The sequence below is a fragment of the Trachypithecus francoisi genome, unplaced genomic scaffold (genome assembly GCF_009764315.1).
Source record: "Trachypithecus francoisi isolate TF-2019V2 unplaced genomic scaffold, Tfra_2.0 Lachesis_group14, whole genome shotgun sequence".
Lineage (NCBI taxonomy): Eukaryota > Metazoa > Chordata > Mammalia > Primates > Cercopithecidae > Trachypithecus > Trachypithecus francoisi.
Window position 1 is genome coordinate 52,853,582 of NW_022681459.1, and position 72,089 is coordinate 52,925,670.

Sequence of the window (72,089 nt, forward strand, 5' to 3'; positions counted from 1 at the left end):
TGCAAACAGATCCCTCCTCTCACCGTTCACACTCCCCTCGCCGTTCACACTCCTCTCGCCGTTCACACTCCACTCCTCTCACCGTTCACACTCCTCTCACCGTTCACACTCCTCTCACCGTTCACACTCCCCTCGCCGTTCACAGGGAGAAACCTGAGACGGAGCCAAGGATGAGCCTCACCCCCAGGGACCTGAGGGCCCTTCCCAATGCTGGTGGCTCCTGGTGCTCTGCGGCCTGTGGCTGCCTCCCTCCAAGCTGTCTCTGTCTTCCAACAGCGGACATCTCCCCTCTGTGTGCCTGTGTCCCCACTGTGTGCAGGTGTCCCCACTATGGCCGTCCCAGGCCACCCCAATCTGACACCCTCCCCTCCTCTGTCAGAGCAGCTCCCCCGTCATAGCAGGTTGCAGAAGGGGGAGCCTCAGTGACCCAGACCTTCAGGCCACTCCACAGGCCCTGGGGTGGGTGGTCCTGGCACAGCTTGCCAATGGTACCCAGACTGGGCAGGGAGGAGGAGCTGGCCGTGTAGCCTGTCCAGAGAGGGGCACAGCACAGAGGCGACCGTCGCCCTCCAGGCACCGGGGAAGCCACCTTGGCAGGGGTCCTGTGGGGGAGGGTCTCTCAGTACTCAGGGGCTGCCCACACCAGGTCAGCACAACCCAGCCAGGACACACAGGCCTAGCGTGGGGACAAGTCCTGCCTCCAGTGGGACACACAGGCCCAGTGTGGGGACAAGTCCTGCCTCCGGGAGGCTGGGAGAGGCCCCTCCCTCGAGGCTGACCCGTGGAAGGAGGTGCAGGAGGAGGCGGTGGTTCCTGTCACTTCCCACCCTTGCCACATTCTGTCTCTCTCCTCACTCCTGTCACTGTCCTTCCTCAGGCTCAGATTCCCCTGGTGCTGCCCTCTGAGGCCCTCAGGGCCAGGCTGCACTGGCTTTCCCCGGACACGCTGAGTCCTGTCCTGTCCTCCAGTGTGGCCCCAGATGGTGGTTTAAGCCCCTGTCACCCAGCGCAGATCCTCCCCCTCAGATGGCCCACCTGCCCCTTGCATGGGGGTTCTTGGAATGGAGTCAGGTCTGAGGAGGGGAGACTGGCTCAGGGACAGAGGAGCAGGGTGGAGAACAAATACCCCACACCTGGGAGTGTCCTGGAGACGGGCCAGCCAGAGCTGGGAGCCTGAGTTGGGAGCCGCCACACCAGGCAGCCGGCAGCGAGGCAGAGCCCAGGTGTCCGGCACCCCACGGCGGCTGCAGCCTCTCCTTCCTCCAGTGACCTCGCCGGCCTCCTGGTTCCCAGCGCTGTCTCCCCTGATTAACGAAGTCATAGCTCATTCCCCACGCGCGACGCTGCCCTGGCTTCCGCGGCTAATTCTGCCACATAATGGAACTTGAACGCTGCCTAATTTCCAAATTAAACCCAGATAGATGGCCCGGCCTCTCCTGGTGGCACAGGCTGTGGGGGCAGACGCGCTGCCCTGGTGGTTTGGAAGCAGTGTGGGTCACAGGCGGCCACCCTGGGAGGTCCCACCTTTGATGCTCCTGGGACCCTGGCCCTCCGCTGCAATTCCCTGTGTCTGAAACCAGATGCTTTGGGGAGGTGAGGGTGGCAGAGGCTGCACCCATCCTGGTATCTGCACACCAGGGCCTCCTCAGGGCTCCAGACAGTGTTGGCCTCAGCGTTGGGAAACGGATCCTCCTGCGGCCAAGGCCAGGGGTCCTTGGAGGCGACGTACTCCTGCTGCCCAGAAGCTCACTGGCTCATTCTGAGCACCCCAGGACCTCCCTACCGTGACCCAACCCTCCCTGAGTCGGGCAGGGAGGCAGAGACAGAGCCGGTCTTGTGTGGACAGCGGCACCCAGAGGGCCCTGAGCAGAGCTGAGTGGACTCAGCTGGATGGCGGGTCCAACCCCAGCCTCCTGCAGTCGGCCTGGGGTCTCCTGGGAAAACCGGCAGGAACCAGACACTCAAGGGGACCAAGGAGTGAACAGAGCAGGAGGATCCTTGAGCCCCGACTCGCTTCAGCCCCCAGACTCCAGCCAGAGCTGCTGACCTGCCCAGGCCCAGCTGTGTGGAGGGAGCAGGGTGGGTTCTGGAGCCTGGTGGGGTCCCGTTTGCCTCCCTTTGGTCTCTCTGGCCGGGCTCCTCTGCTCTGTGGCCGCACAGCCAGGTCCCAGCCAAAGGCACCTGGCCAGGCCCTGGACGGGAGGCTGATGTTGGTCACTGCATAGACCTGCAGGCCTGTCTGACCCTGGATCCAGGTCTGGGACCTCAGCCTGTCAGACACTGTTAGGATGTGAGGGGCTCTCCTCCTCCAGGAGATGGTGGTGGCAGGTGCCCAGGTCACCCGTGGGGCCCTCCAGGCAGCCAAGGGACATCCTCCTTCCCAACCCAGCTGCCCCTACCCTTTGTTCCCTCATGGTGCTCTCCCTCACTGCCGGCTAGTGAACCTGCCTCGAGGGTCCTCCCTCCCCTGCCAGCCTCCCTCCCCTCCCGGGCCTCCTTCCCTTCCCTCCTTTGCCTTCCTCCCTCCCTCCCTCCCCTCCCCTGCTTCTCTCTGTCCCCTCCCCCCATCTCCCTCCCTCCCTTTCTCCCCTCCCCTCCCTCCCTCTCTCACCTCCCCACTCCTTTCTCCTGTGGATAGGAGGACATGAGCAACATCCCAAACTCAAGTTCCCTTTGAGCCCTGAAGCCACCAGGTCTTATTCACCTTCCCGTCCCCTCCCTCCCTCCCTTCCTCCCTCCCTTCCTCCCTCCTTCCTTCCTCCCTTCTTCCTTCTTCCTTCCTTCCTAGCTTCTTCCTTCCTTCCTTTCTTCCTTCCTCCCTTCTTCCTTCCTTCTTCCTTCCTTTCTCCCTTCTTTCTTCCTTCCTTCCTCTCTTCTTCCTTCCTTCTTTCCTCCCTTCCTTCCTTCCTCCCTTCTTCCTCCCTCCCTCCCTTCATTCTTCCCTCACTTCCTCCCTCCCTCCCTCTCTCCCTCCCTCCTTCCTTCCTCCCTTCCCTCCCTCTTTCTTTCTTTCAATGGGGTCTCACTACGTTGCCCCTCTGGTGTTGAACTGCAGGTGATCCTTCCTCCTGGCCCTGCAAAAGTGCTGGAATTGTAGGTGTGAGCCACTGTGCCTGGCCTTCAATTACCTTTTTTGAAACCTCATTTTGAGTATACATTTCAGGTGATTCTATTTTTTGGCAATAGGCAGGCTACTGTGAACATTCTTGTGCCTGTTTTTGGTGGGCATTTCTTTGGGCACGACCCTAAGACTGGGTCCTCTGAGGAAACCACATGCGTATGTTTAAAGAAAGCAGGTAACGCCAAAAACCCTCGAAGGTGTGGGTCCCGTCACCTGCTGATCTGCAGAGCAGAGTCAGGGCTCCCTGCTCCCCAGCACCTGGCAGAGCTCAGAGTCAGGGCTCAACTCACTCCTTTTCCTGTAGCATCCAGGTGGCTGTGCCAAGGGGTCTCGCTGCCACTTGATGCAGGGGTTCCTGGTGACTGATATGCTGGGCCCCTCTCTGCTGGGTTCTCTGTCTGCCTGCACTGGTCTCTCTGGTGATGTGGGGTTCTCTGTGGGGAAGGCTCTTCCTGGTTGGTCCCTGGCTGACTCTGTTCTACCTTTCAGGATTCACAGCTTCCCTGCCAGCCTTTCCAGGACTGCTGGGCTGTGGCCCTGTGCACCCTCCATCTTGCAGCTCACAATTCCTTATCGGAACGCCCATGTCCTCATCACTGCATGGAAAACAACTCCCTTCCTCCTGGCCTGGGGTCCTGCTCATGGTCTGGGGTCCTTCCTCCTGGCCTGGGGTCCTTCCTCATGGTCTGGGGCCCCTGAAGCCATGACATGCAGCCTTTTTCTCTCTGTTTTCACCTCCTCTGTCCGCCAACTGGACACAGCGCTGTGCCTTCAGAACCCACTGACCCCATCTCCTCATAGAGACCCTGGTGTCTGGTTCTCGTGGGCCCAGCCCCAAGGAAACGTAGGCTGCGGTCCTCAGCACGGGAGGAGGAACAAGGACTGGCAGCTGGTGTTCTGAGGAGTGAGCTCTCTGAATGGAGAAGGAGGCAAACCTGCAGGCCCAGCGTGTCCCTGCACTGTGGGCCACAACGGAAAGGTCATGTATGATATGGCTTTAAGCAGAAAACCAGGGCAGCAGGACAGCGAAGGAAGGGTCTTGCGGAAGGCCCCAAGCTGGGCAGGGACTTTGGAGGGTGCTTTGTGGGAGCCTGGCTTGTGGGAGGCTACTTTGCGGTGGGCACGGAGCACGGAGGTCAGGATCAAAGCTGTCTTTAACAAGCCAGCCCCCTCCCCACTGCCAGGTTGGGAATTTGGGAGAAAGCGGTGGCAGGAGGCATCTGGGGTCTCGGGAGATGAGGCAGCAGACAATTGTGCTGGTCCTCCAGGCTCTTCCCCCGGTTCATCCTTCCAGTCATCTTAGTTACTATGGTAGCAAGAATTTGTCATGTTCTCTTGCTTGTTGAGTTTTTATTTTCTAAATAAAGTCTCAATCTCACCATGAGCTCCTGTCCACACGGATTTGCTTCTGGCCAAGGGTCACTCAGGACCCGGAAGGTCTGTGCAGAATCTGCACAGTGGCCACAGAGCCCCGGGCCGGGGGAGCCGGTGTCTCAGCCCCTCCCTACTCACACTGAAAGGTCCTCTCCTCGACCCAGGGGGAGGAAGGGGGAGGTGGGGTCAGGAACGTGCCCCTCTCTCCCACATTGGAGTTCAGACCTCACACATTATCCTCCTCTGGAGGACAGGTCTGTCCTGGCTTCTGTCTGCCTGGCCCCTGAGCCCATCTGTTCCATGGGTCAGTCATGACCCCAGAGTTCACAGCTGGCTCCTCAGCCTGCCTTTCCTTTAATGGAGCCCCCATGCGTCCTGACTCAACACCTGTGGAAGCTAGAAGGGCTCTTATTCCTCCTCCCACGTGGGTGGTCAGCACTGTGGGGGCTTCTTTTCTGCCCCAGGTCCTCTTGGCTCCAAGCCCACCACTCTAGGACTTGCCCCTCTGCACCCCCACAACACAGATGTTAGCACTGTGGGCACCCTGGGGCCACTCCCCTCCACCGTTATCCATCCCTGGCCCTCTCCACCCAGACAGGCTGGAGCAGAGACCTTGGTGGCACATCATTCCTCCAGTGAAGTGAATAAGGAAAGGGGAGAGAACTCAACTTGTCCTGCTCAAAACACCAGGCAGGTCCCTCCACGGATCGCAAGGTGGACGCTCACATCCTGGAGGTGCCGTCCCAGCACCTCCAGCCCCCAGGCCAGCTCACGACAGCCCAGTCCTGGGTAGACCCTGCCTGACCCCACACACCTGCAGATGATCGAGGGGCCCTGAATTCTGAGCTCCACTCCTGCAAGAAACACAGCAGGCCACTGTCGATTGCAATTACTCTAGGCTCATTAGTTTTGACTTCAGGTATTTAGCAGAAGCTTTCACACTTAATAGCCATATATTTGAGAAATCAGCATGTTTTGGACACAATGTCTGTGCTAGACAGAATTCTAAGGTGACCTCCAAGATTCCTGCCCCAGAGTACACCCTCTGAATAAGCTCCTCTCCACCAGTGTGTGTGGGAAGCCGGGGCTGTGAATATGACGGGAAATTACTCCAGTGATTACCTATTAATCCGTTCACTTTGAGTTAATCAAAAGGAATTGCCTAGGTAAGCCTGACCTAATCAGCTGAGCCCTTTGAAAGAAGGTAAGCGTCAGAGAGATGTGGTCTTGCTGTCCTATTTTGTTTTTCTCTAAATGCTTTTTATTTTTGCTTTGACATGTTAGGACAATGATCACTTCAAATCAATGGCATGAGGTAGAAATGAAGATTCCTTTTTCCATGGGCATTGACTAAGGCAATTGACTGAGGCACCCTTCCTTTCTCTGATGAATATTCGGCATATGTGTGGGTCTATTTCAGGCCTTCACATTCTGTTCCATTGATGCATTTGTCTAACTTCATGCTAATACCATGGTGTCTACATTGCTTTGGCTTTACAGAGAGTCTTGGAGTTTGGTGGTTGGTCTTCCAATGAGTTATTTTTCCAACTGGTTGTCTTGTCTCTTCTTTATCACTTGACTTTTCTTGTTCACTTTAAAATCACCTTAGGTGTTTCTACAAAAGAAATATAAAGGAGTTTTAAATGAAATTCTAAGGAATCTGTAGCTCAGTGTGGGAAGAACTGACATGTTGATACTGTGCCTTCCAATCCATGAAGATGGTACATCTCCACATTTATTTAGACCCTCTTAGTTTCTCTTGGCAATGTTTATTTTTCTTTAATGTAGATTTCTTGCACATATGTCAGTCGATATTTAATTTTCAATGCAATTGTAGATAGTGCCTTTTAAAGTAACTGCTTAATTGTTTGTTACAGGTATATGGAAATAATGTTTAGTTTTTATATTGGCCTTGATAAATTCACTAATTAAATCTAATGACTTGCTTGTAGACTTCCTTGAATTTTCTTCACACACAATCATGTCATCTACAAAGATATTACTTCTTTCTCTCTTTCTAGTTTTTGTATCTCTTTTCATTTTTCTCCACATAGCACTGCCAAGGATCTCCAGTACAATGTTGAATGTGTGTGGCCACAGTGAAACGTTGTTAGCTCATTCCTGATTTTAGGAACAAATGTGCTCACTTTAACAGGAAACAGCCCTGTGAGGCTGGGAGATCAATTTGCAGTTGTAAATCAGCCACGTGCAGAATGAGACTCTGGGTTTGGGTTTCACTCTTAGCCCTGCAGCTACAGGAGGGAAGGGTTTCTTTCAGGACAGACATAGAAGCTTTCAGGTTATTTGTGTAGTGATTGAGCTGGGAATTCTAGTCCCTGAGCTCATCCGTTTCTTTCCCCACTTTGTCCATCAACATTAGGAGAAACCAGTAAATCTCAATATACTCATTATTTGGACAATAATGCTCAAAAGTATAGTATACACAGTCCCCCAGAACCTCGACTCTTAGGAGTATTGAATTAGGAGCATCCCATGGTGATATTCTGCATTTCTCTCTTGCCACTTCATGCATGGACCAGGACTCCCTCCTCGACCAAACTTCAGTCAGGCTCCTCAGAGCCCTCTTCTCAATGAGGCCTTGGCCTGAGCCTGCTCCCCTTACCAGCTCAGTTTCAGCAAAGAATCCTGCTAAGATAGTTTAACAAGAATCCCCGCTCCATTATCAAATTCCACCCCCCTCCTCACTCTTGATATCTGAGGACCTCTCCCTGCCTTATGAAGCATCCTATTGAGTCGGTTTAGCAAGAATCCCCCGAAGCTTGCTACCTCATCAACTTCCTCTTGCTAGTTTTCCATCCACGGATCTCCTCACCATGCCTGCTGGTTCAAGTCTCCAACTGTCTTTGCTGTAGTCAGAGTTGAATTCAATTTCTCTCCTTCATTGCGACCATTTTTAATACATTCATTCTTGCCATTTTTTAACAAATGTCTGGCATAATCTTTTTACTCAACACCACAGACAATTAGTGCTCTCCTCACTACTGGAAACAGAATCATTCATGGTTTAAACCTAATCAGTTTAGGTAACCAAATTCCAGAAACCTTAGAACAAATTCAGAAGGCTCAGTCTTAGATTTTCTTCCTCTAGAACCAATCTCTGTCCCCAGATCTATGTTGGAGTTCTCCAGAAAAACAGAGCTAATGGTCCAGATGGAGACAGATAGATGATAGATGGATAGATAGGTGGGTAGATAGATGAGAGAGAGAGAGAGAGAGATATTAAGGAAATTGGCTCACACAATTCTAGAGGCTGTCGAGTCTGACATTTGTAGGGTAGGCTGGCAGCCTGGAAACTCCAGCAGGGCTTCCTTGTTGCTATCTGGGGTTAGAATTCCTTCGTTATCAGGAAACAGTCTTGATTCTTAAGTGTTCAACTGATTAGAAAAGGCCCACCCGCATTGTGGAAGGTCAACTGCTTTACTCAAAGTCTACTATTTTAAATGTTAATCACACCGAAAAATGCCTTCATGGTAACACCTTGACTGCTGTTTGACCAAATAATTGAGCACTGTAACCTAGCCGAATAGACACAGGAAGTTAACCATCACGGAGAGCTTCAGTACTTTGACCTTAACTATAATGTTTGCAATAGGTTTTATTTGTAGATGCCCCTTACAGAATTAAGGACTTTTTTTTTCTATTCTAGTTTACTATGAGTTATCATAAACTGATTTTGAATTTTATTGACTTTTTTCTTGAAATATGATCGCTCCCCTGCTTTATTCTAATAAGGTGGTAGATTTCATCCATTGATTTTTTTTCTTAATCTTAAGCCAATTTTATACTTTTTGGGTAAATTCCATTTGGCTGAGACATATTACCCTTTTTTACATATCTCTGGCTGTGATTTGCTACTATAGATTGTAGAATTTTTGTTGCTATATTTCTCAGTCAATTTTAGTTTTGTTTACTATTACAATTTATTGTTTAGCTGTTTAGTACTAATTTTTACTAAGCACTGTATCATAAGGATTTCCCCATAAACTTTGGGTGGCCAAACCAGAACACTCAGACAGCCTTCTCATATGCAAGCAACAGAAAGCAAGTCCAGCCATTTAAGCAAAAAAAAAAAAAAAAAAAAGAGAGAATATATTCCTCTTGCATAGCTTGCAGCCCTTCTAGAAGAGCTGAGAAACCAGGCACGGTGGCCATAAACGCAGGGTCACTGCACAGGATCAGAACCCCTAAGACAGAACCAGAGAGACACAGAACAGCTGAGACAGAACCACAGAGAGAGGCAGAATCCCTGTGCCACCAGACTCATCCTGGAGCTTGCCTTCCAGTGCTGGCCTCATGGATGCTGGGTGCTGCTGCCGCCTCTGCAGAGTAGCTGTTCTATAGCCATTTGACACTGCTGCTCTCAGCAAAGCCATCCTCCCAGGGTCTTTGCCAGCCCCTGGTTGCTCAACTCTGCTGGGAGCATTGACTGGCAAGACCTGGGCCATGGCCCATTCTCTCTCTGCAAGGAGGGCTGGAAAACTGGGGCTCTGACCTCTACATAAGAGAGTTCCTCCCAAGACTTACACAAAGAAGCCAGAGTCTCCTAACCCATTTAGGGTTACAGATTCTAGGGTGGTGGCCAAATTTTTAAAAATATTTGTATGCATACCCATTCATATACATGAACACATATATATACACATATAGGTACCCAGTAGCTCAGAAATACTGATCAAATGGCTACATCACAGTTTATATCATCTTTCCATATTTTTGGACGTTTAGATTATTTCAGTTGTTGAGCTGTTCATAGAGCTTTGGATAAAAGTCTTATTTTAGTTAGAATGATAACCTTAATATTTATCATTAGAATGCCAGTACCAAGACAAAATGAATACATATTTTAGAAATTCACTCCCATCCTCCCCACAAGTGGCACATAAAGAGCAATCTAGAATTGACAGAAAGAGCAGTCTAGGATTGACAGAAAGAGCTGTCTAGAATTGACAGAAAGAGCAATCTAGAATTGACAAAAAGAGGTGTCTAGAATTGACAGAAACCTGTCTAGGATTGATAGAAAGAGCTGTCTAGGATTGACAGAAAGAGCAATCTAGAATTGACAGAAAGAGTAGTTAGAATTGACAGAAAGAGCTGTCCAGAATTGACAGAAAGAGCTGTCCAGAATTGACAGAAAGAGCTGTCTAGAATTGACAGAAAGAGCTGTCTAGAATTGGATGTATCCACGCGTATGAGCATTCCTGCACTCGCAGGCCCAGAGACAAGCCAGGAGCCACTGCAAACACTCCTGTGCATTGCTGTCTTTGGTTTCCATCTGCCCGGCTGTCCCGTGTGGCTCCACACACTGCCTTTGCGCCTCTGTGCTGTGCTCACTCTGGCCACAGCCGCCATTCGTGTGTGAGTTTCTCATCCATGGTGATGGTCAACCTTTTGCCAGGTTTGCCATGAGTGCAACGTTAGCTTTTTTTTTTTTTTTTCCGCCTTCTAGGATTGGTTATCTGCATGTTAGGTATACACTGAGTTTTACATTTCTCTGCTTTCTGACCACATCTTTACTTACTATTTCCTTGATCATGTGTAATCTTAATGGCAGGAACAAAACAGATAATTTTAATGTCATGTGGAGATGTTCAGCAATTCTAGACGAGGAAGCTCAGCTCAGGGATGTCTTTCTGCAGGTAGGGACATTGCCCTCAAGTCTAGAGGGTCGAGCACAGGGAGAAAGGCTTCTGGAGAAGGAGAGCTGAGCAGTGCAGGTGGAGGCAGCAGCTAGAGCCGTGGTGGAGAGGCAGGAGCCTGCCGTGTGCCAGCTGTCTGCGACCAGCATGGCACTGGCTAGAGATGCATCCAGTCGGAGTGGGGCAGATCTCCCAGGGAGAATGCAACACATACTTGGGTGTCAGAGAGTCACCCAGGCCAGACGGCAGGTACGGAGACCCTCTGGAAGCTGAGCCCAGGGGAAGCCCTTGGGAATTACAAATGTTAGGAATGAGGGGTGCATCTGGGAAGTACTTGGGAAGTAAAATTAGTGCACTTGGGGACAGAGGAAGTTGGCCTGATGCCCAGGCTTCTGATGGGATCATCGCAGAGATGGGGGTTTTAGGGTTTTATCCACCGAGATGGCACTACAAGGGAACAGGCTTAGGGGAACCTATCTCCATACAAGATGGATTTAAAGGGCAGAGGAACATAGACATGATGTGAAGGTAGCATTGTGATAGAGACCAGGGAAGGCCTCAGGGGTAGGCAGGGGGTACGGGTCTGATGGATGGAGCTTTCCATCTGCCCGGATGCCAGACATTTGTGGCTTGGGCCAGTGCCAGTAGTCCAGATGGAGAAAACTTAGTGGCTTTCGGAGACGTCCAGGATGTGAAATAGACAAGACTTACTGATGTTTGGGATATCAGGGGACAGGAATAAAGGCGACCCAAGTTGAAAGCACTGTTGGATTGCTGGGCTGAGACACGGAGGAGGAGGACAGCCACAGACCCGCCCCTGTGTCCTCCCTGGTCTCACAGCACGCGGGGAGCCACCTCAGGGAGAGTTTCATAGCTGGGGTGGGTCCTGAGCTGTGGGTCCTGAGGGACCGTCCACCCCTCAGCTCTGATCCCCTAGGGCTGACCAGAGGCCCATTTCTGCCACAGACACCATCCAGGCCTCTGATGCCCCCTGACTCATTCCCGGAGGCACTCAGGCATCGGCTGAAACCACCGCCCTGCAAGTCCCCACCTGTCCTCTGCATTTGCTGTGTGGGATTCCAGAGGAAACCCTGTCCGCCTCTCAGGACAGCTCTCAAGACGCCAAGTGGTTTCCTATTGATTGCAAAGCCTGCCCGTGCTCCTGTATCAGCCACAGAGTTGGACTTCTTCTTCCCCAAGGTATTTCTTTAAACAATGTTTCCAAGACGGCAGAAAGACTTGGAGCAGGTGTGGAAAGTCCTCAGCTTTACTCAGGGAGAGGCTGCCCCCTCCGTTACAGCCCTTGCAGAGTGGACCAGCGCTGCCATAAACAATGCCTGGCCCATCCCTGCCCCAGCTGCCCCCAGCCAGGCTGCGTTTGCTGCAGTTGGGACTTTGAGGGTGGGGCGTTTGCATCAAGAAAACAATTCAATATAATTTGAGACGTAACAGAGACACAAATAACATCTCTTTCTCGGTCAAGACTTCATCTAGGAACTATTTTTGAAGGAAGCTGAGGAATGGAAGAAAAACCTGAGAGAAAATTCTGAAATATAATAAAATTGAACTAACATCAAACTACCTTGGAGGCCGGAGAAGTTAATCGCATCATCCTAGAGCTGCGCAGTCTGCAGAGACGTGGAGCTAACGTCTATTTTTCCTTCTAGAGCAGATCTCAGGCAGCAAATTCAGCTGGAAATTCTAGTGCAGGATAATAGTCCTTTTTTTTTATTGACCAAATTGGGCAAATGAAACAAAAAATGTATCGAGTCACCGCTTTCTGCAGACGTTGTGCTTGGTCCTGGGACTGAGATGAATTGAATGCGGCCTCTGCCTTCAGGGATCCTGAGTCCCCGTGGGTGGGACATGAAAGCTGAGGGCCATTGTCAGGGCTGGATCAACACAGGTCCAGAGCGAGGGGCCCCAAGGGAGAGAAACTCACTCACCCTGGGCAAGGGCATCCAGGGAGACTTCCTGGGGGAGGCGGCCAGGCAACTGAGTGAGGAAATCGGACACCCAGGAGGTGCCCAGATGGGAGGACAGCCACAGCACCATCACGCGTCCAGCACACCTGTCTGTGCTTTCCCCGCTTAGCAGATGGCTATTGATTGGTGTCGGAATGGGGAGACACAGGCCAGTGTGAGGGCTGCAAGGTGAAGCTTTGGGGTGCAGCAGCCTCTGTGGGCTGAGCCCTGTATGGACGGTGGGGGTCCCAGTGTCAGGACTCCCCAGTGCTGGGGATGTCACCACTCCCACCCCAACCTTGGTGTCCCCACTGTGAGGGGGAAGCAGTAGGAGAGAACTGCAAAGCCTTAGGGCCAGCACGGCCTCTTCTTGTAGGACCTGGCTGCTGTGTAGCCTCCTGCAGGCCTGTGCTCCCCGGATGCAGCCTATGCAGTGTCTCCTGGGCCCTGTCCTGAGAAGCCCCCACTCCCACCACCCATGGTGAGGCTCAGGATTCCGCATGTTCTACACCAATTCTGAGAAATCTCCCCGGAGACTCCTTCCCTGGCAGACCCCTCGAGGGATTCTAGGAAAACCAAATGCTACCCCTTAGACATTCAGGCAGCAAATGCTCATTTAAAATCTGCTGTGTGTCTGGCGTAAGTGCGCATATGTACACACACACACGAAGGTGCAATGTTGTGTCTGAATTCTAGGTATGAAAGTTTGCATATCCACCTGTCGAACCACCTATCATTTATCCATCTGTCATCTTTTTATCTCCTATATTTATCTCTCATCTATATATTACTCACTGATCTCTGTATCTGTCTATTATCTGTGGATCCATCTACCTCTGTCTTTATATCAGTCTGATCTGACTGTGTATCTGTCTATCTGCTGTGTGCCGCTTAATCTGCTATAAATGAAAATGAGAGCGGCCAGAGCTGGTGTGACAAGTGGGGGTCCCCTGAGCTTTCTAGGTTTTAGTTTCTCACTCCACTCTCGATCCCCTAACCATGCTCGCCTTCTTTCCTCTGCTTCCTTACCTTTATGATCACATGACACAGGACCAGACTGCTGAGCTGTAGAGCCAGGGCCTCAGGTACACAACAGAACAACCAGGAAGCAGGAGCTCCATAAATCCCCCCTGGATGGATGGATGAAAAGATGAATGGGTAGGTGGATGACGGACAGCTGTGTGTGTGTGGATAATGAATGGATGGGTGAAAAGATGGATAGGTGGGTAGAGGGCAGATGGGTGGGTGGGTAGATGACAAATGGATATGGATGGATGGATGGATGAATGGATGGATGGATGGGTATAGGGATGGAGGGATGGCTGGGTGGATGAGGGATGAATGGATAGATGGATTGGTGGATGGGTGAATGATGGATGAAGGGATGGATGGATGAAAGGATGGAGGGATGGGCAGGTGGGCAAACGGGTGAAGGGATGGATGGATGAGGATGGATTCATGGATGGATTGATAAATGGATTGATGGACGGGTAGATGATGGATAAATGGATAGATGGATGGATGAATGGATGGATGGAGGGATGGGTGGATGATGAATTGATGAATGATGGAGAGATGGATTGATGGATAGGTGGATGGATGGATTGATTGATGAGTGAATGATGGATGGATGAGTGGAATATAGATGTATGGAGGAGGGATGATGGATTAATGGTTGACTGAATGATGGATGGATGGGTGGGTGGATGATGGATGGGTAGATGATGGATGGATGGACTGATGGATGGGTAGATGATGGATGGATGAATAGATGGGTGGATGGATGGGTTGATGGATGGGTGGATGATAGATGAGTTGACGGGTGGGTGGACGATTGATGGGAACAGGTATTGTGGAGGTTGCCATTGTTGCCCTCCTTCCTTGAGAGGGTTTGAGTGAGAACCAACAGAGTTGCCTGTGCTCTGTGCCCACCAGAATTTTGACCCTGGCTTCCTCAAGGGGCCCCTGTTCCTCCTTGTCATGAAGAATCTCAGTTGCTTGAATTAGACACTGAGAAAGACACACCAGCAATTTCACTGTAAAGATTTGGACAGTAGGAGGAAAACAAGTGAGTTACAGTTGCCCTTAAACTAAAATTTACTCTCGGAAACAATTTGCTAAAATGATCTCAACATAAACATATTTTTTTGCCAGAAATAAAGATTAGAATCAAAGGCCCTCAGAGCAATTGGAATAATTGCTTCAATCTTTTCATTTTACAGATGAGAGACAGGCCCAGCAAGGCCAGGAGTGAGCTGAGCAGAGTGGCCATCGGCCATTGGTGAGTGTCTGGGGCTCACATGCCTCCCACACATGCCTGGGCCCTCAGCATCTCACCACTGCTGTGGGGAGGACTGGCCATCCACCCCAGAGGACGTGCTGGCCCAAATGCATTACCATAGATCCCAGTGTGGAGACCCACGGTGGAGGCCCACGGAGGTCTGACCAATCCCCTTGGCAGCAGAGGAAGGAATGAGAACCAGTGAGGGCAGCCCATGTACCCCTGTTAGAGGAGGGGTATTCCCGAGGCTGATGTTCCTCCTCCAGAGTGATGCCTGCAAAGGCCGCACTCCTTCTGACACCCACTGCGCCGCCTGCGCAGGGGAGAAGAGCTGGTCTGGCAGGTACACAACCAAGTGTGCGGCCTGCCCCTTCCTTTCTCCCTCTGGGCTCAGCCGCCGCAGGGCCCCCACAGCTTTTCCGGGGACTGGCTCCTCACCACCACGTGGGACTGCAGGCCCCAGGCTGTTTCAGTCCCGGGGAGCCTGCTGAGGGCTGGGGCTCACTCTTCCCTGGGCTGCTTGTCAAACACATCTGCGCCTTCTCTTCCAGCCCAGCCTCTCTCAGTAACCAAGCTGACGGCTTGTCCCCCAGTCGTCTTCTGAACTGAAGGAGGCCCCACAGAAGGGGGCTGGCAGAGGGGGCTGTGGGCTGGCTGTCAGGGCTGCACAAATGTGCTGTGTCTAAACACAAGCAAAGGACGCAGCTCCTTCTTGGGCCTAGGTGCCACAGTAGCTCCCGCTCCCAGCCACAACTGCAGAGATACTCTGTCTCTACTCCCTCTGCTCTCTCTAGAGGGGACCATGCAGGCATCCTCCCCTGTCCTTCACCCTCAAACTCAGCAGGTTCCATCCTCCCAACAGGCCTCCCTCCTGTGGCCTCTGTGAGGTGCCCCGCTCTCCCCTCCTTCACCTTAGGCTTCAGGGCCGGTCCCCACCTCTTCCCAAGGACCCTCTTGACAGGGACCCTCCTCTGGTCTCCTGCCCACTTCGCTGGGGCGTCCCAGTCAGCACGGGCTGCCTGTCCATTGCCCACGTGCAGCCCACACGTCCCCCTGAATTCTGGGATGGTCTACCAGGCCGTCAACTCAACCCTTCCTCTTGGCTTCTTGTAAGCCTTGCACATCTCACTCTGTAATCCCAGCCTCCTACAGATCCACGGGAAACTGGAAACACACGCAAGACCCAGGAAGTCCAAGTCCACGTCCTGGTTCTAAAATGTGATTAATGGTCACCGGCAAGAGAAGACGGAATGCATTCATGGAGAATGAGAACCTGCATGAAGCGCAGGACCGTGACTGCAATTTGTCCCTCAGCTCAGGGGGAACCGGGCTCCCCTCCCTTTGTCACTCCTGCGTGCCCACCCCCATGAGCCACAGCCGGGCCCATGTTGCTCCTGGACGCACAGCCTTCTCCCTAAACCCTGCCCAGCGTCTCGTCCCAGGGAGTCCAAGCTGCCATAGACAGCCATGATATTTCCTCCCGGATGGCGACATTGCACTTCGTTTATCTATACTTTATTCCCATGTATCTGTAGTTTCTTAGTCAGTTTCCACAATGAAGTTATAATGTTTAGCAATAATTTTAAGTCACTTTACATTTTTCTAAGAGCAAAACTCAGTGAGAAAGGAGAGAGGCCACTCCATTTGCATTTCTTGGATAGAAAAGAAGGCACAAGAAAAATAAAGGCACCCCAAGAGTCTCAGCGACCAGGACGTGGGGCCTGGAGTTTCTGTTCAGGAAACATTAACAATCGTATTAACACCCTTGTGGAATTTTAGAATTTTAGGGGAAAAGTAGTAAACAGGCACAAACATATAATATTGCGTGATTATAAGAAGCACAGTTTCTGAAGAAATTTTAACAGTCACAGAACTTCATGCATGCACCAAAATATACAGCAGCTGAATGAACAAAGCCTAGATGATCACAAATACAAGATCTGGATCAAAGCAGCATCAGTGAGAAATTCCGTCTGTTTTGGAATCAAATATATATCTGAGATTAAAAACTAAAATAGGCAAAAGAATTGAATTGTGAAATAAATACACTCAATTCAGCAAATAACACAGATTGAACCTTAATCAGAGGCTGTGTGGTTGTTTTATTTCATGTGTGGGGATTCTCTTCAAAAACAATCACGTATCTGACGACAAATACCAGAAGCATAAAACTCGGTTGTGATTTTTTACAGGCCTTTTTCTCCAATTCTAACTCAATACAATTAAAAATAGATCATAAAATGGTGAGCAAAATTGTAAGCCCATAGAAAAGAAGAATTGATTTGTGGACATCACTTGGCCCAGAACCCGAGACATGCCAGACGTTTCAAACTCACCACAAAGTGAGGAAGCTCAGCGCTTACTCGCCCGACGCAGCTCAGAGAATGTCACAGGTGCTGGAGGAAGGTGGAGTGTCTCCCTGGTTAAAGTGGAAAACTGTACAGTTAGGTGTTTAATAATAAAGAAAGGCAGTAAAACACCAAATAAAACACAAAAGGGAGATTCACAAGATAAAAGTTAAATTAATTAATTTCAAGACAAAAAAAGTCTTAGAAAACATGCCTAAATCCAATAATTGTTTCTTTGAATAGATGCATGAATACAGGAATCCTGCTGAACCTGATGAAGGAAAAAAGAAAAAGAAAATCAGGTGTGCAGATCAGAACATAACTAAAATGACCAGACACACACAATGAAATGATGAAGCCAGCGTTTCATGCAGCCTGCGACTGGCCTGTCCCTGACAGCGTTTCTCATAATTATTGTCACCCTAAGTAGTGTTTTCAGCTTTTTTTTCCTAATCGTGACCCCCTTTACTAATTAAATTTTGAAACCATAGAGAGGCAGTATCTCATTCATGCACTAGGGTCCCCGCAGCACCACAGACCCCTGTAATGTCTAAGACCTGTTGTTCCGGCTTGAAATGCATGATGTACCCGAAGGCCCACATATTATATAGTGAAGAATCTTACAGGTATAAATCAAGCTCACTAACCACGAAAAGACATTCGTATCCTCTCACCTCAACCAGAGCCCCCTTCCTCACAACCCAGAGGAACAGGGTCGAAGCTGGATTGTCAAGGTTCTCAACTCCATGTTCCAACTGTATTTAGGGGGCCCTGGAGCAGCCCCTCTTCCCTGGCAATGGCCGCCCTCTGACCCTTGCAGTGTTAACGCCCAGTGGGTTCACCTTGCCCACTGCCTACAACCAGGAATAAACAAAGACAGTTTAAAAGTTAAAAGGAGGCTGGGCGTGGTGGCTCACACCTGTAATCCCAGCACTTTGAGAGGCCGAGGTGGGCAGATCACAAGGTCAGGAGATCGAGACCATCCTGGCCAACATGGTGAAGGCTCGTCTCTGCTGAAAATACAAAACTTAACTGGGCATGGTGGTGTGTGCCTGTAGTCCCAGCTACTGGGGAGGCTGAGGCAGGAGAATCACTTGAAACAGGGAGTCGGAGGTTGCAGTGGGCCGAGATTGCACCACTGCACTCCAGCCTGGGCGACAGAGCAAGACTCCACCTCCAAAAAAAAAAAGTTAAAAGGAAAAAGGAGTCAGTTAGGTCTAATCTATTTCACAAACATAATTTTCTCCGTTACAGTTTTTACAAAGGCGTTTTCAGCAGCTTGCCTAGGCTCTGCACACAGCATCCCAGTCCAACTTGGAGAGTGGGGACCCACGAGACCACGGAGACAACAGAAGCAGGACACTTGCTGGAGGATCCCTGGGGCCCTGGAGAGTAGGCTGGAGGGAAGGCGGGACTACAGCCCGCCCGGGTCACATTCCTTGACCTGAGACCTCCTTGCCTCACACGGGAGGCTGGAGGAGGGCAGAGCCTGTGAAGTGAGTCACTCAGTTATGAGGACGGCATGTTTATGGAAATAAAATTGGGACCACAGAGGAAGCACCTGCCCAGCCAACTGTAAATCGTCAGCATCAGCCCAAGGGGAAGCAGGGGGACGAGAAACTTGGTCTGAGAACATCACTTTCAATAAGGCATCATGACAATCGGTTTCACAGATGAGTCACACGCAGCGTTAGAGGCAAGGACATTACAGTACTGCTGAGCCAACACTGTGTCACAGGAAAAGGTGAGCAGTGCCTGATCTCACTTTGGAGGCAAGCATAACTGGACTACCTGTATCTTCAACATCGTACAAAAGAGGAAATTACATTCCAGCCCCAACGTTGACATGAATGTCAAGAATTCTAAGTATCAGGATGGCAAATGGAATATGGAAATGTAACAGACAAATAGAACAATTTAACAACGTAGTATTTTTTCCAGAAACATAAATGCGATTTCATATTAGGATATTCAACAACCTAATTCACTCAATCTATAAAGCAGAGGAAAAATAAAATGATATGAACAGATCCCTAAAAGACATTTTGTTAATTCAGCAAGCAGTCTAATACTCACTATACAATATAAGAATACAAACAGCTGGCTCACACCTGTAATCCCAGCACTTTGGGAGGCCGAGGCGGGCGGATCACGAGGTCAGGAGATGGAGACCATCCCGGTTAACACGGTGAAACCCCATCTCTACTAAAAATACAAAAAAAAAAAAAAAATTAGCCAGGCGTGGTGGTGGGTGCCTGTAATCCTGGCTACTCTGGAGGCTGAGGCAGGAGAATGGCATGAACCCAGGAAGAGGAGCTTGCAGCGAACCGAGATCGCACCACTGAACTCCAGCCTGGGCGACTGAGTGAGACTCCATCTCAAAAAAAAAAAAAGTTAAAATTAAAATTAAAATTAAAAAAATAAAAATACAAAAATTAGCCAGGAGTGGTGGCAGGCGCCTGTAATCCCAGCTACTCCAGAGGCTGAGGCAGGAGAATCTCTTGAGCCAGGAGGGTATAAATGAGAGTTATCAGTAAGGCTGTGAAGATGAACCCAGAACTAAGTAAAGCAGATTGGCTATTGTGAAAGGAAAATCTGGGGGCCCCAAAATGACTACGCTAAGGGAAAAGTCAAGCTGGGAACTGCTCAGGACAATCCTGCCTCCCATTCTATTTCAAGCGTCCTTCTGCTCACTGAGACAGATGCAAATTCTGATTGCTTCCTTTGGAGAGACTTTGTAGAAACTCAAAAGAATGCAGCCATTTGTCTGTCACCTACCTGTGATCTGGAAGCCCCCTCTCTGCTTGGAGTTGTCCCCACCTTTCTGGGTGGAACCAATGTACTTCTTGTATATATTGATTGATGTCTCATGTCTCCTTACAATGTGTAAAACCAAGCTGTGGGCCGGGCGCGGTGGCTCAAGCCTGTAATCCCAGCACTTTGGGAGGCCGAGACGGGCGGATCACGAGGTCAGGAGATCGAGACCATCCTGGCTAACACGGTGAAACCCCGTCCCTACTAAAAAAATACAAAAAAATTAGCCGGGCGAGATGGCGGGCGCCTGTAGTCCTAGCTACTCGGGAGGCTGAGGCGAGAGAATGGCGTAAACCCGGGAGGCGGAGCTTGCAGTGAGCTGAGATCCGGCCACTGCACTCCAGCCTGGGCGACAGAGCGAGACTCCGTCTCAAAAAAAAAAAAAAAAAAAAAAAACCAAGCTGTGCCTGGACCACCTTGGACACATGGCATCAGGACCTCCTGAGTCTGTGTCATGGGCACGCATCCTCCACCTTGCAAAATAAGCTTTCTAAATTAACTGAGATTTGTCTCAGATATTCTGAGTCCACACTATTCTAACCACCTTCCCTGATATACAGGCCCACGAGGAAAGTGTGGTATGGAAGAAAGGGCGTGCTGAGGTAAGGAAGGAAGGAAGGACGTGTTGATAGCCTAATAGGTCAGTAGACCACGGGACCCAGGTGGAAAGCTCAGAGCAGGTCCACATCTGTAGGATCAGACCCCCGCCCAGGGTGAGAGTACATTGCTATAGGGAATCCAGATGCAGAGGCAATTGACTATTCATATTGAAAGTAAACTCTCTCACACCATGAACAAAAATCACTTCCAGAAGAAATGCAAAAGAAAAGACGTGCCCATGAATTGAACGAGGTGACGATTCCTCACAGGGAATACAAAGGCTTGAGCCACATATGAAAAGATATTGAAGTATGTAAAGACGAATAACTCCTGTGTATCCCCTATAAATAATAAAAAAAGGATACCCACAGAGTGAAGACGTTTGTGATACAAAAAACCAACAAAGGCCTCCTAACCAGGATTTATATTTTTTAAATCAACATCTTGCACACTGGTAAATGCCACGTAACCTAATAGAAAAATGGGCCAAGGACTTAAACAGGTGCTTTCTGAAGGAGGGAACCCAAATGTCCGTAGACACACGGACAGGGGTTCATCAGTCGCCAGAAAGACAAAGGAAACCCAATGCGACAGCCCTGCACACGTGTCAAAGTGACTAACACACAAATACAGTGGCTGTTGTACCTCCTCGCCCTCCTTCCTGGAATGTTTCTCCAGCAGCTCTAGAGAGCCCAGACAGTTCCTCTCACGCTGTGCACACCAGGGAGCTGCCTGGCGCTGAAGCCAGTGTGATTCCTGGAAAAAACCCACGCCCTCTCTCCAGTGATTGCTCCAGGAATCTGCTCATGGGGCAGATCAGGACACGGTCCCTGTCAGACCTAGCTTCTCTGAGCAATGCAGGCTGGTGTGTCACAGACCGGGGGGCTCAGTTCTTAGGACAGGCTCCTTCCCCTGGGAATGCAGACGCAGTTCCTGAGTGCAGCCCCCGCAGACGCTCTCCGGGACTAAGGAATTGCAGGGCTGCAGCACAGGCCTCCAGGGAGCAAAGAGACACATAACAATTCCCATGCGCACTGCAGGCCACTGAAAGCAGGCTTGGCTGAGTTTCTCATTTCCTCTCTTGTTTAAAATTGTCAACGAGGAAAGATAGACTGCTTTTCACTCTCCTCTCCTGCTGAGTACAACGAAAACCCCTGGGCATTGTAAGAAAGCAAATTTGGGAAGATGCCGAAAGATGGAAAGTGAAGGCAACCCCAATGGAGTGTCTCAGGAGCTGGAGTGACTGGCTGGGAGCTCCCTGTGGCTTCTTCCTGTCTCAGGTAACCATGCTGGGAGCTTAAGAAGCCAGCAGCCCAGAGCACAGCCTACTGCACACCTAGGCTGTATGACACAGCCCATTGCTCCCAGGCTGTGCACCTGTACAGCATGTGACTGTACAGCATACTGTATACCTGAACACTGTTGGTTGAGTATCTGTATCTAAACACATCTAGACAGTCTAGAAAAGGTAACAGGAAAATACAGTATCATGATCTTATGGGTCCGCCGTGGTGTACGTGGGCTGTCACTGATGGAGGCATCCTTAGGCAGGTGTGATTTCATCAGCCTTGACTCTCCACTAACTTGGCACCTCCCACCATGTCTAATTGACTAGAAAAGTTACATACCTTTGAGATAAATGAAGACGCGGGCCCTTTCTCACTATTGTTGTCGCTGCATCCCATCCAATTCTCTGCAGTTCTCCGTCTGGAATTGAACAATCCCATAACGGAATCGATTTCCACAGCCCCACCCTCCCACCGTGCGTTCGCAGCCTGGTGTCCGTGAAACCCAGGTCAGGAAGTGACGTCACTTTGGTACTTTCTTCTCCCCTCGGGGCCATCTGAGTCCTTACATGGCCCGGCCATCCGTTACCCCTGAGGTCTTTCCTGATTTCTGACTGCCAGCTTCCTGCCGTCCATCACACCTACCCGCCCTTTGCCCGGTTGGGTGGGGAACACAAGACTGTCCCCTCAGACAGCCCTGGAGTCACTTTTGTGAGGCCTTCGGGTCTTTCTGAAAATATTAACTCATCAGGGTGGCCCCTGCCTGTGAAAAGCGATCCCATCTGCCACAGATCCCCATTGACCTCTGAAAAGTCCTGGATCTCCTGGTCACTGTGTCCTCGTCATTGCCTGCTGTGGAATACTCACCTGCTGCTGGGTTTCCTGTCTGTCTGCACCCATGGGGTCTACACCCATGGGAGGGAAGCTCCTGACAGGGTGGCTTTGTGGTCCCTGCTCCATCGCCAATGCCAGGACAGTGCCAGCCCATCACAGGTGCTCAGGGAGTGTCAGTGGAGAAGAAACAGGGAAGGGTGACTCCTGCCCTCCATTCAGGCTGGAAAACAGGGGCAGAAACAGCTGTACCCAGCAGGTGGTTCACACACAGTAAATATTTGCTGCTTGATTAGGGACGGCAGAAACTCTCATTTTAACTTCTGTTGACCTTTGTTGTTCACCTACCATTAAAGTGACTAAGAGGCTGACTGTATTGAAAGAAGCCGAGCTGGATGAAGATGGTGGAGGGAACAGAGACTGCTCATCGCTGAAATTGGGTCGATGTTACAATAATTAAGTTTTGTACAGAGTTCTAGAAGAAATACGTTGAGCTGCAGAAGGCACTGGCTGCACCATTCCTGCAACAGCCCTGAAAGCCAGAGGGAGGCATTTGCACAAGGAAGGCAAAATGACATGTGGGCAGACAGGGCTCCTGATCCCCATGAGACGCTGTGGGATGAACAGGAACTGGCTCCAGGGGGTGCCGCTTCAGGTGCCTTCCCTCTTCCCCACCACCCGCCTCAGTAAGCATCCAGGGCTCTGGCCCCTGTAGCTCTGCCACCAGGAAGGCTCCTCTGTGGGGCAAGTTTCCACCCAATGGGTCTTCAGTAAACATCTGTGCGTCACCAGGAGCCCATCTCACTGACAGGTGGCTCACCTGGAGGATGCCCAACCCTTCATTCTGTGACTCCCATTTACAGGGGGTATTTTATTCTGTGGGCTCAGATGTGAGTTCCTTGCAGGCAGAGAGAGTGGGTCTTATTCATCCTTGAAGCCTCCCAAGTCCTTAGGTGGCTCCCTGGCCTACCTGCTGAGTGCATAAATGAGTGAGAGACCTGTATCATCCCTAACGGGAGCCTGAGCCTCACATCAGCCCTGGTGGGCTCCCTTGGCTCCTGGGGACTCTTGCACTACACACCACCCACTATCCAGGCCAGGGGAAGCAGCCTCCACTCCGATGGCTCAGGTGGCCTCGCCCAGGCCCCTACCTCTCACCCAGGCCTCCATCCTCTGAGCCTTGGACTCTGTGGAGGGTCCACCTTGGAACCCTGACCCACCCACAGCCCCTATCTCTCATGGAACAAGTTTCAGGTGAAACCCGGGGGCTGGGGGATCTGAGTGCTGGAGCCAAGGGCAGAAGGTCCCTGAATGGACTGGAACTGCAAGTCCTCGGGAACCAGCGCCCGACTTGCAGACAGCAGAGCTGTGCCCTGGTCCTATTGCAGGAGTTGACAGCACCCCGGGCCTTAGCAGTGCAAACCCTGGGCTGCCTTGGGGAGCAAGCTAGGCCCCTGGGCAGCCTGGCTGGGAGAGGAGCATCTGTTGGAGTGCTGGGGCGTTACAAGAAACAGAAGTGGCAGGAAGGAGACTCCCATTGAACTCCAAGACAGACAGGACGTTTGTCAGCTGAGCCCCTGCAAAGAAGTCTCCATCTGTCTGCCAAATCTCAGCACACAGGTGGGCAACGCAGGGGCCTGGCAGTGAGTCTGGCCCTGTGGAGGGGCAGCCCAGAAGTGGTAGGTGTGGGCAGGACCAACTTCACGGCAAAGTCAATCGTTTTGGGATTCCCCGCAAAGCCACTGGTTCACAGGAAAATGCTTCACACTGAATTTTCTTCACAAGGCACACAGAGGGAGCCAGGTGACAACTGCATGCAGGTCCCCAGGACAGCAAGAAGCTCAGGGTGCCGGGCAGCAGCCCCTATGCCCGCCCACCCGAGGGAGGTAGCGGAGGCCCAGTGAGACTGCCACATGGGAACCTGAGATGAGGCCCTCGTGGGGTAGAAGCCCGAGGAGAAGGCCGGGTCCGTGTGAGCCTCTGGCAGCAGGATGAGCAGCCATTTGAAACACATGGGCGCGCACACACACACACATCCATACCCATGCACACACACACGCAATACACACACACACACACCCATACCCATGCACACACACACGCAATACACACACACACACATCCATACCCATGCACACACACACGCAATACACACACACACACATATCCATACCCATGCACACACACACGCAATACACACACACACACACCCATACCCATGCACACACACACGCAATACACACACACACACACATCCATACCCATGCACACACACACAATACACACACACACACACATCCATACCCATGCACACACACACACAATACACACACACACACACATCCATACCCATGCACACACACACACAATACACACACACACACATCCATACCCATGCACACACACACACAATACACACACACACACGCAATACACACACACACCACACATCCATACCCATGCACACACACACGCAATACACACACACACACACACATCCATACCCATGCACACACACACGCAATACACACACACACATATGCATACCCATGCACACACACACGCAATACACACACACACACACCATACCCATGCACACACACACAATACACACACACACATCCATACCCATGCACACACACACGCAATACACACACACACACACATCCATACCCATGCACACACACACACACAATACACACACACATCCATACCCATGCACACACACACGCAATACACACACACACACACATCCATACCCATGCACACACACGCAATACACACACACACACATCCATACCCATGCACACACACACGCAATACACACACACACACACACGCATACCCATGCACACACACACGCAATACACACACACACACATCCATACCCATGCACACACACACGCAATACACACACACACACACACACACATATCCATACCCATGCACACACACACGAGTACATACACACACACACATCCATACCCATGCACACACACACGCAATACACACACACACACACATCCATACCCATGCACACACACACACAATATACACACACATCCATACCCATGCACACACACACGCAATACACAGACACACACATCCATACCCATGCACACACACACACAATACACACACACACACACATCCATACCCATGCACACACACATGCAATACACACACACACACATACATCCATACCCATGCACACACACACACAATACACACACACACACATCCATACCCATGCACACACACACACAATACGCACACACATCCATACCCATGCACACACACACGAATACACACACACACACATGCAAACACTTCTCAACACCCATATCCTCTCCGCGTCCAAATCCCCCGGCCATGCTTCAGGGCCACCAGGCGCAGCCTGACTGGAGCTTTACTTTCATGCAGACAGATTCTGAAGCATCCCGTGGCCCGGGAGAAGCATGGTGCCTGGCCTGGGGGTGCTGGATGTGCCAGTTCCGGGCAGTGCGAGCACGTGGGCTGTGGCAGACAGCAGAGGGGCAGCCCCAGGTAAGCCCCCTAAATAATTGTGGTGGGTGGGACATGTTGGAGCAGAGCCTGCCAAATCTCCAAGCTGAAGGACCTCCCTCAACGTCCTCTGCACACAGAGAGACTGAGGCACAGGGAGGACCTGCCTCCACCTCCAGCCTCTCCCCATGCCCAGCTCTGTGGTCCTGCTCTGGACCCTGCTACGGTCTTAGACTATCCAGCTTCTCAGGAAACAGAATCTCGTGCTGCAGAGACGCAGGCCCATAACCAGTTGGTTCCCTGCCGTGGCAGGAATGGCTCACCTTTGAGTGTCTGAATTTCTTCACCCATCACCCTGAGACCTGGCTCCATTTTTTTTTTTTTTTTTTTTTAGAAGGAATCTCACTGTGTCGCCTTGGCTGGAGTGCAGTGGCGCAATCCCGGCTCACTGCAACCTCTGCCTCCTGGGTTCAACTGATTCTCCTACCTCAGCCTCCTGAGTAGCTGGGATTATAGGCACCTGCCACCATGCGCAGCTGATTTTTGTATTTTTAGTAGAGGGGATTTCGCTATGTTGGCCAGGCTGGTCTTGAACTCCTGACCTCAAGTGATCTGCCTGCCTCAGTCTCCCAAAGTTCTGGGATTACAGGTATGCACCACCCTGCATGGCTAATTTTTGTATTTTTAGTAGAGACAGGCTTTCACCATGTTGGCCAGGCTGGTCTTGAACCCGTGACCTCAAGTAATCCACCCACCTCAGCCTCCCTAAATGCCGGGATTATAGATGTGAGCCACCGCGCCTGGCCTCCATTTTTATCTTTTCGGTGAGCTCGTGGCTGCCTCTGAGAGCCGTTCTGAGCAACCATTGCAAGTGCACTGGCCTCCTTTCAGACCATAGGATGTGGCTGTTCTTTGAGGGCTGGATCCGCTGCAGGAGTCCACTTGTCTTCTGTTCTCTGTGCATATGCTGATTTTGGGTCTGAATTTATGCAACCATGAAAAGGTGTCAGGAGATGTTTACAGCAGCATGGAGAGGGCAGAAATCATTTTGCCATGTGTGCCCACCCCCACCTGGCTCCTCTGGAGACAGTTCCTGCCCGGGTGCCCTCAGCCCTTGGCCACAGTGGCTCCTGCTGGAGGCTGCTCCATTGCAGCCATCAGAGATGTGTCAAAACTCTGCCTGCTAGCAGAGGAGGACACCCAGGCGCAGGCTTGAGCTCCAGGCCACTGAGAAAGCTAAGGGTCAGGAGAGAGAAGCGAGAGATGATTGCAAGGTTCTTGCAGCCATGGAGTGTGGAATTCCGTGGGTCAGGACAGTTGATGGACTCCTTCAGGAGAGGCCAGAAGAACAACATGAAACTCAGCCATCGTTGGACCTCAGAAGCCCTCTGGCCCCACCACTCCTTCATGCAGCTCCTTCATGGGAGGGAAGCGAGGCCCTGTGGACCTAAGCCCACTTCAGTGGTGGCAGCCCCCCCGCTTTGGTGAGACCTGGCTCCTGTCTGGGGACTGTGCTGCCTCCTCACTGGGCATCAGGGCAAAGTCTCCCACAGAGGGTGAGGCACTGCCAGGGAAGTCACCAGAAATGACAGACGCTGCCCAGTCTTGTCCCCAAAGCCACAGCTGAGGCCAGCTCTGAAAGTCCTCCAGGGAGCTCCATTCATGCCAGGGTTCGGCTCCCTCGGACCATGTGGTCCCACCTGATCATCTGGCTTCCCACAGTCTCGGTGCAAGTCACACCAGGCACCTGCCAGGAAGGGCCCAGTTGTGTCTCCCCAGGCAGGACCTTGTCACCTACGCTGCCTGTTCTCTGCACCCCAACCCCTGCCCTGCACCCCAGCCCCGGCCTCAGTCCTTCTTTCCTTTTGTATCTCCCCTCCCCGCTCCCAGAGCCACCACCCGCCTGGGAGCCATCTGCTGACCTAGCACAAGTACCTCCCTGGCTTCCTGTCTACTGGGTAAAGGACTGTCATCTGCCCTAAGTCCATGTCACACAGCCACGGAGATGCTCCATCCGAGGCCTGGGCAGGACCTGCCCACGCAGGCAGCAGCCCAGGGGAAGCGGGTACACCCTGGTGTCATTGGAAGAGAGTCTTCTGCGGAGACTGAACAGAGGCACCCCTCACCTGGGCCTTACTCACCTCCACAGCACCAAGTGAAAAGTAGCCCCTATTTCTGATGGAGTAGGCGTATGCAGAGGAGGCCAGGACAGGACCCTCCGGAAAGCCAGCCCCAGGCAAGCAGAAGACCCTTCTGTGGCATACACACACACACACGCACACATGCAAAAGTGCATAGGCACACATTCGTGCACACACATGTTCAGACACATACATGTAGGGGCACACACATAAAAGGGCACACACATGCACACATGCACAGGCACATGCACCCACATGCAAACATGCATGGGCACGTACACGTATGGTGCGCACACATGTATGGGCACACACACATGACATGCATGGGCACATGCACCCACGTGCAAACATGTATGGGCACTCACATGTATGGGCACACACACAGGCATGGGGACATACACATGTATGGGCACACACACATGACATGCATGGGCACATGCACTCACGTGCAAACATGTATGGGCACTCACATGTATGGGCACACACACAGGCATGGGGACATACACATGTATGGGCACACACATAGACATGCACAGCTGCACACACATGTACACATGTATAGGCACACCCACATGCAGGAGCACACACACATTTGTGGACATGCACACACAGACACACATGCACACACACACAACCCCTCACAGCCCTACTCATGGGCCCCAACCCCTCAGCAAGTGGAACACAGGGTCCCAAGCTGGGCTAGGTGGTCTCGGTGCCACTGACCACCTGGGGACCCTGGGCCTCGGAGGCGGCCAGAGGGAAAGGACTGAGTGAGGCAACAGTGGGGGCCCTGGGCCTCGGAGGAGGCCAGCGGGAAAGGACTGACTGAAGCAGAAGTGATGTCTGAGGTGCAAATGTCAGAGGATGCCAACCCCTCCTCTGCAGGAAGCTGAGCGAGCTCTGAGGTTGCCTCACCCCAGTCCTGGTCCTAAGACTGGGGGTTGAAGATGGCGCCTGCCTGGCCTTTCTGCTCCCCTCTCCTGCCAGGTGCAGCGGCTGCCTCTTGGAGGGGCCTCTGTCCTGTGATGTCCTCACCCTGATTCTCTGTCCTCTCCCAGACAGCTCGGGCACCCCAGGCCCTATGTTTCCACGGAGCCTGGGACCTGGTCTTCCCTCTGGGTACGGGGGTCTCAGGCCTGCCTGCCAGTCAGTGTCTGTCCAGGCACGTGGCCCTGTTATCTGCCAGGTTATGTGGTATCTGAGGATGCCTTGGAATCCTTCATGGGGTGACTCGGGGCTGCCACAACCTCAGCAAACCTGGAGTCTTGCACACAAAGCCCGAGGTCCGCTGAGCGTGCAGCACAAAATGGCCACATCTTGTGAAGGGGAGACAGGACGGACAAACAAGAGGAAGACAGGCCCTGCCCAGCTGTGCCAGCCCTGAGAGAGCCACAGGACAGTGGGGAACCAGGGAGCTCTCCACTTACCGGGCACTGAATGACAAGGGGACAGCAGTTGAGGAATCTTCCAGAACACTGGGGTCATTTCTAGAATCAGAGGAAGACGCAGCTCGTGAGCAGATGTGCTTCTGTGTGTCCCTGGAGCCCCAGGAAATGGCGGGCAGCGAGCGTCTTTGACCCTGTAGAAGCCTTTCCCGACGTTCAGTGTGCCCACCTGGGGCCGCAGCTGCAAAGTGAGCACCCCCCACGGGACACGCCGAAGCTCAGCAAAGCCTCGAGTCGGGGTCTCTGCGCGGGGGAAGGACCTGAGACCTCCGGGTCCGATTCAAACCGAAGGTGCTCATCCTCTGTGCCAGGGACCAAGGGAATTCCAGCTCAAGTCACCCACAAGAAATCGTACCATGGGCCCAGGAACGAGGCTGGCTTTGCTCAAATCCCTGCAGTAATCGTCCTTTGTTCTCCTGGGGCATCTCGCAGGCTGTGCACACCTCCAGGGCCCAGGGTCCCTCCGCTCAGGCAATATTTGAGAAACCAATTGGAAAACCTACGTACACAGAGTCTCTGTGAATTTTCATTTTCACCCCTGCTTATCGGAGGTGAGGACTCGGGGCGCAAAGCCTCTCTGCATTTATTACGGAGTCTCGGCGAGGAGGACAGTTTCAAGGTCAGGGAGAGCCCGATCTCCGATGATTGCCGCTGCCAGCCAATCTCCGGGCCCCACGTTCCCAATTGGGAGCTCTCTCAAGCATGAACTATCAAATTATTGTCAATTCCGGCTGATTTTCTAACAGACAATGGAAAATCTTCGGTGGACTTCATATGTGATTTCTACCCACTTTCTTCCTTATTCAACAATAACAGTGAGAGGTCACGGGCCTGGCATATGCAGTTAGCTCTTTGCTGTTTATTGAGTTTTTACGCTTGGTTTAAAACTGAATTACTGGGGCATAAAGTGAAAATGCATTTATGCCCTTCAGGAAAATCTGTACATAAAAATTAAATTATATTATGAAAAGCAGAGAGAGCCACATGGGACGCGCGGAAGAATTGATTAGGAGATCAAAGCGCCTGTGAGGCCGCGTGATAATTACTGGGCCTTGTCACCCTGTGTGTGCTTTTGTTATTTGGAGTCATCACTGGGGGCCTCCTCTTTTCCATCTTCCTGGGGGTGCATTCCCTGTGGGTGCCCAGAGGGGCTGGCGACCTGCTGGAGGGGTTGGTACACAGGGCATTGTTAATTATGGGACCGGACCAGGCGAGGCAGACAAAGAGACTCCAGGGAGAGCCCCTGGCCCTATCAGGCAGCTGTTTTTCCATTTCCCAACCAGAGCCCTGCCCAGGAGCTCAGAAAAATGCAACACCCAGGTCCTGTCCCTGGAGACTCCAATTCCAAAGGTCTGGGCAGGGCGCTTGGGTCAGACAGTGCCCAGAGGCCATGCTGGTGATGTCAGATGGACACTGAAGGACCCTGGGGACTGGGCAGGCTCTTAGGGACACGTGGCTGCAGTGCCAGGGCCCAGGCAGCCTGCACAAACTCCTGAGGCCAGCATCCAGGAACAGGTAAATAAGGTCAGAAGTCATTTTATCATAAGCTCATGTTTCAGAGTGGAGTAGGACCTCACACGGCCTTGAAGGTAAGAGGAAGTGACCTTTCTCCCTGAAGATGTCTGGGCAGGAACAGGGTGAAGACCTCCAGCCCCAGCCCCAGCCCCAGGCCCAGGCTCTGCCCCTGCCCCTGGCCTTTCCCCAGCCCCAACCCTTGCCTCAGCCCCAGCCCCAGGCCCTGCCCCTGCCTGCACAAGGTCATTAGCTTCCAAAGGGCCTCTCAGATGCACACACCCTACATGCCTGCAGGCATTTTCAAAAAGGTTTTCAGACTTCCCCGCTTCAGCACGGACTTGGGAACCCTCTGTCTATGGGGACCCTGAGCATCTCCAACAACCCAGAAGGAAGGAGCTGCCTTCATCTGTGGATGACGAGAGCTGAATGCTCAGACCTGCGACCTCCACTTGTGGTTTCTGAGGCCCGAGCGAAGAGCCCGAATGATCCAGCGGACATCGGCCCATATTTCCACGGATGGTCACTGGCCTCCTGCTCCACAAGGCACGAAGCTGGCAGACTCCTCCCCCTCCCAGCACATAAAGGGGCCCCTGGTCCCCTTCTCAACTCCTCTTCCACAGTCCCAGGAGCAAAGTAGGCAGGAGCCCCTGTCCATAGCTGTGGGAAATAGCTATGGGGGACCTAGCGCCCCGTGTGCCAGCCCCGGGGACCACGAGCGGCGCGGCTGACGCTCAGAACCTTCTTCTTCCCAGGGTTGTTTGGTCTTGAAGTTTTGTGTCCCTGTGACTTTAATGTGTGTTGTGTAAATCCAAATAGGACACCAAACATGACGCCAGGGCCGTGGTTGCTTAAGATACCTGCAGTTTAAAACATGCTTCTGGGAGGCCGAGACGGGCGGATCACGAGGTCAGGAGATCGAGACCATCCTGGCTAACACGGTGAAACCCCGTCTCTACTAAAAAATACAAAAAGCTAGCCGGGCGAGGTGGTGGGCGCCTGTAGTCCCAGCTACTCGAGAGGCTGAGGCAGGAGAATGGCGTGAACCCGGGAGGCGGAGCTTGCAGTGAGCTGAGATCCGGCCACTGCACTCCAGCCTGGGCGACAGAGCAAGACTCCGTCTCAAAAAAAAAACCCAAAAACAAAAAAACATGCTTCCAGGTCAGGTCGTTTACAGAAACACGTTAGCAAGGGGCAGTCCCGCGGCAGGCAGCGAGAGGAGCGAGAGGAGGCGGTGACCCAGGTGTTCAGCAGCTGTGCTTCGGGAAACAGGATTGGCCCAAGATTCTCATTTTATGAATAAAATCCAGGCCCGAGAAGAGCGACCTGCGGCATTGGTCCTGTCCTGCTGCAGACAATAGTTTGGAGACACAGCTACTTCCCGTGTCCTGCCCGGGCCGCCCGCAGCCTACACAGCTGGGCACGCACACGGGAGGGGAAGCTCGCTGAGTCCATGCACATAGGTGCCGTGCCGCCTCCAGTTGCTCTTCTGAAGTATGAATGACTGTCAGCGATCTAACACCACTGGCTAGGCCGCCCACCGAGACACCGTCTATCGGCCTGCACCTTGGCCTCCTCCCTCGGACAGTGAGACCTAGCATCAGAGAGAAACCTGCCCAAATTGCAGGACTTTGCTTTTCCCTCCAAGAAAGGCTGCTGTTCCCCAGTGACAGGATGACTCTGAAGGTGAAGCTTTTTCTTAGCGGACAGAAGACGTTGCTCGCTCCCTCGGGCACAGCTGTACGACGGGATTCCACCGTCCATGAAGCACGTCAGCTCCGCGAGGCTGGCTGGCTCCTGGGGCCTGCGATCGAGGGGGAATATTCCACCCCTTGCCTGGCATATTAACCGATCTCCGCCTGGCCTTTCTGAGGAGTTTATGACTTGGAAATGGCTGTGTTGCATTCACTGACATTAAAGCAGGGCTGTCTGGCTAGAGCTGAGAATTAGTTATGTAGAAGAGTTTATTCCAGGCTTCTGAGAGGTTTATAGGTGACTAACTCCTCACCTGTAACTGGCAGACTTGTTGCAGCAAAAGACGGGTATTAACACCTTGGACAGATTCACATTTAAATCCTGGCATAGCAAGGATTCACCAGACATTCAAGACAACACCAATACAGACGGGAAAACAGGAACTCACACGTGCAGAATTCTGGCTCGTACGCTGCCCCAGAGCGAGGATGATCATCAGTGTTGACAATGAGGGCAATGACATCATTTCTACAGGTCTCGATGTCACTGGTTGGCAGATGTACGCATTCGCCCATGGCTTCTTGCCCATTAAAGCATTATTAAAGCTGGCCCTGCCTTTCTTGTTGAAATTCAGACACACTCAACTGTGATTTACACTCATCTATTTTGATTATTTTTTTCCCTAGAAGGAGTCTCACACTGTCGCCCGGGCTGGAGTGCAGTGGTGTGATCTTGGTTCACCGCAACCTCCGCCTCCTGGGTTCAAGCGATTCTCCTGCCTCAGCCTCCAGAGTAGCTGGGATTACAGTCACCCACCATCATGCTAATTTTTGTATTTTTGTAGAGATGGGATTTCACCATGTTGGCCAGGATGGTCTCGAACTCCTGACCTCAAGTGATCGGCCCTCCTCAGCCTCCCAAACTGCTGGGATTACAGGCATGAGCCACTGTGCCCGGCCTGTTGGTCTCTTTTGAGAACTACCTCAGACCAGGGCAATGAGAACGGCTCTGGACTGGATTATTTCTCTCTGGACTGTCTGGCGTTTATTCCCCTTGACTGTGGCTATGGACTTTAATTATGCCAAGCATTAACTCTCATGTCAAGAAGGGAAGAATGGAGAAGCACTCAGGCATCGTCCTCCCCAACCTTTCAAAAAGCAGTTAACCTCCACGCCAGCCGACACCTCCAAACAAGCCTGAAATTAGTGGACATCAATTGTGCCGAAAACAAGGGGAGATTGTTTGCGACTCGGGCCTGTTTGCTTTAAAATTCACTTTGGTTCCCTGTCAAACACGCTGCGCGGGGCGTGAGCAGGGCCTGAGTCTTTAAAGCACTGGTTGTCGTGGTGAGTTCCAAACCATTGACTTTGTCAGCTAGCGACCTGCAGAGGACCTGAATGCGTGAGGTGCCAGCTGTCTTTCTTACTCTCTCTGACACATAACAGGATGCCGAAATGGCCAGGTTCAAAATGGTGTTTTCTATTATTTTCTCTGCTAGTGTCTTAGCTGTGCTGTTACAGTCTATCTGTTCATCGATCCCCTCTCTCCACTTTCAACATGTCCTAATTGCCTCATCAAAACTCCTCGACGATTCATTTTATTATCTATTTAGTCACCAGGCTCTGCTCGTGCAGGTCTGATGCAGGAGGGTGCCTGTGCGCCTGGGCACTGCCAAGGGGAGAGGGAGGAAGGGACACAAGAGATAAGTCCGGCCTGAACAGAGTCCAGAGACCAGTGAGGAAGGAGCAACACCCATGTGAAAAACTCAGAGTTGTAAAAGGTGAATCATCTGGACCTGGGCTGGAACCAAGGCCTGTAGTGGACACATGGGGGATTCTACAGTCTCCCTCCGTACCGGGAGCCCAACAAGCTGTGTTGGTGAAATGGGCCGTGTTCATCCAGGTATTGCAGAGCCCTGGTTGGCCCAAATCTGTGTAACTGGGTTTGGGTGAAGAACTGTTAGATAGCCCTGGGAGTCTCCGGGAGAGAGAAAGTGGATACTTTATGAACGTTGAGCTGCTGGATCAAACCAGTCCTGAAGCTTTTTACCCTGTCTGCATATTTTACTTATTGAAGATGATACATTCCCAGGTTGTCAGGTTTTTTTTTTCCCCTGAGATTTTAGTAAGTTGAAATCAGGAGCCCTAACAGGTCCACTGATAATCCCAGGAGACTTGAGTAGTCAGGAGCCATAACAGGTCCACTGATAATCCCAGGAGACTTGAGTAGTCAGGAGCCCTAACAGGTCCACTGATAATCCCAAGAGAGTCCTTTTCCCTCTTTGAACCACAGCAGCTCCATCTTAAGCCTGGAAATGAAACGTGCTTTGCAGCTTTGGTCCAACAGTTACAGAGGGGATGGTGTGAATTTCTCAGTGACATCTGGTGCATTGCACTTGATGAATGGAACCTGCTCTAGTGATTAAAGATTCGCTTTACCTCAATGATGAGTTCCTGAAATGTTTCACGCCATGATTTCTATATTGTTTTTAAAAACTGATCAGTTAAATTTCGTCGGCACCACCTCAAGGGAACTGATCTTGATTAAAATGTACTTGAAGGGACAGTACTATGCAGATTACACTCAGGTGTGGGCACACAGGCATCTTGTTCCACACAGTCTGTCTTTATTTACTTACTTGTTCTGCATTGCCCTCCATCCTCACTGCCCAGTCTCAGGAAACCATGTTACTGTTTTTAACACACATCTTTAGTTTCTTTAAGGGCTCTTGCTAAAATATGTGTCGTTGTTTTCCATATGTGTATTTTATATTTGTAATAATCACCTTATCTAAAGCTCAGGCTTGCAACACTGTCTTTGAGATCTGTGTGCTCCATTAAGTCCTGTAAGAGCTTTCCCTGCAACATCTCTGAGGAAGTGCCTGTCCACTCTGCAGGGAGAGGTGGTCCAGGTGCCCCCGGGGTTGCAGGGGCTGGGAAGGAGTGCCACAGCTCCCAGGACCAGTGAGTCCACTCCTGCCAGCAGTCCAAGTGTCCTCCCACCTCTGTCCTCAGCACCATCCATATCACCTAGCTCTGTGGCACCTGCCAGGTGAATGGGATCCTGGAGAATTTCCTGGAGACGTCACTCCCATTTCTCTCATAATGAACACATCTGGTGTTGGCTTCCTCTCTCTTACAAAGCATTTTTACATCACTTCCCCCCTTTCTCCATTTGAACTCCTATTTTTATAAGTTTTCTTTTTGTTTCTCTAGCTATGGATTGTGTATTTATTCTAGATTTTGCAAATAACCTCTCCCAACTCTCCACCTGCCTGGCCGATGTATCCACAGTGACCTTGGCTGGGCCACCCCGTCCTTCACCATCCGGCAAACGGACTCGGAGCACAGGGCTCTGGGGCACTCAGCAGTGATGGGATGGGTCCTGCACCTGGCAGGTTCTGAAGAGCTGGATGAATGGATCAGACGGGCCTTGGCTGAGCCCACCCACTGCAGTGATCCCCATGGGGGACCCGTCCTGCCGCTGGAACTCCAACAGCACTGAAAGCCTGAAACGCTGGTGTTGCCCTGACTGGCTCTCCCGGCCGGCTCCTGACTGGCCTCTGACGCTGACCTGAGTCTTGGAGCACAATGTTCCCACCCAGATATCCTGACAGCACGTCTGGCTTGAACTCACCCTGCCCAGGTGTCCTGTCCACCTCTGCTGCATTCCCTCCATCTCTGCCCAGCGGTAACAGTGCCATGCCTTGCCATGCCTGGGCAGTGCCTGAGGGCAAAGGAAAAATATGATCTCTGCCTGAAAATCCCAACAGATCCTCCAACAGACCCACAGGGACAGCACAGAGGCACAGGAGGCAGGAGCAGCTGCAGATATCACTGTGTAGACTGTCCAGAAGCAAAGGGAGGCCCCTTGGCGGGAGGCACAGGTACAGGCGAGAGAAAGGAGGCCACGCCAGCACCACCTGCAATGCGGAAAGACAGAAGCTGGCAGTGGGTGCGAGAGAAGGACTGTGGGGGCCGGGCTGGGGTCCCAGCCGACGTGAGGGTGATGTGGCCCTCGCCCCCGCATCTGCACAGAGATGATCTTCATGGAGAGGCACTGAGGCTGAATGAGATAGTTCGGTTCTTCATCCTCCTTAGGCCCGTGAGAGACTGAATCTGGGGAGTGAGGATGGTGAGTCTCGGCCGAGCCAGTGCTGAGGCCTTGCCTGTCAGTCAAAGGAGACTGGGCAGCCCCCAGCTCTGCTGCGGGAGGAGGAGCCATTGCCTACAGAGCGACCGGCCTCGTTCCACACCCCTTGGGTGAGCTCCAGGAATCAGGTACGTCATACTTGCTTGTGGGTGAGGGTTGGGGGGCAGGACCCTCAGACTCTGCAATTGAGGCAACAGCTCTGGTGCCCGGGCTCTGTAGGAGGACTGGAAAGAGGCTCAAAGGCAGAGGCACAGGGAGCTGTGCAGGGCCCCGAGGTGGCTTCCACTGACACCGGCCGAGCAGGGCTGGCAACATTTGAGTGCTGCACTGCACAGGGCATCCTAGGCTCTGGGCACGGGGGTTGGAGCCAGCACAGAACAGCTGAGAGACGCTGACCAGGGGAGCTTTGTCTTAATGGAGAAAGGACATAAGATGCGCATCTCTGCAGCATCCGTCCAGTGGCAACCGCCGCATTGTGGAAAAGAATAGAGGCCAGGACAGGCCAAGTGAGGATGCAGGCAGCCTCCAGCCCGAGCAGAGGCCTGGCAGGTGCGGGGAGGAAGGTGTGTCAGAACAAGATCGAGGCTGAAGGGTGCAGAGCCCAGAGAGGCCATGGATTTTATTTTGGGACCTGTGAGGCTCCCTCAGGGGCGGGTTACAGGGAGCTGGATCCTCACCTGTGTCTTAGAACAATCCCTCTCTCCTGTTGGGGAGGGACTCCCTGAGGCAGGCAGGCTGGGACGGGCGCACCTGGCCCATCCAGGTGAGGGACACCAGGGGCTGCAATGCGGGGTAGAGGCTGAACCTGACAGAATTGCTGGAGGAATGCGAGTCGGGTGGGAAAGGGAGAAAGTGAAGCAAAAATTCAGAGACTGAGCCTGGACAGGGGGCAGGGCTTGGAAGACGCAGGTGGCTTTAACTCATGGGGTTTAGGGCAGAATTCAGACTGGATAAACAGTGTTCCAGAGGGTCAAGCTGCCTTTCTTTGTCTAAAAATCAAGATTTGTTTGTTGAAGGATGCACGTGTGTCTACATAGGTAAGATACTTCAAGGCTATTACGCTCAGGATCATTAGAAGAAGAAAGGGCATGTGTAATCACATTCTGAATTGAGAAAAAAAAACCAAACTGGTGAGGTATCCAAGCAATGACAATCACTCCCGGAAATGTTCTTGTCTGATCTAATTCTTGAACCTAGGAGTCCTCGGTGACCTGGTTTCTTGGGAAGATGGATGAATTTTCTTATCTTAAAGCCGAGGCCAGCCCAGATGGACACTCCCTGACATGCCCACCACTAAACAGGGCCTTGCCACCCCGACTCCAGGGGGAGGCCACGTGAGAAAGAAGGTTCAGTGGCTGTTTCCAGCCTGAACAGGAGCCCAGTCTCCCCATGAGGTTCCCAAGGGCTCCCTCGTTCTGTAGGGGATCCCCCTCGTCAGGGCCCAGGGCTGCCATCCTGGAACCTCTGCAGCTGCCTGGTCCAGAGGTGTGTGAGGGAGAAGGGGTGGGAGGCAGGCCCAAGGCAAAGCTACACAGGCCACCTGTGGAGGGGAGAGGCCTGATCTGCTGAGACTCCTGCAGTGCCAAGTTCGGTACTTGCCCTTTTAAGAAAAAAATGACTGTCACAGAACACTTCAGGAGGACCCTGAAAATCTTCCAGGGGCTCGAACTCTCCCAGTCCAGCAGGATTCCTCATGGGACCCACTCATGAGGGTACTCGAGCACCTCCTGCCCCAGCCCATCATCCTCTCACCAGGGACTACAGCTGGCTCAAGGGCTTGTCCCTTTGGCCATGGACAAACCTGGCCAAATACCGTGGGTCTGCCAGGTTGCCTCCCAGGTCATGCCAGGCCCCAGGGTGAGGTGTGTTGAGCTACTGATGTAGATCAACTCTCAGGTTTTAACCCCTTGGCATCTGGCAAACAAAGAGACAGACAGAAAGCCTGGGCTTCCTCCAGAGGTCCATGGTAAGAGGAACACAGTTTGGTTCTGAGAATGTAGCCCCAGGGAGCTGGCCTGAAGAGCCCGGCCAGCCAGGCCCTGGCAGAGTTAACAAGCATCCCCCATGGTTCCCTGCCTGTGCTGAAGGCTCCTCACTTCTCAGCAGTGGCAGCAGATGCTTGGGAAGGAATGTCAGGGTCCAGAGAACTTGATGGCCTAGACTCAGGCTTACAGCGACTCAGGGCTCAGAGCTCGGCGCCTTCCAAGGTCCCTGTCCTGCACTCAGGACATTAAACGGAGGCCGCTCCTCCCTGGATATCCGGAAAGAAGAGTGTCTGGGCAGGCTGACTGTGGGTGCTGGGAGGAAGGAGGGCAATCAGCAGTCCCCGCTCTGGACGGAAGCTCCACCAGCCTGGTGCATTGCCCCACGGTAGATGCAAAGGCTCAGAAAGTGCCAAGTGCAGGTGTGGAAATATCAGGGACATTGTTCAGTGCAATTTAACAAGCCTTAATTAAGTGTCTGTCTGCAGACATCCTACTAATCATGGGGCTAAAAAGATGACCAAGGCCCTGCCCCACCATTAAGGTGACCACAATCTGTCACCAGCCCTCTTATCATGGTGAGAGTTAATATCCATTTACAATGAGCTTTCTCTGAACTTAAGAGATGCCTGATTGATGCTCCTGGGGGAGGCAGATGGGGGCAGATTATGGGGGACCAAGCTTCCTGCCTCCCTTCCCCGCCGTGTTCTTTGCACGTGGGTGTGAGAAGTGTCACCTGTATTTATCTCTCGCACCCCAGGCTGCAAGCACAGAGGAGGATCCGAGCTCAGTGGTCTCCTGCACTTGTGTCTTCAAGGTCAGCAAAGCCTGATGACAGTTCCCCTCCCCTTCCTTCAACCATCCCCCTTTCCTGTGGCCCCCACAGTTCTTCCCAGGGTGCTGCACCGATTCCTGTGCCCAGAAAGCTGAGGACGGGTGACTTTGTGCAAAGGTTAAACTGTGAGACAACCGTGTCCTGCTGTCAGGACCCCAGCCCTTTGGGAGTTTACTTAGGACTGCAGAGTTTCTTAAGGAGATATTTATCCTCTTCAATATTTTAATAAAGAATGTCTTTTGTCACTCAGTGTTTCTTTAATATTATTTCCTCAGCAATCTGCTAATTTTTCACTAGGGTCCCACACGTTCCCAATGACTTGCTGTATTGACTCCTCAGATGTTTCAATTGAGTGATGAATTAGTAATCCCAGATAATAGATGGCATCACAGAGCGCGGACGCACCTCTGTGGCATAAATGAAAGGCAGTGTCTATTCAGGGAAGGGGAGAGGTCTCCAAGCTTATTAGTTTAGCAGTCTCAATGCGAGTCTGAATTTCAGCCTGAATAAATATCGGGAGTTTGTTTAGGTCCCCGAGGTGTTTGAAAAAGTCCACTCCCGAAAGGCTGGCTTCAAAGCTTTTAACCTCAGCTTAATTACCATCTGGCTCACCACCGTTTGACTTCCATTACTCCAGATCTGTAGCAATCTTCCTGCCATCGTTCGTCCAGGTTAAGTGAGTTGTATTTTTTGATAATTGTGTCCTAGTGATATCAATGCAGATAAAAGAGATAGGATGTTGGCTGGGAACCATTCTGTTATAACCAGGCTTTTCCCGGACACTCCTCCTTCCGGGTCACTGGACATCATTCCAACACTGATTCACTTTAAAAACAGAGCTTTGCATAGAACTAAATATCCACACACACTCACACTCACACACGCACACTTTTAATCACACACATTCACACACACATTCACACACCTATACACACAGTCACGCAGTCACACATATACACTCAGACATACACACACATGCACAGACACATCCACGCACATCCACACACACTCACACATATACACACTCAATCACACACATGAACACACACATTCACACACATATACACACAGTCACGCACTAACACATACACACACTCAGACACATGCACACACACACGTACACACATACACACACTCAGCCATGCTCTCACACACACACACTCACACACATACACACACTCAGACATGCTCTCACACACACACGTACACACATACACACACTCAGCCATGCTCTCACACACACACACGTACACACATACACACACTCAGCCATGCTCTCACACACACACACGTATACACATACACACACTCAGCCATGCTCTCACACACACACACGTACACACATACACACACACAGCCATGCTCACACACACACGTACACACATACACACACTCAGCCATGCTCTCACACACACACACGTACACACATACACACAGCCATGCTCTCACACACACACGTACACACATACACACACACAGCCATGCTCTCACAAGTGCAAGCAAATCTGGGGAAATCTGGTTAAGAACTGTGGATTTTGTAATATTGACACCCTGGATGTGATGCTGCTGTATTATAGATATGACCACTGAGGGAAAGAGGGGGAGCCCCTGGGATTTGTCTGCGTTACTGATCACAAATATTTGTTGATCTACCATTACCTTAAAATGAAACATTTAATTAAAAAATGTTGGTTCTCACAGCTTGAATTGTGATCCTGATGAACCGATTGTCTTATAAATTTCCCTTGAAATTCTTTCAAAAGTAATTTCAATAGGTCCTTTGAAGTATAAATATATATATACACACACACACATATATTTATGTTTATATTTATATTTTACATAAAACATATAGAAAGATTTGCATTGTAGACTTTACTCATTTATTTCTGCATGACCTTGTACAAAAGTAACCAAACGAAAGTCTCTGTTCTTTAAGACATTCCAGATGACTAGAAAATACTCATCAAAGTTCTTTTCTGAACAGTATGTATTCCATATGCAAAAGGAATTGCTGAATCTGCACTAAATTCCAGTTCCTATTTCTATTCATTTGCATTAGAAGAGGGGTTGGCAAACTCTAGCTCTCAGACCACATCCAACCACGGCCGCCTTGTAAGGCCGGTTTTCCTGGGACACAGCCCCACACATCTGCTTCTGTATGGCTCTGGCTGCCTTGAGTGACACAGGTGGAGTAGGTGCCATGGAAACCCTCATGGACTGAGCAGCAGAACAGATTGCCGTCTGACCCTTCTTAGAAAAAGTTTGTGGATCCTGCATTAGAACGTCAACTGTCACCAGCCTTCTGAAAATGCTTTTTTATGGATTTCCTAATGTTCTGAATAGATGAGACTTTAGCACCTTAAGTTTACACCCTACCAGTGCAACACAGGATGTGGGGAGGGGCTGGGCTCCCTCACTGCTCACCTGCTCAACATATGCGGCCGATGCCACCTGGAGCAGGTGCAGAGCCCAGTGCCCACTGCCCCAAGCCTGCTCCACCTCGTCCTCTGAACCTCTGAGCCTCTACACCTGCACTGGAGGTCTACGTCTCGATCAGGGACTTAGAGGGTGCATGATAGCCCAGAAAGGAAGGAGAGAGAAGGGAGCAAAACAAAACAACGCTTTCCACTCAAAATGTGGTTTTGTCTCCAAATTCTAAAACACACAAAGAAAACTAATTTTGAGAAAGAGCATAAACAAAGAATAAAAAATCAACCCATTAATAGACTGTAGCTGAACGTTTTTGACAGATATTTCAAGTAAGTGCATTGGCAATATTTAAAGAGATGAATGAATGCATAACTTCCACTTAAAAATGACAAACGAAATAGGTATTTTATGAAAAACTTTCCATTAGGAAATATTAGAAAAGGAATATAGACAGGAATGTGAAGTCCACAGGTCAGATAAACATAGTCCCATACGTTCCCACAAGTAAAATGGTGAAACGAGAGATTCAACAGATGCTTTCCCCCAAGAGGGCATTGTGTAGACAGAAGAGTCTGAAACAGTAAAGAAATTAGTGCTGAGAGACATGGAGGAGAAGATCATGTGAAGGATGATGGAGAAGCAGTGGCAGAGCCAGTGACTGAGAGCTGTACCACAGTGAAGACAGGTGTATACCCTCAGATTTAAAGTATACTTTGAGCATCTACGATTATCAATAAGAATAAACCTGCTCCTACATACATGAAGTGAAACTACAGAGCATCAAGGATAAAAGGACACAAGAAAATCTACCCAATAAAAAACAGATCACACTGAAAGAAAAGGAGAGAGACTGACAGCTGAGTTCTCTTCAGAAATCATAGAAGATGTCTATTTCGAGCTGGTGTTTGAGAAATCAAGAAAAATAAATCAAGAAAAAAAGAAATCGGCTGGGCACGGTGGTTCACTCCTGTAATCCCAGCACTTTGGGATACTGAGGTGGGTGGATCACCTGAGGTCAGGCATTCAAGACCAGCCTGGCCAACATGGTGAAACCCTGTGTCTACTAAAAATACAAAAATTAACCAGGCATGGTGGCGGGCACTTGTAGTTCTAGCTACTTGGGAGGCTGAGGCAGGAGAATGGCTTGAACCCAGGAGGTGGAGGTTGCAGTGAGCCAAGATCGTGCCACTGCACTCCAGCCTGGGCAGCACAGTGAGACTCTGTCTCAAAAATAAAAAAAGAGAGAAGGAAAGAAAGAAAGAGAGAAAGGGAAAGAAAGAGAAAGAAAGAGAGAAACAAAAAGAAAAAGAAAGAAAAAGTAGGAAAGAAAGAGAAAGAAGAAATAAGAAAAAAGAAAGAAGAAAGAAAAAGAAGAAGAAAGAAAAAGAAAAGGAAAGAAAGAGAAAGAAAAGAGAGAGCAAGAAAGAGAGAGAGAAAGAAGGAGAAAGAAATCATAGAAGATGGAGGAGTTCAGAGCAGCATCTCCAGGGTGCAGAGGGAAGCAACTGTCACCTGAATATGCACACCAGCCTGAGTCTTCATCTGTGTATGTTTTGGTCATTTAGAATGACAAAATTTATAATCTATATAATGTCCTTAAAAGAACTATGAAAAGAATGTACTTTAGTGAGAATACAAGTGAATGCAGAAGAAAAATATACTGTAGAATAAACAAAAATCAAGGAAATATGAAGAACAGTAAACAGAAAATACAAAATAAGGTGATGGAAATAAGAATATAGACACCAGTCACCACCAGGAATATAATCAAATTAGACTCCACTGGGAAAAAATAGACACCATATGCACGGATGGTTTTCAAACTTCACAAGAGAAATGAACAAAACAAAACCACAAAAGATTTAAAAATAAAGGGATTAGATGTGCCCTGTAAAAACTGAAGTAACAATATTAATATTAGACTAATCCAGATTCAAGATATATAATAATAGAGTTAAGAAGGCAGAGTAGGTGATGACAAAGGGGGTGAACTATAAGAAGATATTAGGACTACAAATTCACATTTAAACTTAATAAAAGCTTCAAAATATATATAAAAACCTCAAGAAACTACAAGAAAAAGTGGATGTACCCACTATCATAAAGGATGAGTTTAATACATGCTATTATTTTAGGTTAAGCACATAAAAGATAATTGTACTACTGAAAGCTTGAAAAACAAAATCAACAAACCTTCATCAAATAGACAGACAGGGGGCACTATCCGGGTCATACATGTTTGTGTGTTTGTGCACATGGTGTGTGTATCATTCATAGGTCTGAAACATTTTTGAAAAAGTAATACTGTAAAAACACCACTAAAATTGCAATATTTTAATTGACATAATGTTTCTCTGATTATTATGCGATAAACAAAACATAAGTATAGAAAAACATACTTTTGGAAACTTAAAAATATGCTTCTAGATGGCACAGATCACAAAAAGAAAAATAATAATGGGAAATAAATGTAATTACACCTGAGAGACGAGAGTGAACCATCTCAAAACCCAGGTGTTATGTCGCTTACGCAATACTTGGAGGGGAACGCACAGTTTTACATGGATTTATTAATGAAAATAAATGTTCAACTCTAGGATGTAATAAGATCAAAATCATCTGAAGAAAGAAGGGAATAGTAAAGACAATAAACTACCTCACGAAGAACCAATAAGAAGCTTCAACGAATGCAAATTTTAAAAGAAAACAAACTTGTGACAAACATGACTGATAAGAAAATAGAAAATAGCTTACAATAATAAAAAAAATTGAATACCACTTAAAGAGGGTAGAGATGTTTAAAACTCAAAGTAATTACTAGGGGTGACTTTAGGCCGATAAATCTCATTGGCTCAGCACCAGAAAATCAATTAAAATCAGAATAACAAAACCACTAGCTCTTCTCAATATACAGGTAAACAAGATACAATGTAGCATTCACACACGATAACACCTAGCAAACTTCTCAGCAAACATAAACATACTACAAATATCCTATTTAACGATGAGACTATAGAAGCATTTATGTTGCTGTTAAGAGCAACAGAAAACCATTTGCGATGGCTTCTTGAACTTCAACACCAATTGGGAGTGGGGAAGGGAGGTTCTGGCTAAAGGAGTAAGACAAGAAAAAGAAATAAAAACCGGGAGACTTGGAAACATTAAATCATCTATGCTGGTAGGCAATGAATAATGGAAAAATCCTAGTGAATCTGCAATTCAAAATAAGAAGTGAATCAAAAAAAGTTGCTGGATACAAAATCAGTGCACAAAATACAAATGATTCCTCTGTACCACTGGTAACAAATCGGACATTGCAATGGGGAAAATTCAGAACATATTAACAGTATCTTCCCCAAAGTAAGACCTGCTGACGCTCATTGCTGTTTAGTGGAGGAGCATTGCAAGGAATTCGTCATCTGGAAGGTACCTCCGTGTTCCTGCCCAATTCTCTCCACTGTTTCTGAACCTTTTTTAGTACTCATAGTTGTTATTGCACTTGAACTCCTCTTAAATATAAAGAAGATTTGCACTTGAATGTCTCTTTCGTATAAAGATGTTGCACAGAATGAGATGTTTGGAGCAAAATAAAAGCTGAATATTATTTTGTGCTCTGAAACACGAGCCCATGAAGAGTTGCATGAAACGCTGCCTGCTTGCTCCTCTTGCCTGGTGTTATCCATATTACTTAGAATATTTACAGTATCCATAAAGTACCTAGGCCCAGGACTAAACTTAGCAAAAATGTGCATGCCTGCGATGGAAATAATAACAAAACTTATGACCAGCATAAAAGAAGACCGGTAGAAATGGAGAGGTACACATAGTTCGTGGATTAGAAATCTCAGTCTTCTAAAGCCAGAAAATTGAAACATAATTCCAACCGTGTTTTCACAGAACTTGGCGATCTTGCTCCAAAGTCCATGGGATCAAAGTAAAAAGCGAGAATGGGCAAGACCATGGCAAAGGAGGTGCGATCCTCAGAACTCTGGGCTATAGGGCCTGGCCTCTTCTGGTCAGATACGTGGTCCTGGGGTGATTTGGGGCAAGAGAAATATTTGTGGTGTGTAGGGTTTGTGGTGTGTGAGGTTAGGTAGAGGGTGTTTGGGGTGTGGTTTGGTTTGCCTGTGACAGGCATGCTCATCAGGCTTTGGTGATCTCAGGCCAACCAGGAAGGCCTCTGAGATGTCGAGACATCATAAAATGCAGAAAGTGAAAGAGTGAAATTAATGATTCCTACATGTGCCAAGACCAGCCTGAAGCTCAAGGAAGAGGTTGGGGAAGAGTGGAAGGGACCTCCCCTTCAGAAAGTTAGAGCAGGTCCCGACAAGAGAAGGGGTGACTGGTCCAGGGTGAGAGCTGGGCAGGAGGGGAGAAGGGACCACACAGTTTCTGTGGACCCTGAGGTCAGGACTCTCAGCTTCAGCTGAGGGATGGGACGTCGGGTGGGACAAAAAGAGGCACCAACGTCCACCCTAGTTATTTGGCCCCGCAACTGAGTAGCTTCTGATTGAACTCAGAGGAGGTTAAGTTTAGCCTGAGCTGGCTTGGAGGAGGCGAGCTGCTAGGCTCCCGTGATTAAATATTCCCCCTGCCACGTTCTCATCATTCTGATGTCACAAGAAGCCAGAGGTTTAGTCCATGGCCAGGCTTCCGTGGTCCCTGATTGTGTTTGTCCGTGGGAAGTGGGGTTATTTATGTATCATGTCCAGTTCCCAGACGTACTGCCCCAATTCCCCTTTCTCCTTTCAACTTGATGTCTGGGGCTGTGGAATCTGCCCTTCTATTCTGAGCTGGAACCATTTTCTAGGATATGATGACCATATCACTATTTACGGTTATTCCATTTGAGCCAACTTATTAACAAGCCAAGCAAGTCTCAGGAATAAAATCATGAGAAGAAAATTGCTTTTGAACATTTCCCTGAAGATTTAGAGGTCTCTGACACATGGGCCTGAAACTTCCTGGAACTGTCGAGAGATGGGAACATTAACACTGCGCTTGGAAAACCTTCCACCGTTAGTCAAATGAAGCCAGGCCCAGAGCTAAGCTTCTCAGTGCAGGTGCACCCTCCCTTAACATTTTACACTCACCTGGGAGAGACAGAATGAAGTGGAAAGCTGTTAGAAATCTGAGGCTACACTCCAGAGAAGTGGTTTCATGCATCTGGAAAATCGTGGAGGGTGGGTAGGAACATGGCCCCCCAGTGTGACTCAGCACCAGGAGTGACTTGCAGCAGTGACGCCTACACATTTTGCAAACGTTCGAACCCACTGTCCCGAGATGGGGGCATGCCCACTGAGCAGAAGGTCATGGCCCCAGGCCTGGGCATCAGGGTCTTCGTTTCAGTTGCTTCCTCTTAGCTCCACTGGTGAGTAGGGCTTCCTTCTCGGGGGTTATGGGGATGGCCAGACACAGCACCTGTCATGGAACAGATGAGATCGGGAGGGGTTCTTAGCCGCAGAAGCTCACAGCCTGGAGGAGGGGGACACCGCCTGCCATTAAGGGCTGCTGCTCGAGCAGCTGGGCGCTGTGGGGAATGCTTTGTAGGAGCAAGAGGGTGGAGTGGACCAGGCGCGGTGGCTCACGCCTATAATCCCAGCACTTTGGGAGGCCCAGGTGGGCAGATGGCCTGAGGTCAGGAGTTTGAGACCAGCCTGGCCAACATGGCGAAATCCTGTCTCTACTAAGAATACAAAAATTAGCCAGGGGTGGTGGAGGATGCCTGTAATCCCAGCTGCTCAGGAGGCTGAGTCAGGAGAATCACTTGAACCCGGGAGGTGGAGGTTGCAGTGAGCTGAGATCTTGCCATTTCACTCCAGCCTGGGTGACAAGAGAGAAACTCTATCTAAAAAAAAAGGGGGGGGTGGAGTGAACTGGTTCCTGCAGCAAAGCATGTTTGGCTCCCTTGAATAATTCCCCAGGCTGGCCAGGAACTGAAACCCAGGGGGCAGGGATATGCAGAGACCGCGCCTGGGCCTGTGACGAGGGGCGTTGTTGGTGGGGGCATTTTCTCTCAGGGGGCAAAGTGAGGAGGGGGCTGGAGGCCTCCTGTCTGCTGTGTGGGCCCAAAGGACTTTGTCCCAAGCCGGTGTATGTTCTTCAAGCCCACTGAATTCCCCTAAAATCATGAACTAGTCCCTAAAACCATCCGCACTACTCCACCCGCCTTTCCCCTAGGAAGAGGGGCATGCGACCGTCTGCGCCCCATCGCGAAAGGGGCGGCCGCTCAACGGTTCTCCCCTGTGTTTGCTGACGGATGTGTGAAGGTGCCTTTCGTCAGTTGACTTTCAGCAAATCTTTGGAGGGCTAAGGGGGAGGTTCCCTTGGCCGTTGCCCCTGGCTGTGTGTCTGCAGATTTCCTCCATAGAACCTGCCCTCTCTCACCAGAGCTGCAGCCACGGTGAAACGGAGGGCACGGATAGGCTGTGTGGGGGCTCCTGGACAGCCCGGCCAGGGCACCAGGACACCACCAGGACACTGTGGGCAAACGGGCTGGGGCTCCGCTGACCAGCGTAGGTTGCCTCCTGGTGTGCCAGGGCTCACTTAGCTGCTGCACTTCAATGAACTGACCCTGAAGGACCAGCTGGTGGCCTCACAGAACTCAAGTTACAGGTACTGGCTGTAGAAAGGGGCAGAGGATGCCTTGGGGAGCTGCTGGCTGTGGAGTTGTCGCCACCCTGTCTGTCTAGAGCCCAGGGCTACCAGGCCCAGGGAGGCCGGTAAGCTTATGTAGGCTGCAGCTGGCTGCAGACACACCTGCAGGGAAGGGGCCAGGAGGAAGCACTCTGTGACCCAGCACGACCCCTCCTTTGAACTGAGCCCCTCAAGTGACCCCTGGTCCCAGAGTCTGTGTCCAGGGAACTTCCCAGCCCACAGCCGCTCCAGGAGCAGAGGTCTCTGTCCTGGAGGCTCAAGGGTTGGGGGAGCTGCCAACACCAACTTCACTCCCTTTCTTCTTTCAGACTCTCCTTGGAGGATGAGAAATTTCTTATTTTTTTTTTCTGATTCTGATTAGAATAAGAAATGTGTCAGTAGACCCCAAAGAAGAAAGGGAAAATGCAAACATCCCCTGACAACGGGCCGCCAGTGTTGCCTGTGGCTGCTGTGAGCACACCTGGCTTCTCAGATGCCACAACAGCGCGAGGTTGCCCCCAAGGATCAGGCCGGGGGCATCTCTGAGCACGTTCACTGCCGCCTGCCCACCTCACTTCAACAGCACCTGCTGAGGGTCCGTGCCACCGTCCTGTTCTGCCACATTCTCCCTCCTCTCCCTCTGACTTGTGTGCTAGGTTGTTCTGGAGCAGAGACATCTCCCTCCTGGAACTGCCTTCTTCTCTGCAGCAAGGCCAGAGACTCAGGTGCAACCCTGTCAAAATTCCACCTCCAGCAGCAGCGCCGGCGCTGTCGGACAAGGCATGGCATTTCCATACTCAGGAAAGAACCTGCATCAGGGTGTGCTGCTCCGTGAACTCCTGAGGACTCTGAGGGAGGCTCCAGGGCATGGGCTCCCCTCGGCCGCTGGGCCACGAGGGGCATCTTAAACACTCAGCCTCTCTTGGAAGGGAGATGTACGTGTAAGAGGCTAAGGGCCCCGGGCTCTGAACAGCTTATCCTCCTGCCCTAAATGCTCGGGAAGACACTGAGCCGTCTGAGAGCTTGGAATTCAGGATAATCTGGTTTTGCACCTCACTGATTTAGGTCCATTTGTGCAGGGGGTAGACCCAGTGTTTGAAAGGAGACTGCCCCGAACCACAGCCACAACCATGAAACAGCCCCACCCTGATTCTGGAAATCTCTGCCTTCCAGGGTCCTTATCTGGGGCTCCACCTCACTGCACCCCTTCCTGCCTGTTGACTGAGTGCCTGCTACAGCAGGTGCAGTGCCCGGAGCTCTTCTAGGGTAGGGGCAAACTGTCTGCACCCTGCTTTCCGGGAACCCCCACATTCCCCCTACAGAAATGCTTAGTGTTGTTCACCATGTTCTAATCAACTCACATTCAAGGACAATTTACATGTGATCAAACACACCCATGTTAAGGGGACAGTTTGATGGCCGCCTTCCCTCTTGTCGTGACGTAGTCTTCCCTCTGTGTGTGTGTCTCTGTGGACAGATTTCCCCTTTCTCATAAGGACATCGGGCATAGTGGGTCAGGGCTCACCCTAGTGAGCTCATTTTTTTTTTTGATGACACTCATTTTGCCATTGCTTTTAGACATTTCCATTACCCTAAAAGATTCCTTTGTGCCCCTTCCCAGTCACCCCAAGTCCCCAGCTCCAGTGACTGTGGGTGTGCTCTCCAGCCTGGGGAGATACAGACCTGCCTTCGTAGGATGTCAGATCAGGCCTCATGCCGTGAGCATTCTGCATCTGCCTTCTCTCAGCATAAGTGCCTGGAGACCCAGCCACAGGGTCGTGTGCACCCCTCGTCCACCCTGCTTACTGCTGAGACAGATTCTGGTACATGAATACGTCCGGTGATCTATTCACACTTGTGTGATGGATGCTGGGAGACTTGCAGGTTTTTCCTGTTAGGAACATGCTGCTGGGAACACTTGTGAACACGGCTCTGTGTGGCCTTGTGTTCCTGGCACTCCTGGGGAGAGACCTCGCTGGGGAATGTCTGGGTCGTATGAGGCGCAGGCCAAACTTCAGAGAAGTTTCCGGACACTTGTGCACAGGGGCCCTATCCATTTCCGTCCCTCTGGCAGTGGCTGGGAGTCCCAGTCACTCCCCATTTCCACCAGCACTGGGGATAATCCGTCTTTCCTAGTTTTGTCATTCCAGAGGGTACATGATGTGTTCTCCCTGGGGCTTTAATTTGCAATCTGATCCTGACTAACGGTGCTGAGCATCTTTTCCGGGGCTTACTGGATAGTTGCATATCCTCTTTGGTGAAGTTAGTCTTTGTTTTTGGAAGCCTTCTATGGAATGAAATTAAAAGATGACTTTACGAATCTGCCAGAGCTCCTGCAACAAAACACCCAGACTGCATCTCCTCAGCAGCGGAAGGTTTGCCTCCCCCAGCTCTGGAGGACGGACGTCTGAGATCCATGTCCACAGGGCTGATTCCTTCTGCGGCTGTGAGGGAGAATCCATCCCAGCCTCGTCTCTCTGGCTCGTAGATGGCCGCCTTCCCTCGAGTCCTCACGCAGTCTTCCCTCTGTGTGTGTGTCTCTGTGGACAAATTTCCCCTTTTTCATAAGGACACTGGGCATATTGGATTAGGGCCCACACTAGTGACCTCAGCCTCCCTAGTAGCTGGGATTACAGGCATGCACCACCACGCCCAGCTAATTTTGTATTTTTAGTAGAGACGGATGTTCTCCATGTTGGTCAGGCTGGTCTCGCACTCTTGACCTCAGGTGATCCACCCGCCTCGGCCTCCCAAAGGGCTGGGATTACAGGTGTGAGCCACCACGCCCGGCAGTGTCCTCATTTTTACTCGGCTTCCTCGGTAAAGATTCTATCACTGAATGAGGTCTCATTCTGCGGTGCTGGGGGTTATTACTCCAACATTTGAATTTGAGGGAACATAACTCAACCATGACAGTGACCAAGACCATAGTCCCAGGTGGGAGGAGTCCCTGCCCACAGGCGCAGGCACGATTTGCCTGCATGGATGGCATGCCAGCCCAGCGCCCTGGAGCACTAAGATGCAGGTTACAGGGCTCACCTCCTGGCCTTGGCGATCCAGCCGCCTTCATCGAGGGCCTCACACTCCTCTGAGTGCTCTTTCTATCCCAGACGCCTTCTGGTTGGTCCCATCACTCCAGAGGCAAACACAGTTAGCACCTGGGAAGGTGAGTGGCTCAGGACTAAAGAGTGAAAATGCCATCTGGGAAACTCGATTTTTGGTGAAATTGAGGTTTTTGGCTGTGATCATGGTTCCTGACTGCCCGAATGATTGGATCAGCTGTGAGGATAATCGAATCCGGGAAGGTGTGTGTCAGCCAGGCCCTCCGCCTTGCTGCCAGGGCTGCGGGCTCCTCAAGGTCTCAGGAATAACAGGGCCCCTGTGACTTTCTCCTCTGCAGAGTTAGGCCCTCAGCCCAGAGGATGTAGACTGGCCTGGCAGGTGCAGGGCAACAGGACACTGTGGTCTGGAACCTGCAACGTCCACCTGGTCCTGCTCAGGTGGGCAGAAATAGCTGCTGCTCCCCTTGGGCCAGGGAGGAAGCTAGCAGGACAGAAGCCATCCCCATTTCCTGAAAACCCTTTTCCTGACCTGCTGAAGGCAGAGACCTAGGCTTGATTTTAAATAATGCAATTAAAAATTCCACCTCTGAAACACAGTAATTGTAATCTGTCTCATCTCTAAGTGTAATTACATTAAACTCCAATTTTCCCTCAAATATGCATTCTAATTCAATTTTCCTTTTTTTCTCTTCTTAACTAAATCTATTATCATTCCCTCAGTTAAATTATGCTTATTTAATCTTTGATGAGACCTTTTGCTGGCAATCAGATGTTTTAAATTAATGCCCCCAAGCCTCGGGGAGTGTTGGGGCCCGGTTCCCTGAGCCTCTGGGGGAGTGAATAGGGTACAGAAGCTGTGATTCCTGGGTCTCTGCCTGGGGGGCTTCCTCCTGCACCTCCTGCCTGTGGGGTCCCCACCAACCACACGTTCCCTGGGGAGAAGACAGCCTGTGAACACGACGGCGGATCCCCTGGTATTAGACCTGCAGGTGGACAGAACCCACCACAGCCTTGCAGTTATCCCAGTGGAGCGGCCCAAGGCACATTACCTTCCCCCACCGCCTGGAAAACGGTCAACCTCTGCAGAACCCTGCCGCCTGGAGTCCCTCAGAGGCAGACCTCCCTCAAAGGAGAAATAATTTTTATAGAATCCTAGTGTTGACCTCAATAATTCTCATTAGAACACCACTTGTTAGGCTTAAATCCCTTCGGTTTATAGCTTTTCCGCAGCCACTAAGTCAAACTAATGTATGAATTAAATGCAACAATAATCGGCAGAGCAAAACAAAAGCCGCCTTCTCCTCCTAGTCACACCCTTAGCTTAGAGACTGGCAGGGTTTGAGTGAAAGGAATTATTTCCAGGGCGGGACGCGATCTGGGGCTGCTCTTGGCTCCACGGCCCTGAGTAGGATGCCAACCCACTCCTTCCTTGCCGGGTGCTTCTCCTGAGAAGCTGTGTGCTGCAGCTGGGGGCGGGGGGGTCCCTGGCCCCCACACCTCCTCCTTCGTGCATGGGAGGGCTTAGCTTGTGAGTTTCCCGCTGGTCCCAACTTAACCACAGTCCCGGTATGGGGAAGCCTTCAGACACTGGGGCTCTCTAGGGGATGCAGAACGATTTAACACAGACATATGAGGGCCTCCTGAGCCCCTCATCTCCTGCTCCCCCTCCTGGAAGGGTGTCCAGGAAAGGAGGTGGTACAGGCTCATTGGGGGCTGCTGCCTGCCCGGGCACCTCCCACAGGACACGGGACAACTCACATTCCAGTATTAAGTGGTTGGGTCCAATCTGCCCCCTTGTCTGGGAGGAGACTGGTTCCAGGCCTCGGGAACTTACCCAGTGCCCTCCCCTGTTACAGGCAGGCAGCTTGGAGTTCAGGCCACCTGTTCCCGGTCACTTGGGCTTGCAGCTGGGTTCCGGCCTCCCTGGCCCAGGATTGCCTGCTCTCAGGGCAGTGTGAGGGCTCAGATGCCTGGAGTCCCATGGACGCAGCTCACTGGGGACTTGCTGGGTGACCCCCAAAGAAAGCCAGGGGGACAGGGATGCAGAGGCAGATACAGATAATTCCCCTAGCCTCAGCTTCCCTGACCACAGATCGGATCTCCTGAGAGTGACCATGCCCAGCACCATGCTCAGCACGGCACACCCCCGAGGCGTTCACTCATTCATTCATTCAGTCACTCATTTCTTCACTCCCAGCTCACACAAGGGAGCCAAATGCCAGAACATTACTTCCAAGCTCTTTACCATCCAAGTATTGCTCATGTAGATTCCATTGTGTCAGAATCTAAGGGTTTATTTAAGATAGGCTAACACTTCTTTCAGATAGGCCAACATTTCTCCTTGCTACTCCTATAAACACTGAACTGGCACAGCAGGGTCTGGAGAATCTGATGCAATTCCAGGGAGAATTCGGGTCTCTGGAGCCTTGCTGGTGGCTCCTCATATCCCGCCTGGTGACCCGTGTGCCTTGGGCTCAGCAGCTCTGCCGTTTAGGGCTGCAGCCAAGGCGCGCCTTGAGGGCTTGCACGGGCCACCGTGCTGTCCCTGCATCCCTCTGTTCCTGAACCTCCGTACTCCCACATCCTCCAGGAGGACTGGACTCGCCCCAGCCTTGCAGATGACAAAGGATAAATGTGTTGTGCCCCGTTCGTAGGACCCCACAGACTAATATGGGGGAAATGACAGAGAGCAAATATGCACGACCCAGTTGGACAGGGGTGCTGGGAACAGCAGCGAGTGTGAGTCATTGCAGAGCAGAGCACGCCGGAGTGGCCCAGGGTGTCCACTGCCCGAAGAGCTTCAGGTGCTCAGCCTCACTCACGCCACTTCCTGGAGGAGCCCTAGACATCCAGGAGGGAAAAGTGTGGGGCAGGCCGGAAACTCAGGGCTCAGGTGAATGTTCCTCTTCAGTTTTCCTCTTAAAGCCTTCTCAATTTCACGATGTGATAAGGCTCACCCAACTGCTCAGGGGTGACCTTCTTTATGGAAAGGCAACTGATTGCAGGTGTTGACTAATCTACAAAATACCTTCCCAGCAGCATCCCAGGATGCCCGGGGCACCACAGCCCGGCCAGGTGGTGCCCTCTGTCCGCTGCCTGTCAGCCTGACACCATGCACCTCGATACACCTGTTCTTAAAACATACCTAATACTGGCCGGGCGCGGTGGCTCACGCCTGTAATCCCAGCACTTTGGGAGGCCGAGACGGGCGGATCACAAGGTCAGGAGGTCGAGACCATCCTGGCTAACACAGTGAAATCCTGTCTCTACTAAAAAATACAAAAAAATAGCCGGGCGAGGTGGCGGGCGCCTGTAGTCCCAGCTACTCGGGAGGCTGAGGTAGGAGAATGGCATGAATCCGGGAGGCGGAGGTCGCAGTGAACCGAGATCGTGCCACTGCACTCCAGCCTGGGCAACAGAGTGAGACTCCGTCTCAAAAAAATGAAAATAAAAATAAATAAAATAAAAAATAAAAACCATACCTAATTCCCAAACAAAGACGATCCCCTAACGTCATAAAAGCATTCAGTGTACCCCTGAAAACACACTAACCCTTTCCCAAAAGAGCACAGGGTGATGTTTCCTCTTCTCCACGAGATCCTGTGGCACAAACGCTGTGATACAAAGTAACAATGCTTGGAAACTATGCTCTGAAGTCAATACATCTTAGGTAACACCATAAAGGGAGAAGAGAGGGAAGAACAGATTTGCTTTGTGTATGTGGTTATGTATCCATACACAAAAACACATTAATTATAAATACAAATATTTATAATTTACCATCATGACAATTACAGTCCTTGCTTCTGTGACTGACCCCGAGGGCATCGCTGGGGCTCGCAGCTGCCTTCTTCTCCCCCCACACAATGCTCCCTTTCCCCTTGGCAGTCATGTCAGCTGGTCCTGCTTCTTTACCTGGTGGGGAGACCCAAACCTTCATTCCCGAAGGGTCTGGGCCATTTGTAGTCCTGCCTGGATTGGGTGGTTGTAATTTCCCATGGCAGTATTAAGAGACACCCTGTGGGATCTCCTGTTTTCTAGACACACTCTTCCTTACCTCCTCGTGGAGCAGTGGTCAATTTCCCCTTGATAATCTGGATCGATAAGTCCAGCCAGGATAGAAATTCCCTTCTTAGCCTGTTGACTCAGAGACACGAGGAGTCTAACGTGGCCAGGCAGCAGGCTGAACTTCCAGGACAATAACATCGTTGTTGTGTCTCCTGATGGAAGCATTTCTCCCTCTGGAACTAAGACTTCTAGGCCAGCAGAGCATATAGTGATGGCAGCAGGAAGCAAAACAAATGTGCTAGCAGGTAACCAGGGGTGATGGTGAGTGGCACCCCTCCATCCATTTCCACCCCTTGGTTCCTGGACCCATGAGTTCTGGCTATGGGGGAGACAGCCACACATGTTGTACACTGATCCGGAGCACGCACAGCCCAGCAGCAGCTCTCCCAGCCCTGGGAGGTGCCATTGCCATCAAAAGGCCATTCCCTGGCTCTATCAAGCCCACTGCTCCAGGCTGGAGCATGGTAAGAGCAGGGAATTCCGTGAGCAGGGGCCCGTGGCTGCTTTTCTTTGGCCGTGAAGTGAGCGCCTTGACCAGGAGCAATGCTCTGTGGAAGAGGCGTCCTCCAAGTCCAGAGATGGGGGCACTCCCAGTAAACCTGCCCTGGACTTCAGCTCAGGCTCCCACACACACAGCATCCTCTGGCAGAGAGTTCTTTCTGCTCAGCTCCGAGGACCCATGGACGTGACTTCACAGGCTTCTGTGATGGGGTGCATCCAGCCAGCAGGCCCCCGAACACAAGGGGGTGCTCAGACCTGAACGCTCTCATGGAGGCCACTTCCTACCTGAAGGGAATAGCAGGGCCATGGCCCAGTTGGAGAAAGAAGAAGTTAAGACGTGGCAGGAGCCTCATGAACCCACCAACACATTAGAAGACAACCGACGATTTAGGAAAAAGGACAAAAGTCAGCAGCCGAGCCTGCCTGTTTCTGCCCTGGTGCGTTTTGTGCCTGGAACTTGGTGCTGAGTCCACGGCATGGAGAGGCAGACGCAGCAGCCGGCTCCCTTAAGTGCTCGTATCCACATTGCTGCAACATTTACAGGTAGATATTATTTTAATTGCAAAAACACACTAACCAGCACATAAAATAATTAAAAGTGCTTTGTAAATTGTGACATCCCAATACTGCACAGTGAAAACTGATTATTTAAATATTGAGTCTAATTGTCACTGTAATTCACATTCAATAGACAGCCAGACATTTTTCAAATGAATGAAAATGTTCTATAAAATCAGTTCATTATGTAAGAGCCACACACCACTAACTTGCTATTACACTATCATCATCTACCCGGAGGAAGCCCAGGCTGAGGAGTGCATTCCTTCCGCACCTCACGATAACATGGTTTCAACGCGTGCACATTGCACTTGCCCGGAGGGACCTGGGGACTCTGTCTAACCTGGGAGCAGATGGCAGAATGGCCAAGGAAGGCTGTGAATGTTCAAGTTTCTGTCCGATGAGCAAAAGGAAATGGAAATTTCCTGTAAAATATTTACCTTTCCGCAGCAGCAGGAATAACAAGGCCTCAAATGGTGTGTGAGGCCAGTGAAACCGAAAACGTGGGGACTGCTCGCTCAAAGGATGAAGAATTTCAGGTCAGTGACAGCGATGTATTAGCCCGGGTGTGGGGTCCTTCGAGTGTGGGCCCCTGTACATTGCAGGAGGAGTCAGCTGACCAGCCACGAATGCGGGTCCAGCAAAGCTGGAATGGCCCCACAGGGCAGCTGAGAATCTGCCCAAGGGCACCACAGATGCCACCATTCCATCAGGTCCCAGGGTACTGGGTTTCGGTGTGTTGGACTAAACACCAGTGAAACTGTGCTTATGTCTGTGTGTATGTGTGTGTTTGGGGATTTGTGTGTTCAGGTCTGTGTGTATGTGACATATGTGACTGTGTTCATATGTGTGTGTGAGTGTGCACCTGCATATGTGTGTATGAATGTATGCATGTATGCGTGCATGCCTGTGTGTGCTTTTGTATATGTGTGTTCATGTGTGTGTGTGTACCTGCGTGTGTGAATGTATGCACGTATGTGTGCATGCCTGTGTGCTTTTGTGTGAGTGTGTTCATGTGTGTATGTCAGTGTGCACCTGCGTGTGTGTGGCTGTGTGTGTTTGCATACCTGTGTGTGTGCCTTTGTGTATGTGAGTGTATGTAAGTCATTCGTGTGTGTGTGTGTGTGTGTATGCATGTATGCATGCATGCCTGTGTGTGCTTTTGTATATGTGTGTTCATGTGTGTGTACCTGCGTATGTGTATGAGTGTATGCATGTATGTGTGCATGCCTGTGTGCTTTTATGTGTGTCCTCATGTGTGCATGTCAGTGTGCACCTGCGTGTGTGTGGTGTTTGCATACCTGTGTGTGTGCCTTTGTGTATGTGAGTGTAAGTGCATTCATGTGTGTGTGTGAGTGTGCACCTGCATGTGTGTGTGAGTGTATGTATGTATGTGTGCATGCCTGTGTGTGCTTTTGTGTATGTGAGTGCATTCATGTGTGTGTGGGTGTGCACCTGCGTGTGTATGGCTGTGTGTTTGCATACCTGTGTGTGTGCCTTTGTGTATGTGAGTGTATGTAAATCATTCGTGTGTGTGCTTTTGTGTGAGTGTGTTCATATGTGCATGTCAGTGCACACCTGTGTGAGTGTGGCTGTGTCTGTGTGCATACCTGTGTGTGTGCCTACCTGTGTGTGTGCCTTTGTGTATGTGAGTGTATGTGAGTGCATTCATGTGTGTGTGAGTGTGCACCTGCATGTGTATGGCTGTGTGTTTGCATACCTGTGTGTGTGCCTTTGTGTATGTGAGTGGATGTGAGTGCATTCATATGCGTGAGTGTGCACCTGCATATATGTGTGTCTTTGTGGATGCCTGAGTGTGCCATGTGTGTGCATGTGTGTTGGGAGCTGCACCATCCTCATTTGAGATGAGGGTGGCCCCTCTGGAATGACTTGTCAGTGGCCCTGCTGGGTCCTGTCTTGACCCCACCTCACCTGGCTTTGCTTCCAGGTGGTGCCCTACTGCTTGCTGAGCTCCTTCAGCCCCGGCCCGTCCTTCACAGGTGGAGGGAGCACCTGCTCTCCAGGCCTGGTTCCATGGCTTCCGTCCCTGTGACACCTGAGGCAGACCCTCGCCCCACCCAGGCCGACCTCGGCAGGGGCTGCAGCCTGCACCCAGGCTGGGAAGGCCAGTGAGCTGCCCGGCTGTGCTGGTGGCTGAAGGGACCCAGGCTGTTCCTCCCGATACGCCTTCCTACCCTTCCCTGGGGAGAAGCGTCCATCCTGCTGGAGGAGCTCCAGGCTGTGTGGCTGTTCCGAATGCTTCCGGACGGGGTCTGTCTCCTCTCTGGGGCTGAGAAGCACCTGCCTCCCAGGAACCTGGCTTTGCCTCCCTGTTCAGGGAAAGCCGGTACCTCGTTTGCAAAAACAGATTTTAACAAAATATTTCTCACAGCCTGCTTTCCATAGATCTTGCCAGGATTTCTGGTCACTCCTCAGCTTCAGAGAGCCTTGCAGCAACGCTGGGAGTGGATTTGGGAGCCTCTCTGCCCGCTGGGGAGGAATCCTCACCTCAGGGCTGGGTGCCCACCACCACAGGCCGGCTGACTTCGCCCACATGTGCCCCTCGCGTCCCGTGGTGACGCGGAGCTTCGGGGGAAAGTCAGCAGCCAGGAATAGGAAGTGAGGATCCTGCCCCACCTGGGAGACACGGCGTGGAGACCTGGGAAGCGTCATCCACCTGGCTGAGCCTGGGTTTTTCCGTCTATGTGAAGGTGTCGATGAGGCTTCTCACCCATGCCCCTCCTGAGGACGCAGTCGGTGTCTCCTCTCAGCCCAGGATCGTGAAGCCCGAGGCCACACCAGTGAAGGGGCCCCAGCCCAACCCTGAAGGGCTCCAGAACCCCCAGAAAGCAGAGACTTTCACCAGAAGCTTCTTTCTTAAAAAAAAAAAATCCCTTTTAAAACATTTTCAGTCACATGATCAAGAGTAAAATTTGCCCATCTAATTTATTAAACTTCCATCCAAACTTAGACATCAAATGTTTTATTAATATTTTCTATCATCCCTACAAGTTAAACCAGCCATGAAAATTACCTTCAACAGAAAAAAAAAAATGTTGAAAATGTATTCATTTATAGGAGTCGCACCGCGGCCCTCCTTCGGCAGTTTAATCAGAGATGACTGAGGTATGCCCGAATACGTTTTCTCTGATACAAATATTAAAATATTTAATTAATGTCAATCAGGCCCGGAGGAAGGAGCTGTTCGCAGCAGCGAGTAACCCAGAGCAGCTGCCAGGCTGAGCCCCCTCCCCGGAGCCCCCAGGCAGAAAAGCAGAAACCACCCGGCGGTCTCCTGCAGGCCCCTGGCAGCCTCGAGTGCGGCCGGAGGTGACGTGTCCTCTGTGGGTGACAGAGGTGGGGAGGTACCTGGACACGCCGTCCACATCTCCCTCCCTTCCATCCTTCCTGTCTCTCTATTTCTCTCTCTTCCTTCCTAATTCCCTCCTTCCTCCCTTCCATCCTTCCTCTCTCTCTATTTCTCTCTCTCCTTTCCTAACTCCTTCCTTCTTAATTCCCTCCCTCCCTCCCTTCCTTCCTTCATTCCTTCCTTCCTTCTTTCCTTCCTTCTTTCCTTTTCTTTCCTTTCTTCCTCCCTCCCTCGCTCCCTTCCATCCTTCCTCTCTCTCCTTTCCTAACTCCTTCCTTCTTAATTTCCTTCCTTCCTTCCTTCCTTCCTTCCTTCCTTCCTTCTTCCTTCCTTCCTTCCTTCCTTCCTTCTTTCCTTCCTCTGTTTAAATTCTTGTTGACTTTTCTTCCAGGAGACCTCATATTGTAGCCTCCAGGAACCCAAATACTAAGGGTGTGGATATTTTCAACAAAAATAAAAATGCCCTCCCGGGGCTGAATTGAGCTTCATGGGTTGCTGTGACTCAAACACCCTGCACCTGTGAGCTCGTGCTGTGGGAGCCGCTGCCTGTGGGCCCCAAGTGACAGGTGGGTGTGCCCAGGAGGGCCTCTGACCAGCTCACAGGTGTCTCCAGGCAGGGTGCTGGGGGTGGGGGGTGGGAGGGCCCAACACGAAGTGCATCTGGGTGCCGCGGCCCATCTGGTCCTGAGACCGAGGTTGGTGCCAGGCTGTGTGTGGTGGTCCGTGTGAAAAAGGCAACAGACAGGAGCAGGGGCTTCTGCAAACTGTAACGCTGCTGCCCGGGCCTGTGGGCGGCCCCACATGGATGCTCTTAGTGTGAAGTTGTCCTTGGTGGGTAGGGAGGCCCAGGGGTGTCCACAGAGTCAGCTCTCCAGGCCTCTGTTCCTCCATCCAGGACACCAGGGCCAGGCTTGCAGCCACAGCGGGTCTGGGAGGCTTCTGAGGAAGCTGCTGAAGGGGGCCTCTGACGCCCTGGGCTGAGTTCAGTGTGTGTGGAATTTGGCATGGTCTCCAGGCGTGGGGACGGGTGGGGGCCTGTCTGCTTCTCCTGCAAAGCTGGGCCCTCGAGGACCCTGGATCTCCGTCTCCAGAGGCACCCCGAAACTTCTCCCACAGGGCACCTGGGTGACAAGGTGGGTGGGAGGGACACGGCATTTGTGCAGGACTTTGAGGGAGGAATTATTTTCTTCTGGAGTCATTCCCATTATGTTCCTGTCTCTCAGCCTTCTGCTTGGTATACGACCTGATGTCTTCTCCACCTGAAATGCCATAAAAAGTCAGTTTCCCACATGTTCTATCATTTCATGATTGCTGTTGTGGAAGAAGGGCAGCCTCCATGCCCGGGCTAATCCTCTGTGGAAATAAAGCATGGGCTCCTTAGCACCTCTCAGCCCCTGGAGTAGCTCCTGGGAGCTAAGGAAGAGGCAGATTGGCACCTGCCTTGCCCCTCCCCAAGCAGCCAATACCCCCACCCAAACATCACCCCAGAGACCAGGCTGGGACAGACTCCCCAGACAGCTGATATCTCCACCCCGGGTGTCACACAGACTCCAAATTATCTCTCACGCACATTGACAAATGCCCAGAGGTGGAACATGTGGGGACAGAACAGCTCCTCCACTTCCCATGGAGCCCCCCAGCAATTAAACTCACCCAGGTGAGGAGGAAGCTCTCCCTGATGGCTGTGGGCGGGAAGAGGGGAAGGGTAGAGGGTGCTGAAACCCAGCCTGCCCTGGGGTCACAGCTGCCCATAACCCAGAACGGGCCAGATCCACACAAAACTCCCAATGACCCGGGGGCCCCCGGGGTGCCAGGCATGGTGCCCACAGCCTTGAACACAGGTGGCCTCCACCTATTTTACAGGCCAGAAAACTAAGGCTCAGTGAGGTAAGGTGGTTCACCCGATCCCACTGAGATCTGGCTTTAAACCCGGCTCAAACTCAGCCTTGTCCAGCCCCAATAACCTATGAGGTCTCCACCACTCAATACATTCATCACTGGACTCAGGATCCCCGCTGCCTGGCCAACCTCCTGGCCTTCCTGGCACACCACAGAGCCTCAGGAGCCTGACCTCACTGGGCCTTCTGCCCACCCCTCCACCCCCACGTCAGCAGGTCCCCAGCTTCCCAAGCACCTTCTCACTCCCTGCCTGTGTGAGCCTCCAGGACTTGAGGAGCAAATCCCACAAACTGGGGACCTAGAGCAGCAGAGATGCCTGCTGCCACAGTTCTGAAGGCCAGGAACCTGACACCAAGGTGTCCTAGGGCCATGGCCCCTCCCCAGGTCTTGGGGAGGACACTTCCTGCCTCTTCCAGCTTCTGGTGGTCCCAGGAGTCTCTGGGCTACACAACTCCAGCCTCTGCTCTGGTGTGGCCATTTCTGTTTTGTTTTTTAGACAGAATCTCACTGCTGCTCTGGGCACAGTGCCCATGGGGAGCCCTGTCTGCAAGGAACACATCTCTGCTGCCGTTTGAATAAAGGCGTCTAACTCCACCAGCTTGCTCCGGAATTCTTTTCTGGGTGAAGCCAAGAACCCTCCCCAATTAAGCCCTGATTTGGGGGCTCACTTGCCCTGCATCAAGGGGGGAAGTCAACAAATGCACACATGTGCTGATGTGGCTCAGCACTGACCTGCACCAGCGAGTGTGAGTCCTGGGGACCACCACACCAGGCCAGCATCCGGGTGGTGGGGGCTGCGCTCCTGCAAGGCGTTGTCCGAGTGGACAGAGGGAAGCAGCACTCCCTGCATGGTCCCTCCAGGTGCGTGAGAATCTGCAGTTACCTCAATAAAACCCCCAATTCAGAAACACTGAAAAAACAACCCTGGCATCCCTTTTGGGGCCCAGAATGACATGCCAGGTGCTCCGGCCACTCCCCACGAAGTGGCGGCCAGCACTAGACCTGGGGGCCCTGGGACCTGCTGTACTCAGGCAGCCACTGCCTTTGCCTCCTGGACTACGGTCATCAGGGGTAACAAATGTGAACAGAGGGTCCCCAGGTGACCGTGGGTTTCAGATGAACAACGGACAGGTTTCTAGACAAGTATAGCCCAGACAATAATTGCAATGCCTGGGACATACTTAGGCCGAAAACGATGGATTGTTTATCTGAAATTCCGGTGTCCTGTATTTCCTTTGGGGATCCTTCTCCTGTTTCCTAGGGCACATGTTCCAGTTGGGGATCTGGACAATAGCAAATCAATGAGCAAATAAACCCAATTGCAAGCAGTGGGGATTCTGCAGGAAGGACTTCACCTGGACAACGAGAGAGACAGAGAGAGAGAACGTGTGCATGCATCCATGCTTGTGTGTGTGGTGTGCATATGAGTGGAGGGGGGAGCGCAGGCCACCTGCACCTGTCTGCTGGGCAGCCCACCAGGGCAGACCCCTTTGCTCCATTCCCAATGTCACCCGCAGATCCTGGATAGGCCTGGCTCAGCAGATGTTCCGTAAATGAATAAAGCAGTGATTAAAGAGCCTTTTGGACCGGCCATGGTTCCAGCAGCAGCCACCCTGATGAGCTGGGCTGTGCCAGGCTGGAGGACGCCAAAGTGACAACCACATCAAGGAGACAGCTATAGCAGTGGGAGCTGCAAAGACAGGTGCTGGTGACTACCAGGTGCCCTGAGCCCCAGTGGCCCAGGCTGGCCTACTCTTGGATGCCCCAGCCTCACTCACTCTGCAGCACTTCATGCAGAGATGCCCAGTGCCCAGTGGACTTGACCACCTTAGTAAAGCTGGCAGCTCTGCTGTGTCCAGGTCCAGCCCAGGGTCCTGATAGGGGCTTCCAAGGGAAACGCTAATAGCCGCGTCCCACCAAATAGCACTTTCTACGCTGCACTGCATGCTGAAAATTGCACTGCTGGAGATGGACCCGCGAGCAGCCTGCTCTATCCTGGGGCTACGCCCGTGTCCTGTGTAGCGGCCCACACTGGATGTAGGAGCTGGAGCGGTTGTGCCAGTGTGGACACTTTCACGATCACTGCAAAGGAGATCAGGGTAGGACACTGGCTGCAGCTCCATCCTCACGGTGGGGTGGGGGCTGGGCTTCCAGGGAGCACAGCTGCTGGCCAGTGTCCTGTGAACGCTGTCTCCCTGCAGCACCTACGGAATTGAGGCTGGCCACCCTGGGGGCTCCAGCCCGGCATTTGGACTCCAACCCTTTCCTAGCTCAGCTCCTGCCCCCCGGATCTGCCTGAGTTCCAGCCCCAGCAGTCTCTCATGTTCCCTCTCTCTCAGCTCCTGCCCCTTGGATCTGCCTGAGTTCCAGCCCCAGCAGTCTCTCATGTTCCCTCTCTCTCAGCTCCTGCCCCTTGGATCTACCTGAGTTCCAGCCCCAGCAGTCTCTCATGTTCCCTCTCTCTCAGCTCCCACCCCTCAGACCTGCCTGGGTCCAGCCCCAGCAGTCTCTCACATTCCCTCTCTTCAAGTTCTGTGTTCAACTTTCCCAGGTGAAACCTGCCCCTCCAAGCCCCCGCTCTCTGGTGAGTTTTAGGCCAGTCTCCGGCACCAAATAATTTGCTCAAAAGCCAGGGACTTCTGAATTGTCCTCATTCTCGTCAGCTCCTCCTGCGTGCCAACCGCCTCCACGTTTCCATCCGATTCTCTCGGCCACCTGGTAGAGCTGCTGTCACCCCCAACCCCGATTTTCAGAGGGGGAAACTGAGGAGCAGTCACTGTAGTGGCTTACCAGGGTCTCAGCTGAAAGCAAGAAAAGCAAAACTCTGTATGCAGGGCTCTCCTCCAGCCCTCCAGACAGCAGACGGGGCCCGACGCCTCACCCAGGCAGCCATGCTGCCCGCTACTGAAACCGCACCCCAGGGGAGGGGCGGGTCTGCCCTCCTGAGAGCCGACTGACAGGTGGGGAAGAGCTGCGGGTAGCACCCTGGGGGTCCGCGCAGGGAGGCTCCGAGCGAGCCCACGTCCCAGGCTGTACCGGAGCCAGGCCGGACGTGATGTGGGCCCAGGGAGGCCCCTTCACAGCAGCGTGGTGGTCACAGAGGGCTGTGCTGGGCCCCCCTGGGAGAGTCCAGGGCCGAGGCAGAGGCACAGGGGCTCTCTTTGCACAGACAGGTGGGGTCGAGGGTGTGGACACCTTGGTGCCAGACCCAGGAGTGTGACATCATAGCCTCTGCTGGGGCAGACCTTGGAGTGGACCCTGGAGTGATGGTGGGGATGGCAGTGTGTAATGGTCACCCAGGGGCAGCCTGGCCGTGGGGATAGCAGTATGTGATGGTCACCAAGGGGCAGCAGTGATGGTCACCAAGGGCCAGCCTGGCCGTGGGGACCAGGAGGGGAGAGTTCTCTGCCACTGTTCGTGCAGGTGCCCAGCACCTCTGCCCTCAGGGTGGAGAGGAAAAGTGAGAAGTCTATGGCACAGGTGCCATGGGGCAGAGGGGATTTGAGACAGGAACCAGACGTGACCTGGCCATGCCACCCCTGCCGCAGGCTCGTGTGCTCACTTTCCAAACTGATACGTTCCTTAACCTGCTGGGCCTGGCTCTCCTCGCCTCTCCTCCTGTTCTGCTGAGTGAATTCCAACCTCTCATACGGGTGTGGCCCCCTGTTGAAACACTGCTGTGTCCAAGGAGCGCATGATTATTTTAATTAGGAACATGCTGCGGAATGAGGCCGCTGAGGCCCACACCCTGTGCCTCTCAGCACTCACCTCCCCTGTCCCCAAGAAGGTGGGTCTCCCGGTGGCACTGCCCAACCCCCTGCCCTGTCACACACGGAACACACGAGGGAGGGCATGCCTCACGCCCTGCCAGGAGCCTGCCTCAGTCTCCCCCCTCCCATTTGCAGGTCTGCATTGGGAGAGAGACGCTCGTGTGCAGCTAGCCTAAGCCCCAGCACTCAGCTCCAGATTGGAGCCTGCAGCAGCTGCCATCCATCATGCTTGGACTGCGGCCCGTGGGCTGGCGATGGCCGTCCACTCTGGGGGCCCAGCCCGGCCGGAGCCCCAGCAAGAGCAGTGATTGATTAACAAGCACACGCCGAATTACTCTCTGTAATGGTGATGAATACAGCTTGGACCTCGCTGGCATTCGCGCTTGTTTATCCATTTTTAGACCCAGGGAACAGCAATCAAGCTCTTCTGCTGGCTGCTGGCCCCTGCGCCAGCCCTGGGGTTGGGGGCGATGCCGGCTTCCCTTCCAGGGCTCCCATCTGTTGTTGGGAAGCAGAGGAGGGCAGGGCAGTGCTCTGTTTCTTCCTGGAAAGGCATCCTTCCAGCACAAGCTGCCCAATGTCAAATGGGTCCACGTGGAGGATTCTGCGGTCACACACACAAGCCTGCTGTAGGGAGAACTGGCTGCCCTGGGCCCCGCGTGAGGGTGAACTCGCTGTGCCCACCGACCTGGCCCACCTGGGATGGGCACTGCCAGGTCCCTTTGCGCTGTCCTGGCGGTCCTCCAGGATGAGATGCTGTCCGCATGCTGGCCTGGGCCACCCCCTCTGAACCTTTGGGCTTCCTAGGCTCAGAGCAACAGGATCCTTGTGGCATCGTGGATACAGCATAAGCAGATATGACCACACCAAGGCAGAACCTGGAGCTCCTTACCCAGGGTGAGTCTGGCTCTAAGGTCCAGGAGTGTCTCCCTGACTGGATAGGTGTGTGGCCTGAGATTCAGGGGACTGTGCCTCTGCCCCCCTCACCTCAGCATCTGTGGATTCCTGCACCTACTCAGAAATGAGTCCGCAGCCCGGAAGCTCCGTGCCGGAAACTGGTGTAATCCGGGTCACGGGACAGAGCGAAGTAAATGCTTCCTGAGGGCCTGGAATACCGCCAGGGGTTGTGGAAGTGAGTAGGATTTTCAGACACCAGGAGCAAGATTCGCAGGCTTGGGGTGGAAATGATTAGTGCAGGGGAAGCAGTGAGAGGGTTGCAGCCTCGCAGCACAAGCACACAGGCAGCCAGCTCTGCTCCAAGACAGGACCAGGCGTGTGTGTGTGCATGTGCGTGTGTGTGCATGCGTGTGGACGCAGGCATATGTGTGTGTGCTCGTGTGTGTGCATGTGCGTGTGTGTGCATGTGTGTGGACGCATGCATGTGTGTGTGTGCTCGTGTGTATGTGCGTGTGTGTGCATGTGTGTGGACGCATGCATGTGTGTGTGCACGTGTGTGTGTGCATGTGCGTGTGTGTGCATGTGTGTGGACGCATGCATGTGTGTGTGCGCTCGTGTGTGTGCATGTGCGTGTGTGTGCATGTGTGGACACATGCATGTGTGTGTGCACGTGTGTGCACGTGCGTGTGTGCATGTGCGTGTGTGTGCATGTGTGTGGACGCATGCGTGTGTGTGCACGTGCGTGTGTGTGCATGTGTGTGGACGCAGGCATGTGTGTGTGTGCTCGTGTGTGTGCATGTGTGTGGACGCATGCGTGTGTGTGCACGTGCGTGTGTGTGCATGTGTGTGGACGCAGGCGTGTGTGTGCTCGTGTGTGTGCATGTGCGTGTGTGTGCATGTGTGTGGATGCATGCGTGTGTGTGTGTGCACGTGTGTGTGCATGTGTGTGGATGCATGCATGTGTGTGCATTTACATGTGTGTGCATGTGTGTGGATGCATATGTGTGTGTGCACGTGTGTGTGGCCATGTGTGTGCATGTGTGTGTGCTCGTGTGTGTGTATGTGTGTGCATGTGGTCATGTGTGAGCATGTGCTCGTGTGTGTGTGCGTGCCTATGTGGTTTGTGGAGCGGGGGGACAACGGTGTCTGGCTTGAGAGTAGACACCATTGCTGAGGACCGAGGAATGGCAAAAAACATCACAAACCGTAGCAAAGACACTCATCTTCAGTCACCATTGAGGAGAAATCTTCCCCTCTCCCCAGACTGACATGGTATCAGGCTTACCCGGCAGCCCTGGAGCGGGATGGGAAGCGGTTCTCCCAGTGTGAGGACAGTGCACTGTGTTGGCCTTTCCTGACTGACAGAGCAGTCTCCTGACTGGCTCACACGTGTGTGATTCCACACAGCACCAGCCTCTCCCCCACGGCCTCCTGGGGCCGGATCATCCTCACAGGAACAGTCACACACCTCTCCAGCTCCCATTTCTGCCCCGGAACTGCCCTGGACAGGTCCAAATCCACTTCCCGGTGGGAGCCCTTTCTGTGGTCAGCAGTCCAGAGATCAGGCCCCGCATCCTGCCCCATTTCCTCACCCAGACTCTCTGGTCCAGGGGTCCAGGGGTGCATAGCTCCTAGAATCTCCACCCTGATATCTAAGCTTGCTCTGTCCTGGACACCCCAGGGTGGTTCTGTGTTATTCAGGGAATCAGCACTCTAGAGGTGTGAGTGTAAAAGAACCTTAAAATCACAGGACTCCAAGACGAGAAACCATCCGTGAGGGCACCTGGCCGCTCTGGTTTCAAAGGTGACCAGGGTCCTGGGTGGGGCCTTTGAGAGGACAGGTGGCCCTTCTCTTCTGTATTAGTCCCGTCTCACGTTGCTATAAAGAACTGCGTTTCTTTAGTTGAGACTGCGTAGTTTATAAAGAAAAGAGGTTTAATTGGCTCACAGGCTGTATAGGAGGCACGGCTGGGGAGGTCTCAGGAAACTTACAATCATGGCACAGGTGAAGGGGGAGCAGGCAAGGCCCTCATATGGTTGAGCGGGAAAGAAAGAGAGAAAGGAGGGAAGCGCTACACAACTTTTAAACCACCAGATCTCATGAGAACTCACTCCCTATCACGAGAACAGCAAGGGCGAAATCCTTCCCCATGATCCCATCGCCTCCCACCAGGTCCCTCCCTCCACGCTGGGAATTTCAATTTGCCATGAGATTCGGGTGGGGACACACACCAGACTGTAACTCCCTCTAGCCAAGCACAGTCACGCTTTCTGTGCACAGTGTTCGAGTTCTGCTTAAAATCCCATTCACAGAAAGTGGCTGGCTTTTGCTTCCTATGGAATTGTGACAGGCAGGATATACATCAGGTAGAAGAAGAGTGTCCACGAATCTGTGAATGTGCCACACACCACAACATTGTTACTTTAAAGTGGTTCACTGTGTGTTACGTGGCTTTCACCCCTTAGAGAAAGAGAAAGAAAGAAAGAAAGAAAGAAAGAAAGAAAGAAAGAAAGAAGGAAGGAAGGAAGGAAGGAAGGAAGGAAGGAGGAAAGAAGGAAAGAAGGAAAAAAGGAAAGAGAAAGAAAGAAAGAAAGAAAGAAAGAAAGAAAGAAAGAAAGAAAGAAAGAAAGAGAAAGAAAGAAAGAAAGAACAGTATCCAAGCTGGAGTCCGGCTCCCTGGGTTACAGCCCCAGGCCTTGTGCTGGAGGCATGAGCTCGATGCCTGGGGAGGTGTTTAGGGTATTTCTCTGCCCAGGTCCTCCAGGGGACCATGGGGTTCACTCAGAGGTGAGCAGAGTGAAGACAGGATGCAGAGACAAGAGGACTTGGCATGCAGAAGTGGCTGGGGAGCCCGTCGACTGCTATGCTCAGGACTATTGTTCATCTCATTGAAACCCTGTTTTACAGGTAGGGAAACTGAGTCACCATCCAGGCACACTCAACCACTCTCAGGGTTTAACCTGGATCTTGGGCATTGCAGGGTGAGTTCAACCACCTCCTATGTCTCTTTGCTGCCAGCTGCACCTAAGACCTGTGCGGCCTCAAGATGCTCCCCTAAGCAGACAGACACTCAGCAGAAGGAGGGAAGCTGAGGGTCTGGTCTCCAGCACGTGGCAGTTGGGGGACATTGTGGGGACTCTCCATGTGTCTGTTGAATGAGGTGACAGGTTGAATGAGGTGACAAGTATTTTGCTTGGCAGGGTTACATATGAGGCATAGCCTTTAAAAAATAAAGCAGATGTGAATAATTATCGTGGTTGCTGTTGAATGTCCCTTGCACTCCGGAGCAGGGATCCCAACCGAGGTGCACTGGATCCTCAGTAAGACCCTCTTTCTCAGCCCATGTCTAGGTCATAAGAGGATGAGGCACTGAAGTCCTTGTCCAACTGGTTATAAATTATTACACTTCTTCCAAAGATGTATTTCCTTCTTAGAACGTTATCTTCAAGGAGGAATAAGGAACATCTACTTATCTTAAAGCCATACTCCAGGAAAACATGATGTATGAAAATCTGTATCAACAAAGCAGATACATGTAGGGGACATTATTCAACTTGTAAAGAAGTAAGAAAATCTGTATCTTCAAGAGGGCACTCATAGGTTTCCTCCAAAGGCAACTGTCCTGTGCCTGCAAATATTTATTTAGCATTTATATATTCCTTGAAGATGAAGCTGTGGTGGGGGAGTGAGGGGACACATTTTCTGATCCACTATCAGAAAGTAATGGACCAGTGAATAGAAGGATAGAAGTTGCTTTGCATAAACATTTTCAATGTGTCTCTAGCACTTGAAGAAAGGCAGAGCTGGCATGACTGAAGCCATGCCATTGTTGCAGACAGCCCACCACCAAGGAGGACTCAGCAGGTGCAGAGAGCCACCACCAAGAAGCACCCAGCAGGTGCAGAGAGCCACCACCAAGGAGGGCCCAGCAGGTGTGAGCGGCACGGAACCAGCTGTCTATACTGCAGAGAGGAGGCAAGCCCGATAGCTCCAGGACAGGCCTGGAGGGAGGAATTTGGCTAGGGAGAGCCTGGCTCTGGAATTCTCATTTGGTTTCCATTCCATACAAAGCTCTTTGTAAACAGTCTTCCAGGAGAGCTGGGCTCTGCGTACTGAGTCCAGAAAGAGACCCTACCTGAGGGATGGAGAAGAGGCTGACCCTGTTGGGGGCTGCCTATGCCCCCACTCAGTTCAGAGGTTCCCGGGCTGCCCAGCTGCCTGCTGCTCTCTGAGCTGCTAAGGGGTATGCTAAGAACGGGTCGAGGTCTTCCAGCAAATCAGAGAGGGAGTGGTCTTGCTAACCCTCAAGTTCTGAGATGTCATCAGGTGATGAAGGGCAGAAAGTCCTCCCAGAGCGTGGAGGGCATCCAGCGACAGGCATTGTTCTTCCTTCCTTCATTTGCTCAGCTGATATTTATTAAACAACCCAACAGCGATGTCAGGAGAGGGGCGAGCACAAAGCGAGATGGCACGTGCAGCTGCTGGTCCTTCCCTCAGAGCCCCCAGCACCTCCTGCATCCAGGGCTGAGGCCCAGAAGGTGGTCGGACGCCCGGGGATCCCCGGTCCATCTGAAGAATTCCCTGCTTCTCTTTCCATCGGCACCTCTGGCATCTTTATCACGACGCCCCAAAATCCACACCAGGGGTCCTCTCCTGATTATCCAGGGGACTCCTCACAGTCCAGTGGCACTGCCACTGGCTGCTCTTCTCCACACTCTCTCCTCTCTCTTGGGATCTGCTTATTGGACTCATTAGAACCTTGGCCTTTTCCAAAGCTGGTCTCAGGTCATCCTTCACGTTCCCACACTGCACCAGACTCGCTTGACAGGATCTTTCGTCTTCACACACACACACACACACACACACACACACAGGCCGACACTGCCTTCCTCTTCAATTAACTGATCAGGACAACTCTCGGCTGGGTTCTGCCGTGGGCTTTTTAGGACTCAGGAATGTCGCGAGGACTCTCCTTCCATCACAGGAAATCTCTCCCTCTCTCTGTTTTCAACATGAGCCCAGAAATCCCTAGCATAAGCGTATAATAATGTAGCGTGTTCTTGCTGGTAGGCATTAGGGTTTGCGTCCTAAGCCACATTGTGCTGAACGTTGCTTCCCGGACATTTCTGTGCACCTGCACAGGTAGCTCAGCACGGCAGATTTGCAGCGCGCGTTCCGTCTCTTCATTTCGATTTCTCGAAGTGAAATCGCTCGCTCATGTGCTGTCACTTTTTATAACAACAAGCAATTGTTTCCAAAATGACTTTGCCAACCTATCCTCACACCAAATATCTCCTGGTGCTCCTGTTCCCCTGGAAACTCCCCCGAAATTAAATTATCCCTGGTTAGAAA